The 56178-nt window shown below is 43.2% G+C and overlaps 1 protein-coding gene and 1 pseudogene across 2 annotated transcripts; both read left to right on the forward strand.

Annotated features, from left to right (window-relative positions):
• Positions 1-8431: 8431 nt before the first annotated feature.
• LOC311137721 (G1/S-specific cyclin-D2) lies at positions 8432-29346 on the forward strand. Its single transcript, XM_084172279.1, has 5 exons — positions 8432-8841; positions 10218-10433; positions 16194-16353; positions 22711-22859; positions 28880-29346. Exons 1-5 carry the CDS (start codon positions 8647-8649, stop codon positions 29048-29050), a joined length of 891 nt encoding a protein of 296 aa, XP_084028405.1. The 5' UTR covers positions 8432-8646; the 3' UTR covers positions 29051-29346.
• Positions 29347-41212: 11866 nt separating this feature from the next.
• Positions 41213-54533, forward strand: LOC311137025 (putative fructose-2,6-bisphosphatase TIGAR A; annotated as a pseudogene). The gene is made up of 5 exons: positions 41213-41231; positions 41352-41472; positions 41638-41716; positions 41891-42000; positions 54167-54533. The product of its transcript is annotated as a putative fructose-2,6-bisphosphatase TIGAR A (transcript).
• Positions 54534-56178: the final 1645 nt, after the last annotated feature.

Consider the following 56178-nt stretch of genomic DNA (forward strand, 5'->3'; position numbering starts at 1 on the left):
TCTCTATTCAACCAGCAACACGTGTGTTATGGTTCTTTTGTAATCTTCCCAGACTGTTCCATGTTATTATTAGATATACCAGATGAGTCAACACCTGATGGGTATGGATGGAAAATGAGAGAGGTATAATTGTTTAAGTAATCTAGTTAATCTCTACTATACCCAGCTCCTGCTCTCATGTACCATCTGTTACTGCTGGAGACCTCCGAGGCCCTAACCTAACCACACATACTGTAGGGAAGCTGGTGCCCTTACCCACTGTGTGTGTGTGTGTGTGTGTGTGTGTGTGTGTGTGTGTGTGTGTGTGTGTGTGTGTGTGTGTGTGTGTGTGTGTGTGTGTGTGTGTGTGTGTGTGTGTGTGTGTGTGTGTGTGTGTGTGTGTGCGCGTGTGCGCGTGCGTGCGTGCGTGCGTGCGTGCAGGTGTTTGCAGTGGGAATCAACAATGAGTTGACGACAATGAGCCCATCAACCCTTGAAACCCCAAGACTATTTGTTTCAAAGTCAATAGGAGAGCATCTTAAACACAGCTGCAGTAAGAAAGGTCTCTGTGAGACAGGACTGCCACCTTATTCCCACCTTCTCAATTCAACTTGTGGAGAACACATAGTTAAGCTTTTCATGTTTGCAATGCTTTTTGTCCGTTTGACAAAGATAATGTCAATAGACAGCGTTTTTCTTTGTTCCCAACAGGGAGGGGTGCATGAATCATACATTAAACATGATTCGAATGAGTGCCTCACTCAGAGACAACAGTTCTCTCTGGGCAATTTGCAGAAAGTGTCAACACTGGGTGTCACTCAACTTGAACTGAGGTTTAGAAATAAATGTGCTTTTAATGCAAATATCTCTCTCTACTGTATGCTGTATGATCATGATTACAGTTGACGTGTAGACAACTAAGTTATCAATCCATGTGTGTCTTTGAATGTTTCTGAAGCATTGACTTCAATTCACGTAGTTCAATATATGTATTGGTCTTTAGAGACACTAAATGTATTACCTCCCAGGGGATTGGCTGCCAGTCATTCCATCTGTCTCTGTCTCTCGTTCTGTCTGTCTCAAACTGACATCTGTCTGAGAGAACATATTGAGGACACATTGAAGTATGAAGTTTGAAGGCCATACAAAGTTTTCACTCAGACAATAAAGTGTAAGGAGACCTTGTGAAGTAGCCATCAGGGCAATCAGTTCATTAGGGCACACAACAGAAAATGTTTTTAAAGTTTTGCAACGGACAAGGAAAATGTGTGTTTCTTATTGGACAGGTCCAGGTAGTCTCTCCCTGTTTGAGTCAGTTTTCTTCCAGTTGGTATCTAATGAACACTACCCATTGGACTGTACTGCATTTCAATAAAAGTTTGAGATGATGCACATTTGGTTTGTACATGCAGGTGGACGTCTTAAGGATGTTTTTACTCCCTCTGGACCAACATTCCAAATTGCCAGGAGTCAGGAGGGCCTTCTTGTGCAGAATTACACCGTGAGGGACACAACCTGCCCTCAGAGAGTCCTTGCATTCTGTTTCAAGGCCCCTCGGAGCAACAATGCTTTTGTTCTTATGTGTGGGTTGCAAAGGAAGGGAGGGAAAAAGCTTGGGCTCTGGTATAGTATCAGTAAGCAGCTGTTGCATGAGTGACAAACTCAAGGGCTACCGATATGAACATGGGAAAATCCTAGGGAAGCAGGGGGTGAAGTCAAAGCAGCAGATGAGCCTCTCCACTCAAAAATGTGCTGTTGTGTTCTTCTACAAGTGTGAGAAAGAAAGGAAAACCTATAGTAAGTATCCTCTGGACGGACAAGGGAATATTTCCTGTCCTTGTCAAGCTGTGTCCCAGATCTTCCTCTCCTCTTTTCTCCTCTCCCAAGTTTTGATGAGTCATTGAAAGGTTGTTGGTGGAGTTCAAAAGGCAGGGTCAAGCATGTGAGAGAGGAGGGAAGAAGGAGGGAGGGTAAAGAAAGGTACATGAATAGCAGACTGGCTCTTCTCTGTTGTCAGAGGGATGGTTTGGTTGGCTGGTGCTCTACAGACATCCTTATTGTCTGTCCCATGCAGGTAGAACAACACCAACTATGTTCTCTCTGTGGAGACACCCATACGTCCTTCAACGCGCTGTCAGCAACCTGTTTGATAGATTGTGGCTGAATATAACAAGGTTGCTTTGAGTTATTAATGATGCTTTAACTTGTGTTAACTAAACTTTTCAAGAGCTGTTTCTTTGACTGATTTTCTTGCTTTGAAAATGTATGGGAAGAAACTAGGCTGAAGTTGGTGTTTTGAAGATTTGTTGCATGACAACCAAGAATAGGCCTACAGTTATGTGTGGTTCGTTTCTCTTTGTCCGTATCTTGATTGTGTCTGTTCCCAAGCTTTTTGTGCCACCTGGAAATATTGTAATATCGGTCAAATGAGACAAGGTCCAGACTAATGCAACTTTATAACCAGTTGTAACCACCCCCACATAGCATATGAGAAGGTCTGAAGCATGTACCTCTGTCAGCAGCATCGATTCATCTCTTTAACAGGGAGGGTATTCACCTTGCCCCAAGACGTCGAGAGATGACAAATAAACGTTGTTCTTTTGCTCTTGCCCTTGTATGTGGACATAATGAGATAAGAAAGAATTTTCGGGAGGACATCTTTGCATAAAGAATGTCTGAGGGAGTCTACAGCCCTGGTCATTGGTGCCAAAGTTGCATTGTAACATTAGTAATAGAATGGTGAGGATAAAGCAAGATTCTGAGAACATCCCACAGGTGCTTGAGCTTCCAGGGACAACCCCTTGGTTTCTAAAACACGTCAGAGTATGGAAAGGGATTGAGAATGTAGTCTGTAGCATTTGCTTATCAATCCATTATTACACATACTTATTTTCACTAAATAGTCACATGACTGGTGTGTATATTCTACAGGAGCTGGCTCTGTAGATATCCCTCTGGTCCTCTCTCAGTGTGTGGTTTGGAATAACTTTTAATCATTTATCCATTGCTCTGACCTATAAACGCAGGTCTCCTTTGCTGTGATGTTATGCCATTCCATCTTTGAGAAATGCGGTCGAAAATATAATCAAATCAAATGAATCTGTTTGGCTGAATCAAACATGGATGTATGTGTTCCTAATCTGGTGTGTGACGTTTGAAGTAGAATATGTGGATTGTGTGAAATGCACAGTGTTGGGTGGTTATGCAGACTGAGTTATGGCTAGCTGGCTTTCTGATTCTGTCTGTTATTGTCTAGATAGCCTAACAACTGTACTGTGTCTGTATTCTACGATTAGACGAGATACAGGACATTATTATCACACAGTTGTATTGGCACTTCTTTGTTGATATCAGCAATAACATTAATGATCTGTAAATAAGTCTAATCAGTGAAGCATTGCATACAGCCGGGTATTGTGGTATGGATGGATTTAAGTTATTTCTCTTTTGTTATTGTTTTACTTAGACATCTGCAGTTGTTCAACCACAACAAAATAACTGAGGACAAGCTCAGTAATGAGCTTTGATCATGTGTTATAAGAAAATTATAAGCATGCATAAGATGTTTTGAACTGAAACATGTAGTGAATATAAATGATAGCATATTTTGTAGCAAGTGATCTCTCATGACCTCCTAACATGGTTGTTACTACATGGTAGTAGTAATGTAGTATTTTTTGTTACTTGTGTGTGACAAGCTAAGGAGACTTGGGAGTTATAACAGATGTTCAAGCTCAGGTTAATGCAGGAAATAGTTTGCATTACTTTAAGTGTCAACAAAATAACTCGCCTGATAAGGTTCTGCTTTATGTTCCATAGATGATATTTTAGAGATGACAATGTCAGGGGAGTTCCTAGTGTTAAAACATCTTAATGAACTATTGGAATGACCTTATATAAGTAAGAGTGAATGGTGTGTGTGTTACACCAGTACATTCCTTTGCAGTTAACTGTTTTTGGAGTTAGCCAGTGAGGCAGTTAGTGAATGGTGAACAAATGTAAACACAGAGTGGGGCAGAGTGGTTGAACCTCCTATCAATTGGATTTACAGTGTATGCACATGGTTTTTGTCATTCAACATTTCTGACCCTGTCATGGTTGATTTATGGTCATCTTTTTTACATCAACAATATGTTCTATTTATTTGGCCATTTTGGGGGAATATTTTCTCATCTTTTCAGTTATCACATGTAACACAACACTTTTTTGGTTTCAATTGCTGTTTTTATAACAACATAAACAGTAAAAATGTTCACACCAGGCCAAAAGTATGGAATAAGAGAACAAAAGCTTTTCTATAAATAACATTAGTATATATCTTAATTTAGGAAATGAAATAGTGAACTTTATTAATGTATTATGTTATAAATAATTAAATGGTTTAATTTATTTATATTCAATCAACCGATTCTATAAACACAATTAACAAGGTTATCAATAACATTTACACAGTCTTTTAAAAATAATTTCAAAGACGAAACATAATAAAAGGACAAATATAATATATATTATTCGTACATACAGTCTGAAATGATATAACGGCATTCAAACCAAGAACCTACAGAGTGGATTTGCCACTTTCTAACTTTTTGCCCTCTAATATGGTATGTGAGAAAAATCTAGTTACGTGTTCCATTTATTCGATTGTTTAATTGTAAGTGAAAAACAAAATGTGTTTTAGTTTTTTCATTCATGTTAATTATCTAGTTAGAAAGATGTTATTTTTCATTGCAGAACTGCACTAATTACAGCTTGCAGCTGTTGCACATAGCTGCAGGTGTGTTAGAATTATCTATAGGTAACCACATTTCATATGTTTTTCAAAACATGCTTCTATCACATGCCATAATTGGTGTTATCTATAAATCAGCCAACTTTTACACAACCTAGTTTAGTAACATTGTGGAAATGCCTTATTTTCAGAATATCTTTTTTAACCTGTTTGATAATTATTTTGTAGTAGTTTCAAATATAGTTCCATGTAAAAGCCCAATGAACACATTATGATTGTTTCATTTATGTATAATTTATCTGTTAACATGCTCACAGGGAAGATAAACAATATCAGAAATATGTTATAAACTTATCAACATTTATGAATTTGAAAGTACAACATATGTTTGTTGGTATAGAAATTCTAGATGGTTTTCAGTTCAAATATGTAAATGTTCTGAATTGTGAATGTAAAAAGGTGGAGCATTGAAACTTTAAACTCATAAGGTTCCTCACTGATAAAAATGCCCCTGTCTGTTTGTTTGACACATTTTAAAAGCATCTTAATTCTTGTTTTGGTCATCAACCCACTTGTGCTTTTGGTATGCAGCCTAGCCCAAATGCTAGCATTATCTTCCCATTATTTTAAAACCTTATGTAGGGCTGTATCATGCCCCTTTGAGTGAGTGAACTTTGAGTGAGACAAACCATTGCATTCACACTATGAGGTGAGATATCTTTTTTAACCTTTTCAACTCAGAATAAAGTTCGAAACAAATGTTGCAATTGCCTTGTGTGTGTGTGTGTGTGTGTGTGTGTCCCATTGGATATCATGTTAATTGCATGCATCCGGGAAATAACATGCGCCTCCGCCCAATTCTGCGTTTGACGCTCAGCGCCTGTGATGACGTCATTACTCCGCGAAAATACAGCATGGTTCGTTCATACTTCTTTCATACTTCCATAACTCGATAAAGCTGCAGCAAAACTTTTGTCTTTGTTGGAATATAACAAATGGACTCATTTGGCTGTCTTTATTTTTCCCTTTGTTAAACTTTTGCTGTCCAAGAAATGTATATTAAGAAGTAATTTCTGATGGCAGTGTGTGTGTGTGTCATTTGGCAGTGACAGGTGCATGAGCAAGTCATGAGATGCAAGCAATCAGAACATGAACCGCCTTAAATAAATCACCGTTATGAAAGCAGAAAATATGAGAAATAAGTTGAAATATGCATTTTATTGGGCATTATAACAAACCAAATGCACTTTGCCATCCGAGGACATGGTTGAGACGCATGGCCATCAAGGCGCATCTGTCCCGTCTGGTGAGGTGGAAACTTCTATCGGACATGATTGTGTGCATGTTGGCTCAATGTTAGTCTATTTCTGCGTAGTTTTATGCATCCTATGTGAACCTTCAAGATTAGTCATAATGGCGCGGATGGGTTTGCACTATGTAGAATTTTGATTGCTTATTCTGTTTCGCTGAGGGAATTAATTTATCACAGAGTGATTCGTTGAAATGCGTCAGGGACTGGAGGAACAGGTGGGAACCCCCTATACACTGCTGCCACACAACGAGCAACTTGCTGGATGTGTAGGCTGGTAGGCTAAAGCCTATACTATCCTTCATTGAAAGACTTCCCGTATTGTCTTTGATGACTACACAAACATTGTCTTTCTTATTTTGCTCTTGCCCTTGTTTTTGGACGTAACGAGATAAGAGCACGTTTAAAGAATTTGCGGCAGGACATCTTTGCATAAAGAATGTCTGAGGAAGTCTACAGCCCTGGTCATTGGTGCCAAAGTTGCATTGTAACATTAGTAATAGAAGGATGAGAATAAAGCAAGATTCTGAGAACATCCCACTGGTGCTTGAGCTTCCAGGGACAATCCTCATGAATTTAATAACTTATGGAAAGGGATTGAGAATGTAGTCTGTCATTTGATTATCAATTCATTATTACACATAGTTATTTTCACTAAATAGTCATTTTACTGGTGTGTATATTCTGCAAGAGCTGGCTCTCTATATATCCCTCCTGTCCTCTCTCCATGTGTGTGGTTTGGTATAGCTTTTACTCCTTTATCCATTGCTTTATCCTATAAGCGCAGGTCATCTTTGCTATGATATAAAATGTTATCATGGAACCAATTAAGAAACAGTAGCAGCCGATGCTATATTACTCTCATTGTTGCGTAATAAACAAGTTATAGCAATTTTGATCAATATTGTAGTAACGTTTAGAACTTCTTTATAATCGTTTTTTTTGTTCAAACTTTAAAACTTGTGTGATGTGGAGGTTTCATCCATTTGGAAAGTGTTGCTTTCCAATGTTTTGATTGCTTGATTGTTGGATATCATTTTACGATTTCCCTCTATGCTATGGGTACAAAAACATTCGCTAATCGTGTGAATTGATAATTGATTATTACAGGAGTTGGACAGCCCTGGTGCTCCGAAGTTAGCCTATGCAATAGAAGTCTGCCCAGTAACAATCGGCAAGCCTCGGTCGCGCGCAGAAGACCTATTGGCTATATGCAAATTGTGACAAGGGGAGGAAACAATCTCGAGACAAAAAATGCTCTAAAGAATCATTTCCTAGTTCTCTTACAAGTAGAAGAACAAAAGTGTTGCCATTCACACCAATAGAGAGACCCACTCGAATGGAATTTAACAACTTTGATCGCAGCGGTAGACTGCCCCCTCTGCATTTGAAACACAATCAATGCAGGATAGTCTAGTTGGCTCATCTTTGGGGGTAGCTTATTATTAGAGACAAGCTTAAGTTTTTTTTGACAAACTATATCAGATCTGCTTAGTGCTCCTCCAAGATTACATATACCTATTTAACTGATCTTTATCAAGGCAAGATTATGGTTGCCTATAATTAATTCTGACATGGGTCCTATATGCATCTCTTTCTGCATATGAGTGTTAGGATTACAACCTCAAAAATATGGATGATATTTATATATTAATACATACAGTTGTCCAATACAGAGCATAGGCTGTCATCGTGGTGTTCTCTATAAAATAAGTTTGCCTCAACAACTTTTCTATGGTGCAATGCATTTCCTAGAACGCTATCTCATTCAGCCAAAAGCGTACTGCTACTGCTGCTACATAAAATATACTGTATATGGTATACCTGTGTGTGTGTGTGTGTGTGTGTGTGTGTGTGTGTGTGTGTGTGTGTGTGTGTTTGGGCGCGCGTGCGTGCGTACGTGTGTGTGTCGGCGAGGGAGGGAGGGGGCGACTAGAAGTTCATTAAGTTCATCAGAAAAAAGAGAAAGCAAATCAACAAGGATTAGTTTTGCTTTTAATAAACTGAAATACAGAAATAATATTAGCCTAATGCATGTTTATAAAGTTGTAAAATTGGAACCATTGCTACATCCCCTCTGAAAGCAGAGAAACTGTACCCCTGACGAGCTTTTACAAACACTTGCTGGACGTATTTATGAATACATGAAAATTGTATAAATAATACATTGATATGAATATAGACTATTATCCAAGTGAATTGTCTCTATTTCTAAATACGCATGAGTGGGGGTGGGGTTTTGATTGTGGTCATATAGCTTTTTATCATGATAAAATAAAATGAATATAAAGTATATAGTTGTGAAGTAAAAGTGTAGCCTAGGGAAAATAGTAACAAATGTTTGATGAGAGCATGTAGCGTCTGGGCAACTGCTCTACATAATGAGATTTGCGGCTTGCGTCATGGTCAGTAAAGGCAGGCTTCAAACGTACCCAGCCAGAAGAAAGTAGAAGTGAACTGTGGGGGAGAGGAAAAAGTTCGCAAGGAGAGGCAGGACAACTCTTGGGAGCCCTGCAGTCTCACTTTTATGCCTCCAAAATACTTTCTTTCCAGTTTATTTGCATCTAGCAATATTGTTATAGTATTTTCACAAGAATAACCTAACTTTTTAAAAACTGAAACGACCATGGAGCTGCTTTGCCTCGAAATGGACACCATCATAAGAGCTCGTCCTGATCCGAATCTTCTGTGTGATGACAGGGTATTACAAAGCCTGTTGACCATTGAAGAACGTTTTCTTCCACAATGTTCTTATTTCAAGTGCGTTCAGAAAGATATTCAGCCATTTATGAGGAGGATGGTTGCGACTTGGATGCTGGAGGTTTGTACCGAAACACTTAAACTCTGTAGGCTATTTCCGTGCCTACGACTCATCTCAAAACACAAAAATCTGACTTTTCATTGTCACTTTGTCAGGTTTGCATGGTGTGAGAAAGAGGGTTGCATATCACATTGCCGAATAGACAATCCTGATGGCATATAATCAGCTACTCGTATTTATATGATTTTATTATCTGTAGCATATTTGAACCAGGTCACCGACGATTATGTCTGAGATACATAGACATGTGGTTACAGTGGTGTATATCACCAGATAAAGCTTTTCTTTGCATATGTCTGATCTAGGAAAGGTGCCCAGGATTATTTTGTTATGTTTAAGATTGCCTAAATATTTCCATGCACACGTATGCAGTTAATCCTTGCCCTATTCTAGCCTATATTCTAACGCCATGTTGGTTTTTATAGGAACTGTTGCAGTTTTTCTGACGATTTTACAGTGTCATAAACGCTATAACAGCAGTTGAAACGTGTCAGAAATGAAAGAGCAGTGTCTAAACTACATAGTCATCATTGAAATATTTAGCAAACATGTTCTATTTATTTTTTAAATATCGGATGGCGGAAGGGGCGCGGGCCTATCTGTCCGTCTGGTCTCCACATTGAAATCCGTCACCCAGGAATTAAGTTAGATTTTTTGTACTTTGTTTGACATAATCAGTTGGGAAGGGTCTAAAAAGAAACTCGACCGTCTGAGCTTTATTTTCATGTAAGAGTTATTTGACTAGGATTCATGAAAGATTTTATATTAATTTTGGAAAAAATATTTCGATCTGGCGGTGACGCACTCGAGAGCAACCACATGCTACTTCGTATTATATTTGACAATTATTTCGCATTTAACTTCAAATGGCATGTTTATCAATTGTCGGGTCTGATGTGAAAGACATTGGTGTTCATTACGATGCGAAAATGGTAGATGTAGACAATTTATTAATATTTTTAAATATTTTATGAAAATATGACGAAGGAAAAAAAGAGTTTCCGTATAGGCTACTGTGGTGCTTGGGTATTTTTTGGCTGGGGTGATTGTGACTTGAATTCATTTCTTACTGATTGAACTGAAGGAATGCGAGTGTATTGACAGCCTGTTGACAGACCTTTTTCAAACATGGAAAATAATAAATTTAGAATGTATTGATGATGTCGCAACAAACAACTCTGGGCTGGGCTCAATTCTTGGCCAGGTCCCAAAGGGTTTCAAAGAATGGATATGCATATCTGGCTATTACATTATTTCCTTGATTTCGTTATCATTTTAATGTTTCACATGTATTTAACACATTTTAGGTAATTGAAATAACTGGAATTTGATGATGCCAAATGCTGCACATTGTCACAAGTCGCCTCTCTCTCTAGGTTTGTGAAGAACAGAAGTGTGAGGAAGAAGTTTTTCCCTTGGCGATGAACTACTTGGACAGATTTTTAGCCGTGGTTCCAACCAGAAAGTGTAATCTGCAACTTCTTGGAGCAGTTTGCATGTTCCTTGCATCCAAACTGAAAGAAACTCGTCCATTAACTGCAGAGAAACTCTGCATCTACACAGATAACTCAATCAGACCACAGGAGTTGCTGGTAAGCAGTTGGTTTCTGCCAATAAAATTATTCAATTTCAGATTGTTATTATGACGTTGTCAACATGTATATGAAACTCATAGCTAATTGTTAATGTAATCAATGCTTATGCTACGAGCCATACCTCAAAAGCCACCTACATATATATTTGTAATATTTATTCCTATTATTTTGTAGGAAAAATATTTTTGGCCTATTTACATGCAGAATCTAATTCATGGAGATCATCAGCAAACCTAGATTCATCAGCAAACCTAGATTCCATGTAAATCAATTGTTTATCTGACCATTTTTGGGCCCATCACTGTAGGACCCAGAGTGCTTTGTCCCCCAAGAGCTCTGTAATATTGGACTGTACAGTAGGTTTTTGTACAGTGGTCTCCATCGCCATCTAGTGGCAAGAATTTGCAGTAGATCGAGGTCAGTGTTGAACTGAAGCCAAGGTTTGGATCCAAGGAGTGAGTGATCTTTAGAGGCTGTAGTCTACAGAGAGGAAGTCTCACATTTTGATGGTCCTGGCAAACACAGTTTTGTCTTTGACCTCAAAAGTTTGCTTCACTCAAGGTTTAACCTAGATGTCCTCACAGAATGGACAATGTTACTGTTTTTTGTAGATCCTGCTTGAAAAAGCACATTTTCTAACGTGGGAGAATAAAGATGTTTATTACATGCATACAATACTTTTTACATTACAATTCGGCATCAGATTTGTTCACTGATTAGATGACTTGGCTGAAGGTGCTCACAACAAGGTTTCACTTGCCTTGGTTAGGGTTATTTCTGCAGTCCTTGGTACCCTAAAGTTAGAGCCCTTGGCAAGGTCATAGGGTCATGGTGGATCAGACGTACCAGTTGTTAGATAGTTCACCCCCAAGTGGTGTAGGTGAACATTTAAATAGTCTGTTTTTCACATCAGAAAAGTATTTCCTCTGCGACGCTACATAAACATAATTTAATAAACAACAGTGAATCCCACTCATGTTGTGAAATAAGTCACATATGATTCAGCCGTGGAGACTGAGAGCTCGGGGCCTGCCTGGGCCTGGCCTGGCTCCTCGGTTGATTGCTGCAGCCAGCGGCAATGTTAATTTAGATGGGGTGCTGCTGATCCCAATGCTTTGTTACTAAGTAGGTATGGGCTGGAGAGGCCAGCCACTCCCTGTGATGACAGCTCCTGGACCAGTTTATTGGCTAGGTGAGACAACCTCAGCAACTATCTCAAATCAAATCAAATCAAATGTTATTTGTCACATACACGTGTTTAGCAGATGTGTAGCGAAATGTTTGTGCTTCTAGCTCCGACAGTGCAGTCATATCTAACAATTTCACAACATATACCCAATACACACAAAAAAGTAAGGAATGGGATTTAAGAATATATACATATATGGACAAGCAATGACAGAGTGGCATGGACTAAGATACAGTAGATATTATAGAATAGAATGCAGTATATACATATGAGATGAGTAGTGCAAGATATATAAACATTATTAAAGTGACTAGTGTTCAATTTCTTAAAGTGGCCAGTGATTTCAATAGGCAGCAGCAGCCTCTAATGTGCTAGTGATGGCTATTTAACAGTCTGATGGCCTTGAGATAGAAGCTGTTTTTCATTCTCTCGGTCCCAGCTTTGATGCACCTGTACTGACCTCGCCTTCTGGATGATAGCGGGGTGAACAGGCAGTGGCTCGGGTGGTTGATGTCCTTGATGATCTTTTTGACCTTCCTGTGACATCGGGTGCTGTATGTGTCTTGGAGGACGGGTAGTTTGACCCCGGTAATGCGTTCGGCAGACCGCACCACCCTCTGGAGAGAGCCCTGCGGTTGTGGGCGGTGCAGTTGCCGTACCAGGCGGTGATACAGCCCGACAGGATGCTCTCAATTGTGCATTGGTTAACATTGTATTACATGCTGACAGAAGCAGGATCAACATCAGGTGAAGCACTACCTTTAGCTGGGAACCGGGCTGGACTGGGCAGGGCTGTATCCACCAATACTCATGTTGTTTAGGCCTGGGTGAGAGGAGAAGTGGTGCACCCTGTCCTTGAGATGGTTTCATGAGGCCTGCCTGGGTGTGTTCACAGCCAGCTTCTCTATAAGGCAGTCTTTTGGCTCACAAATAGGCACAGGAAACAGGAGATCAGCTGCTCAGCCCATGTGATAGTGTTTTGTCCCCATCTTTGGTAACAATTTCTTGTAAAATAAACCACAATGTCACCCAGAAGGTGTGACCGGAAGCACTTGCAGAAGGAAGTGGGTGCCTGCATGGAGGGTGTGTTGCAAAGTTATCTCTCTCTCTCTGTCTCTCTCTCTCTCTCTCTCTCTCTCTCTCTCTCTCTCTCTCTGTCTGTCTGTCTGTCTGTCTGTCTATCTCTGTCTGTCTGTCTGTCTGTCTGTCTGTCGGTCTGTCTGTCGGTCTGTCGGTCTGTCTGATAGACAGGGAAACACTGTGGAGTGAGGACAAGAGTTAGGTCATAGTCAGGGCCATCTATCTATACAATTCCTAATTGATTCCTTGAATTCTAACCGCAGAATCAAATCTGTGGTATTGTTAAGAAGTGACACACTGAACCTTAGCAGTTTGCAATCGTTCTATGTAAATTGATAGGGAAACACAACACCCTGTGAAACTGAAGTGGGGATATCATAGGGATGTATCATCTGGATGTTAAGTGCCGCTTGCGCCATCCAGTGTGTGGTCCCCTTTCAGAGGAGAGGAGAGATACAGTTCACCTGAGATTGGGAATAAAATGTAGTCATCGGTCCAGAGTTACCGTGTCATGGAGCTCTGAGAGCAGTTAATGGCTGCCACATTGGACCGGTGTCATCTCATGACTAAGAACCATGTGGCTCTCTGAAGGGGAAATCACTAGCTCCCAGTCACAAGGACAGTCCGAACCACACAATTCCTCCCAAATTAGTCACCAGCTCATTCCGTTACTCACCCTTTCTTCTCTAAGAAACGAGGGCAACCATACAACTCAAACATAAGCTCCCCCCCCCCCCCCCCCCCCAAGAAAAATAAAACCATGTAAGTTAAGCTAGGCCTAAATGTAATTATACTTATAGACATTGGGAAAGGGCAGTTGAGGCTACAGCGCACAGTTGAACAAGTTAAAGTTGATTAGGTCTGGTGAATCTGTCGTTTATAGTTAAGCTAATTATTTTATTCAAAGCCTCTCCTTTTATGCTGTTCATGTCAAACATTAGGTATACAGTTGTTTTGTCTGTGTGCCAGGTGAGCTGTAAATCGTTGTAAATTAGCTCAGTTTGGCATTTGTTTAACATTATCGAATACAGAGCCAGCGGCAATGTGCATTTAGATGGGGTGTGTCACGATCGTCGACTGAAGACACGGACCAAGGCGCAGCGTGATAAGCGTACATACTTTAATTGTACTTACACGAACAAAAACAACAAACAAACGATACGTGAAGTCCTAGGTTATACACAACAAACCAAACGGAACAAGATCCCACAAATAAACTGGTGCCAACAGGCTGCCTAAGTATGGTCCCCAATCAGAGACAACGAGCTACAGCTGTCTCTGATTGGGAACCACCCTGGCCAACATAGATCAACACGATCTAGAAACAAAAACATAGAAAACAAAACATAGAAAATCCACACCCTGGCTCAACATATAAGAGTCCCCAGAGCCAGGGCGTGACAGTACCCCCCCCCCAAAGGCGCGGACTGCGACCGCGCCCCACAAACACAAGAGGGTAGGGGCCGGGTGGGCATTCCGCCTCGGAGGCGGATCCGGCTCCGGGCGTGACCACCACTCTCTCTCCACCCCCCCGTTGTGCCCCTGATCTGGTCTGGCCCCGCTGGCCGGAGCTGGACTGGACACCGGTGGAGCGGATTGCTCTGGCTCCGGAGTGGAGCAGCTGACCGGTGCCGGACCAGGCACCGGTGGAACAGGCACGGGCCGTGCCGGACTGGACACACGCACCACTGGCTTGGTGCGGGGAGCAGGAACGGGCCGGACCGGGCTGACGACGCGCACCACTGGCTTGGTGCGGGGAGCAGGAACGAGCCGGACCGGGCTGACGACGCGCACCACTGGCTTGGTGCGGTGAGCAGGAACGGGCCGGACCGGGCTGACGACGCGCACCACTGGCTTGGTGCGGGGAGCAGGAACGGGCCGGACCGGCCTGACGACGCGCACCACTGGCTTGGTGCGGGGAGCAGGAACAGGCCGGACCGGGCTGGCGACGCGCACCACAGGCTTGGTGCGAGGACCAGGAACAGGCCGGACCGGGCTGGCGACGTGCACCACAGGCTTGGTGCGAGGGACAGGAACAGGCCGGACCGGGCTGGCGACGCGCACCACTGGCTTGGTGCGAGGGACAGGAACAGGCCGGACCGGGCTGGCGACGCGCACCACAGGCTTAGTGCGGGGAGCAGGAACGGGCCGGATCGTACTGGGAACACACACCACTGGCCTTGTGCGGGAATCAGGAACGGGCCGGACCGGACTGGTGACACACACCACTTGCTTGGTGCGAGGAGCGGGACTGGGTTTCCTTCTAAACCTCCGCTCCCTCTGCTGCCTAACCAGTTCCTCTCGCCGTGCCTCTACACTCTCCCTCTCCCTCATGACCAATAGCCCCCGTAACCTGGTGGCCTCCTCTCCTAGTCCGCAGATTCGCCCTGTTGCTGCCTCCTGCTGCCCCGTCATCCACGCCGTGTGACCCCCCCCCCCAAAAATGTTCTTGGGGTTGCCTCTCGCGTGTCCGTCGTCGGCGCGATTGGCGCCGTTTCTCCTCTCCTGCCTGGGCATTTACATTTGCCCATGGCCCTCTGCCCGCGAAGATCTCCTCCCAAGACCACCATTTGCCCACCTGCGACATCGCCATCTTCTCCTCCTGGGCACGCTGCTTGGTCCTCTTATGGTGGGATCTTCTGTCCACAAGGTTTGTTTTGTATTAACCTAGGACTTCACGTATCGTTTTGTTTGTTGTTTTGTCGTTAAGTACGTTAATAAAAAAATTTACGCTTATCACGCTGCGCCTTGGTCCGTGTCTTCAGTCGACGATCGTGACAGGGTGTAATGAATTGCTAGGTGCCCAAAGTAGCAAAGCAGGCCATAACTGTGGTAAAATGTAATGGCTTCCAACAGGTCATGTAGAAGGTCAAACTATGCTATCCTGTGCTAACCTATTTGCTCTGCGTTTTGTCATGCATTTGTACATGTAAAATTGATACTGTGTAATTCATTCTGCATAGATCGTTGACCAAAAGGTCAGCCATATAGCTAGGAACCCATTCATTGCCTCTGTTGGCTTGAGCATGTTAGTGAGAGCTAGTCTCAGAGTCCCCGTCCAACCCCCCTCCACCCCAATCCAATACCCAGACCTCTCAGGTCTCTCCTGAGGAAAGTCCCAGATGCCAGACGACTAGACGATGTCGTGAGGTCACCTGCGTTCGTGTGTCAGAGCTGCTGTTGCCTCAGCCAGCCTGCGTTGCTCTTTCCTAGCCAGGGAGAGTAATATAATAGCAATCTTTCTCTTCTCAACCACTCCACCCTCTGTGCTGTGTAGGCCAGGGTAGGCTCACACAGGCACAGAGACAGCCTGCCACAAACAGTACAGCCTCCTCGGGCCTGGCTCGGTCTCAGCTAGGGTGGTGCCATGGATATACAGAATGTTTAGCCTAATAGCCTCTAACATCCTAACACAGTCTCTCTCTCTCTCTCTCTCTCTCTCTCTCTCTCTCTCTCTCTCTCTCTCTCTCTCTCACTTTCTGTTTTAGGAGTGGGAGCTGGTGGTGCTGGGGAAGTTGAAGTGGAACCTGGCGGCTGTCACTCCAAATGACTTCATAGAACACATTGTGAGGAAGCTGCCGTTGCCCGAGGAGAAGTTAGTGCTGATACGCAAACACGTGCAGACCTTCATCGCCCTCTGTGCTACAGGTACGACAGGAAATAATTCTCACTGGGGGACAAGGATAGCATTTGATTAGAAAAATGTATATTATCAAAAGATGAGCCAATGGGGATGTGGGTTGCCATCTCATATCACTTTTGGCTTGTGTTCATTTTTGTGGCTCCCGAGCCACATTTTGCAAGTCAGAGCGATAACGGATGTGCTGCCAAGTCAATTAGGTGCTGATGTCTTGCGTCAACATAGTTGTGGCTGTTGCAAAATATCCTTGTCTCTCCTCTCTACGTGAAATCAAAATCCTATTCTGATCAACAATGACTGGACGAGCCCCATTCAGGTGGCTTTGTGGGCCCGTCATGCAGTGTCGTGACGCCTTATAACTTAAGTGAGATATATTACCTCCTTGTGAAAATATGTGGGGCTTAGAAAAGCATGTGTCATGGAGGACGTGTCTCTGTGACAGTCTCATGTCCACGTCCATCATGTTTCTCTCTCCCGGCTGTGGCGGCTGTGGCGGCCATGTTCTAGAGGCATATCAATGGCTAACAGAGAATGGAGTGACACTTCAAAGGGCAGCGGCCTGGTTTAAGGGACATTTGCGTGTTCCCGTGTGCTCCAGGACCGAGGGAGGATCTGACGGGAGTGGGGACTGGACATTGTCTCCTCTGCTCTCCAGGTTGGATTGTTTCTTTAAGATCAAACATCGAGCCGTGGGAGTGACAGGAGATATGATCTGAAGAACCGGAGAGGAGGAGGGGGAGAGCAAAAAAGAGAAAGAGGAGGAGTATATTGTTCCTGCAGTGCCCAATAGTGAGGCATGTCATGTTGTCATCTCTCTCTCCGTCTCCCCATCTTCTCACGCCTCCCTACTGCTTGAGGGCATGATGAATTTCCCATGTTCAGGGAGTGTTTGTGGGGCAGGTTCTGCCAGCACACACCCCAGCAGGGATCCAGAGCTGCAGCAAGGCTCCCCCTGGACTCCACCCCAGTGTCCCACCTCTGGCCCCACAGGAATGCTCCTATACTCCCTTATGGGTGAGATCCATGTGATGTTAGAGGAGTGTGTGTATGGATGGATGGAAGGGAGCTAGGGTGACAGGTCTCTAAACATGCCACTTTTGACGTGGATCCCTTTTTTGATTGTGCAATTTATATTGTATGTTGTGAAAGACGGAGCACATAGATGGTCTCCATGGGAACTGTCCCAAGTCCCATTGAAGACATGGAATTTTCCATCTCTCTCTCTCTCTCTCTCTCTCTCTCTCTCTCTCTCTCTCTTTCTCTCTCTCTCTCTTCCTACCTCTCTCTCTTTCTACCTCTCTCTCTTTCTCGCTCTTTCTTCCTCATTTTCTCCTTCTTTCTCTTCTGTGCCAATGGAGAGATTACTGTGAGGAACGACTGTGTCAGTGATCGGACCTATTCCCAAAGCAACATTGTGCAAGGCTCCCAGTGCACTTTGTCCTTAATTGCTTCAATGAGGCAGTGGATATACATTTACGAGCCTCGTGGAGGAAGATGTCTTCTTGACGTCTTGTAGAAGGGAGCCTTGCTGCAGATAACTGGGATTAGCAGCAGGCCATTTTGCCATCCAGGCAAAGAGCGAGTTGAAGAATTTGTTGCATCTGAAGATCTCTGGGAATTCAAAACCCATTTTGTGCAACGTTCCCAGCCATAAATCAACTAAACTATCTGGTGAGAATCCTCCCTGAGAATCCCCCTCCAAACATGCTGAGAAGGTGAAGCTGGAGGAGGAGGTTTCTAAGGCTTTGCTATTTGCAAGAGAGTTGACAAAGGATCACCTGGGGCCTCAGTATTTCATGCATAGAAGAGATTGAACTCACCCCCACCTCCACCCCCTCTTCTTGGGAAACTTGCATAAACCAAGCCTTCTGTTTTCGAGGGAGCGAGAGAAAGAGAGAGGAGAGGTGGAGAGACAAAAAAGCCTCTCATTTTTAATGGTTCCTCTCTTTTGATGGAAAAGTTCAGTTCGAGGCACTCGGTGGGGATTTGGTCAGGTGGTGGCGGGCCGGGCGGCGCAGGTCGTTTCAGTATTAATTATTAACGCGGGAGGGTCCATTCAGCACTATGCAAATAGTCTAGGGCTCTGCTAGAGCCCGGGAGAAAAGAGACAAAGAGCTGGCCCTACATTTCATATGCACAGGCATGTAAGGGTCAGCACAGCAGGGGCACTTGATAGGAAACACCAGCTTCTCCCCGGGGCAGCCTACAGGATAATGGTGGAGAAACAAGCTCATTAAGAGAGATTATGGCCTCCTTCTTCCACAGAGACACCAAGCACTCCTTGTCCCCATGTTTCCCCCCTCCCCCCTGGTCTCTTGTCTCGTTCTCTTTCAATAGATATAAAGAAGGGGTTGGGGAACAAAACAGATAGGCCTGAACATGTCTGATGGTAATCAGATCTATCCTACTACTTTACTAGAGTCATCTTGAGAGAGACCACGCTGTGGTCAAACATGTTGAAGAGACCTGCTGTAACATGCAAGGAGATGTGGCTTTGACAGAAGTTAGGGTGACCGTGAACCTAAACTAGTGGGTCACGAACACCTGAAGTCCACTCTCATTAATAGGCAAGATGGAGGAACACAATGGATCCTTTAGACCCCATCAGGATGTCAGTTAGCCTGTTTGGACACTCTTGGCTCCCCTAGCACTTGATTAGAGTGTAGAATACAGTGGAAATAGGTTTCTCCTGTAGGTAGGGAGAGTCAGTGTTTAGGTATTGCCCTCTTGAATCTGCCCTCTTGTTTTCTTCCTGAATGCCTGTTGGATGGAGAGTTGGAGAGTCCCTTAACTTCTCTAGTGAGATGTGATTCAGACTCCACTGGACTGCATGGCGGAGGTCTTTCATCTTTATTACCAGTGTTTGTTGACTGAAAAAGCTTCCGATTTGATTAGTCAGAGCATCCAATGAATTACCCTCCTCCTTCTCCTCCAACCAATGATCCTCTCTCTCTCTCCGTCCGCTCCAACTCCATTGATGTCTGCAGCATCCATCCTTGAGGCTGGAGGAAGCTTTCTCACAGTATGCACACAGGAATGTGTTACACGGTGTGTCATAGAATGGTATGTCCTGAGGTAGCCTCACTTCACTGTGGTAATCAACACCTCATCTGAAGGACTGGGAGCAGTTTGTCCATACATCCACCATAAGGGAAAGGAATTCATTTGTAGACGTTGCAGTTGTCCTAGCAAGTCTTTGGTTTGAACCTCTACCTACTTGTATGTTATGAGTTATTTTATAAGTGGACAGACATTAACCACAAGGAATAACATCTGAGGTTTGGAAGTAAAGTAAATGTTAGTGGCTGGTGGGTTTTGAGTTTGACCTGAATGATGTTCTCATGACATGAGAAGTCTCCCTGAGCACAGCTGGGGTTTCTGGGTAAAGATGCGTCGGTCAGCTGTTTATCCAATCTTATCGGTTGAATCCTGTCTGGAAACAAAACACAACAACAGAAAGCCAGGGATGAGGGATTCTAACTGGCCTCCAAACGAAAGCTGCCAATTCATATTCTTCCAGCTTGGAGGGGTCTGCGTCCTCCCACGCTAGGCCAGAGTGCTGTTGCTCAAGTCTCTGGGTCACGGTGGTGCAACACTGAAGCAAGTTGTTACAGGATCCAACCGTTAAGGAGGATTCCTGTTTTTGTTTCTGGCAAATCACTGTGCCTTTGGGGCTGTGCTGTGGTGACCCAAACTAATTTCTTCTTTCAGGGTTAATTGTTTTCAGTTGGAGTAGATCTGCTATTATGGAATAGGCAAAGTTATGAAACCTGCTAAGATAAGATTGTCAGATGAATATTTCCTAGAAAAGGAACGCTCTCTTTCTATGCTGCAGTAGTAAGCATACTGCAATAAAAGTCAAAGTTCACAGTTGTGAAGCTTGTAGTGCCTGATCTCTCTAACCCATGCTAGTTTACAGTCTAACTAAACGTCTGTAAACGTTGTTTTGACTACCTGGTCCACTCCATTAGTGGTGAGAAACAGCATAATACCAGGCCCAAAATGATGTTTGTCTATGACCTTAATCAATCAATAGGGCCCAGGTCCTCAAAATGGAACCTAGTAAAAAATAAATAAATAAGCTTTACATCTGTATAGAACACAGGCTCTTGATTTATTGCACTATACTTTTTTTCTTCTTTACTTTTTGGCTGTTACTCAAGTTTAAATGTGTATACAGTGCATCTCACCCACCCAGGAGTTGGCCCTGGTGAGCATGGCAGGCCAGGCAGGCAGGGTGAGCAGAGTGGAGTGGAGAGAAGGCCTGGGGATGGATGCTGTGGAGGGGGGAGGAGAAAGGGCCATTGAAGGGGGTGAGAGGCCTGAAGGCTGGGCCAGCCAGCCGCTGCTCACAGGGAGCTTTCCATTGCAGGCGTTCCCACTCAGCTATATACACTGTTTATCCTCTGCATGAATATCAATGAGGCTAGCCTAAAATACGACCATTCTTCCCCACTACTCGCAGCAGCCACCACTGACCCACCAGCCCCAGAGTGGCAGCCTCCGTCGGCTGCACGCGTATGCCCCTTGTTCTACAACAGACCTGTCTTGTCCTCCGGGGCCAAAAATCTGCTTGCTGCCCACTGCTCCACTTAGGCCCCTTGCTTATTGTGTGTGTCCGTGTCCGCGTGTGCACACATATAGGCTTACAATAGGTCCATGTAGGTCTTAGTCCTTTTTTCACTATAGAAAGCTCTGCTGTTAAAGTCGTGATGTAATGCTCTGGGCTCTCTGCCCTCGTTCCTGTTGGCTGGAGGTTGTCTTTAATAAATCGGCCCGTGGCAGTGGCCCAGCAGCTAACACAGGGGTGTATAATAAGTTCATTTATTTGTCAACACTGAGCCACAACATGAGAAAGCGCCTGGCTCTGCATGTTAAAAAGGCTGCTGCAGTAGCTGTCAAAGGACCTATCTCTTTGATTTGGAGAGAGAAAAAATAGAAAAGTAAGACCTCCCCTTCAGAGCCGTCTCTCTCTCACACAGTTTGCTATTGCTGTTGAATATGACAATATGTAAATGCGCCGGCTGTTTCTCTATGGCCCTGTCCACTACTCGCCCATAGGTGGTCCGGCTACAGTGCAAAAGCTGTGGGGGGAGAAGGGAGGTGGGAGGGAGGGGGACATTTTTCTTCTTCCAAAAACTCACAAGGGTCTGGACACAGACTAGAGAGCAATGTGCAGCAGAGCGTTGTCCCCCATCACCCCCACCCCTCCCTCCTTGTCGCCTACTCCCCCCCTTGTCCCTACTGTCCCCAGCCCCACAGTCACCCGCTCCACTACTCTTTGTACAGCCGTCGGATTGAATTGGTATCAGTGGAGAGGGTCTGTTGCCGGGTCTCTCAATTGGGTGAGATGAGGTGATGATTTCAGACAATGGCGCCACACTCACCTGCCTTTCCTCTCTCAGGCCTGCCACTGGCTGCACTCAATTAATATGCAGAAAAAATAGGAGCTCCGCTAGTACAAATCACTGGCTGTTGTAGCAACAAAGAGCTGGGCATGTGTGCCATTCAGTCACCCCAACCAGCTTGTTTCTGGAAAGAGAGATAGACAGTGGAGCGATAGAGAGAGGGAATTGAAACTTGGGGGGGGGGGGGGGGGGCGACAGACTTAAAGGAGTATAATTATTTTTTTCTCCCTTCCTGGTCTCCTGGCCCGTTCACAAGCTGTCTTATTTGCATTATGAATGACAGTGAGGGGAGCTAACAAGGTTATTGGTCTTTGAGACGCACGCCTGCGACCACACGTGGAAAAAGGACCTACAGCAGTGAGCATTGGCAAAGGGACTGTGGCTCTTTATTCCACCCTTTCTAAGCGCTATGGGGCTTTTTTCAGCCAGCACACGGTTTACTCAGGAGCTGGAAGAAAAGGGGCCGGACCAGGGAAGGTGACTGGCGCAGAAGGGTGGAGGAGCAGGGGGGTTTGGGGTTTGCTTTCAGCTCTTTTACAACCTCATTACACAGGGCCCTGGTCATTAGTGGGAGCCAGAGCTAAAGAGGATTATTTATGACTGCCAGATTAGCCAATCAAATTGTCTCTAGGGGGAGTGTCTGTCTGTACCCCTATTGTGTCCCTTGAAGAAAATTATTCACGTCTCACTCATTAAATGCATTAAATGTAGTGGCATTTGATGACTCACCTGTAGTGTGTGTGTGGTGTGTATCTCTGGAAGTGGGGATCAGTGTAAAGGTGTTTGAACTGGGGATATGGATCTCTAAAATTGACATGTTTTATAGATTTACTGCTGGGTACCCTTTTTAAATCAGTTTTACCTCTATAGAACTGTTTTTGAGCAGATGGACAAATGCTTCCTCCATTACAGCCATGTAGCCTTAGAATAATCAGCATGTTTTTTGTCCTCCAACAGACTTCAACTTCGCAATGTACCCCCCATCCATGATCGCCACAGGCAGTGTGGGAGCGGCTATCTGTGGCCTCCAGTTGGACTCGGGTGACCAGTCACAGTGGGGGGACAGTCTCACAGACCTGCTGGCCAAAATCACCAACACTGAAGTGGTGAGTGACCTGTGTTTCTGTCCAAATCTGATTTGAGAGAATGTTTTTTTTCGAGTTATCTTCTCAGCCTAATCAGTATGAGTAAGAGCAGAGGTTGACGTCTACTCACGGACTCTTTCTCAGAAGCATTATTCAGTTGGGTATATCTGAGGACCTACACTTACAGTAAAGTTTATTTGAAATATATGAGTCAAGGCCTATATGTGAGTCAAAGTTGAACCACCACTAAGTCTTTGATCTCTTCAGCCAATCAGCATCTCCTGCAAAACCAGCCCATACAGAAATACCTCAACCACTGATTACGATTGATAGACAGCCTTTGACTGGGTCTGTAAATCTAGACGTAGCTCACGTTCCACCTAATTCATCCCAAAAGGTCACATGTCACGTCTGCATGGAGTTGCTATGCAAAGGTGGTGAGATGTCATCCTGTGATTTCCCCCTTCAATCCAGGTTAGTTTCTGACAGCCCAGGCAGCAGCACACGGCCTTGCAGGTCCCTGACATAAAAGAGCTGTTAATCCACGCAAACTGGGGAAGCAGAGCCAGGCCAGGCCGCCCTATGTGTGGCTCTGGGGGTAGAGCAGCACTGTGGCGGGGTGGTGGTGGAGGGGTGCTCAGTCCAAACACAGGCAGGCAGGCAGACTGGGCCTCAGCTGGCTCCTGCGCCTAGCTTTCGTCAGGAGAGCGGGGGGAGCTAGCTGGGTTAGCTGCAGGGGTGGGGATGGGGGAAGGGACTGCAGGATGGGGGTAGGTGAGGGAGGGCGGGTGTACGGGGCAGACTCCCTGATGGCAAGCTCTAACCTCGTCTGTCAGTAGCATCCTAACATTCCTGGGTCATGTGTTGTGGGCATTCCTCCTCCTGTGAGGCCGGACTGAGTGACCTGAGGGCTGCCTGCTTTGTCCTGACTGGGGGCCTGTAAGGCCAGTCCACCCTGCTGTGGCTTGGGGGGAGAGGAGACCTGGGGGCATGAGGGTGGGGGGCCGAGTCTGCCTGAGCTGCATGGGCCTCTGTTCTGGCTGGCCCTCTCCTGCTAAACTGACTGCCAGACAGAGCAAGAGACAGACTCTGAGCTTCACAAGGCCTGTCCCGCTGTGGGAGAGTCCCGCTGTGGGAGAGGAGGATAGGAGGGGAGAAAGCAGTTGAAGTGTGAAAAGGGACACCAGGGAAGCATGGCCAGTGTCCCGCCTCACTTGCGATGATTACCCCCTCTCTCTCATGCCCAATAATGCATCTCTGCTGGAGAGGCTCCCTCCCCACTGTGTGCTGTGTGAAGTCTTGCTCCGTAGCCGAGGAAAAACAAATAGCTGGCCTGAGCAGCACAGGCCCTCGTGTGTGTGTTGGGACCCAGGGGTGTGAGGTCTGAGGCAAGGGAGTTGACTGCTGGCTCCATGATCCTCACATTCCTGGATACAGACAGGCCATGGATTCAGAAAACACCAGAGCAGGGCCGCCCTTGTGATGCAACGTATACCACGAGTCTGAGGAGTTTTAGCACAACGCTGCTACAGTAGACTAGTCTGCCAGAAAAGCATTTTTGGAAAGAAGATGCTTGACGATTACTTAGCACTGCTCTGTCTATGGTCTCGCTATAACAGCAGAAGAGGAGTTGGTGATTGCGGGCTGTGTCATTTCACTCTTACCCCACCTTTTCCAAGCTCAATCACTTAATGCTTCAATCCTAATGGCTACCACCTCCTCAATTATCAATTTGAACGCTTCAATCATAATGGCTACCACTACCACAATTATCAATTTGAACACAGTCATCAGTGTGGTATGAAACGGAGGATAAAAGTATACACACATTTGGTTTGGCGTGCTGGCTGGGGAGATGGCACGGAGCTGGGATGGAGATGGCCAGGCAAAATATGAAGTAAAGCCTGGCTGCCGATGCCAACACCACCCCCTGGCACCCCACAGTCATCTGTGGTATCCAGAGCCTGTGGTTTTCAGAGTGGACATGCGATGGGGCCAAGTCACCGTCTCGCGCCGCCTGCCGCCGCCCAGAGGAATTTGAGTATAGCCTTAGATACACCTGGTGTGGCACAGAAAGCAGCCTGTCAGGCACAGCAGCCGGTTGGTGAGCCTTCACGCCAAGCCATGATGGGCAAGAGGCTGGCGGGGAGGAAGAATGAAAACTGTGTTTCTAGGAGGTTTCGATTTGTTGTGATTCCTGTAAGACCTGAGGGATTCTCTGTTGCTGGGGTTTTGCTGACAGATCTACGCTGCTACCGTCGGCCATTTGGTGCGTCTGTTTTGATTCTCAACATCCAAGAAGCCAAAAGCATTGCTAGCGAAAGGTAGGACTATAGAAACTGGTTTGACAGAAAACGTACTGTAACTCAGTTCATCTGAAACTTCCATTGAAGCTCAAAGCACAGAAGGTCCTTCTCTGTTCTAGCACACAGCAGGCTGAGACAGGAAGAGAGGAAGGGGGAGATGGAGGGGCTAGAATACTGTTTCCTCGTTTTTGTCTGCTTTTCTTGGCAAGCATCCACTCTCACTCTCTCCCATTCATCTTTTCTCTCAGAGTAGCTCACCAGGACACAGGAAACACACACACACCCCTGTCCTCCACAGCCCTTTCATTCTTTCCCTGACCCTCTCTCCCCCTTTTCTTCCCTTCCTGCGCCCCTCCACTCATCATCCACCCCTCCTGACTCACATTGAGATCTTCTCTTAGCCAAAGTTGTTTCTAATTTAATCTGGTATTGTATTATATTGAACAACGATGTGTCTATGAATGTGAAATATAGCCAAAGGGAATGGGATAGCAACTTGTGATGCTCAAACATGACATTGCTCAACATGGGGTCATGGGTCATGGGTTATGGGTTCTACATCGGGTCATGGGTTGGGCTGACCGCCTCCAGGGTATGGCATGACACCCCTCCTAAACACACACACACAAACACACACCATGCTGTCTCAACCGCTGTCTCTGCACAGAGTAGCACTGCCTAGTCTGGTACAGTAGTTAAGAAATTCCATGGTTTCACAGATTTCTTCCTCTGGTTTTGGCTGTTTGCTCGACTTCCTCCTTTGGGCTCTGTGACGTCACAATGGATGCATATGGATAACCCGAGCAGCGTGGTTCCTCCTCACATTGTTGTTTGATTTGTCTGTCAAAATCATCTTAATACATATGGATGTCTTTGGGTGGAGTTCAGTTTCAGGTTTTAATGTCACATGCACTAGTAGAGTGAAATGCCTTTCTTGCTAGCTCTAAACCCAACAATAAAGTCAACAATACCAATGTAATACTAAGAATAACAAGGTAGAACAAAAACACACAATAAATAAAAATAAGAAGAACACGAGAAGTAAGCATACTATATACAGGGTCAGTTCCAGGGTCAGTTCCAGGTTCAGTTCCAGTACCATATTTACAATGTGCAGGGATACTGGAGTGATAGAGGTAGATACTGTATATATTGGGGTAAGGTGACTAGGCATCAGGAGATATGATAAACAGAGTAGCAGCAGCGCATATGATGATTGTGAGTGGGTGTGCGTATGTGTAGAGTCAGTATAAATGTGTGTGCATGTAATGTGTGTGTGAGCAAATGAAGTGAGTGTGTGTGCGTGCGTGCGTGTGTCAGTGTGTGTGAGTGTGTAGAGTCCTGTGAGTGTGCATAGAGACAGTGCAAAAATCGAATACAAGGGTCAACTCAGATGTAGCTACATGTAGCCATTTTGTTAGCGATTTAGCAGTCTTATGGCTTGGGGATAGAAGCTGTTTAGGAGCCTGTTGGTGTCAGACTTGACTTAAGGGGTGGGAGTGGGGGAATGGGGACAAAATTCCTACTTTGTTCCCAGTGTATTCCCAGCGCTGCCTTCCTTTGTATCTAAATACCTAAAAACCTATCTGAAAACAATATTGGTGTTTCCAGTAGTCACACATTGAAGCCATTAAAGGTTCTCAAATTAAGCCTGCGGGCCTTGGCATTGGGTCCGATCTGCAGCTTTAAAGAGCATCAGAGAGGGGAATGTCTTTTAAGAAGTAAAGGCCTGCATTCTTGCGGTAAAACACGGGCAGTTCCTTTACATGTTTTGTGCTTTAGTACATTTTCTCTGAGCATTTTTTTTTTTTTTACAACTAATGAAGCACATGTTGGTGGGAAGTTGGGGACCTCTGGAGCAGATTATGGGGACGCTGGGCCCACTAACCCTAGCCCTGTCCCCATCCAGGTCCACTATAGGTCGAAAATAGAAGAAATGTATTGAGTCTTAACTGTTATTTAGGTATTTAGGTAAGCCCATTGATCTGATACATTTGCCTTGTCCTCAATTGGGCCCAAATACAGAATTCTAATTATTTTTTGAGTAATTAATGAATTATTTACAAAGTAATTCAATATGCTCACTTAATCTAGCCTAAGTAGTGTATTATAGATTTAGCATTCGTTAGCTTAAGGCTTTTCCTGGAGATTTTGGCATTGTGACCTTTGACACGGTGACCTTTCGTCACTCAGCCGTATTCAACTCCTGAGGAGCAATTCCCATGTGATAGGCCTCTGTTCTCATTTCACCAAGGCAGCAGGCAACACTTGCCCAGGCCCAGAAGCCATAACACAGGTTCAAACTGTGGCCCATCAGGTTTAAATTACCTGTAAATGTCAAAGGAATGTTCCCCTCTCCACAAGCTTCTGGCCATGGGGCTCTCTCAGGAATATTTCCCACAGCCACCCCTGTGCTTAAAGGCCCAGTGCAGTCAAAATGCAGTTTTGCCTGTGTTTTGTATCATATTGTACAACAGCTGATGAAAAGTGTGAAAACATTTGATCAGTGTTTTTTCCTGATAGTTGCTGTATGAAAATACAATCTACACATGACCTTCTAATCAGCAAGTTTTGCATGGGTAGGGTTTTGGCTTGCCTGGTGATATCACCAGGCGCTATGTTAGTTAATAAACCAATAACAAATAGTTCCAAATCTCTCTGCCAATAACAGATAGGTTCAGTTTTCCTCTCACCCAGACAGTCTTAGCAAAATGTTAGCTTTTTAAAAATTATGTTTGACAATTTGAATGGAAAACTATTACAGTAAGGTACTTAATTACCTAGCAATGATTTGATATTGACATAAAAACAGGTGCATTGGGCCTTTAAAACCAACAGAGGACAAGGGGAGGGATGGCTGAGGGTGCATTACTGTTTTAAACCACCAGAGGGCAGCAGTGTCATAGACTGCAAGCCATAAGCGTAGTTATTACAGGGCACTCTTATGTTAATAGTCAGATCAGAACTCTTCCTCTCTAATACTTCCAACCTGAGAGCTGAACCTTGGGGCCACAGCAGGCTGATGGGGGGCTCAGGGCTGTTGAGAGGGTGCTTTCTCTGGAGGATTCTCAGGTTCTGCCGGCTCTCTTTGATGCTGAAACCGATCTGCCTGGCTCTCAGGTGGCCCCCTGCAGGCAGAGACTGGCTCTCGTTAAAAAAAGCACCACCTTTGTGTTCCCACAGGACGTGGATGTAATTAACATAGCTTAGCTTCAGTACTGGGGCCTATACCTGTGTTTTCACCGTTGTCAAGGCTACTGGTGTGTTGTGTGTGTGTGTGGGATGAATAGGGGGATGGGGGAGGCGTTCAGTGCTGGGCCATAGTGGGCTGAGGTAATGCTTGGCCTGGTCCTCTTCTCCGCTCAGACTTAGCTGTCTGTGGGGGCGGCAGGCAGGGTAGCGGTCATCCAGTCAGGAGACTGAAGGTCTGTGTCAGTATCACTTCTGTTCTGTCAGGGCTGGGGCTGTGGATTATGGAAAGGATAAGTAACCTTATAAAATAACAGGCAGATAAGTGGCTGTGACACTATATATTGATCCAGTAATCTACAAAATATTCCAATGTTTGCTTTGGCTATAATTTGGAAGGTTATTGTATTTGTGGAATGATATGTTTGTGTGTGTGTATGTGCATGCACATGTGTGTCTGTCTGAGTCTGACTGTATTTGCATATCCATGTGTACTGTGCACTGTTCCTATATTGACGGACATGTCTGTTTGGTTGTGTGTTGCAGGACTGTCTGAAGGAGTGTCAGGAGCAGATAGAGAGGGTCTTGGTGAGCAGCCTGCGTGAAGGGCAGCAACAGCAGCAGCAGCAGCAGGTCCAGCGTGGCCCCAGCAGTAAGACCATGGACGAGCTGGATCAGTCCAGCACCCCAACGGATGTTCGCGACATCAACTTGTGAGCCTGCAAAGAGCAGTAGCGCATCCGGAATACGCATCAAATCAACATAAAAAACGACAAAAAACTAAAACAACAAAAAACAAACTACCCCTTAAAAAAAGTGCTTGCTAATTTTTGTGGATATTTTTTTAATTTTGTAATATAAAAACATGTGCCCATGTATTGTACGAAATGAAAGCTATTTTTAGATATAAAATGGATATAAGGACGCTCTGTGGTGCTTCAGATAAACAGAAGGCAAGCCAATTATATGTTGCGTTCTGTTTTTGATTGTATAGTCATAATAAAGTTATATCGAATAAGAAAACAATAGCTTAATAAGGCATAAAAAAAGGTGTGGGGAGACCATTCGAGGCTTGCATATATGGGATCACAATCGGGGCAAGGTTTTTCTGTTTTGTTTTGTTCATTATTTTGGTTCATGTTGGTCTGCCTGAGATAGGAGCCCAATAAGGGCTCCGCTGACCGTGAATGGCAGGTCTCAACGTGGCATGGTTTGGCTGTGTGTTGGTGACGAGGGGAGCATTTTGCAGGAATTGCAGAGTGTTGTACTAAGAAAGAGACAAGTAGGGTCCAGGGAACAGCCAAGTATATAATAGTGAATTATTATTATTATTATTATTATTATTATTATTAAGAAACGTATTTGTGAATACAGAGTAATAGACGTCAATAAGCTCTTTTTGTCAGGCTGATTGTTTGTGTGTGTGTGTGTGTGTGTGTGTGTGCGCATGCATCTGTGTGTTTGTGAGTGAGTGAGTGTGTGTGACTGCCATGATGTGTGATTTTTGTATCAGCTCAACTGTGTGTTTGTGGGTGGAAGTGTTATGGCTTGGCGCTAGAGTGGAAAGACTAGTGGTAGACTATGGAACAGGCAGAAGATGCATTCTCTGCAGGGCATCTATGTTATATCACTGCCTTAAGTTAATATGCATTGTCGGCCGACAAAAAGCTGGGGGTCTGAGTCCACTTAGTGGGTGAGCGGGATTGAGAGATGAAGAGGGAGAGGGGCGGCTGTGTTCCCTCGTTTGGTCTAGAGGAGTTTGCAGTGGACCGTCTGCTTTCAGAAGTTTCATTCGAGGTGTTTGTGTTTTTCACTGCCAACATACCAATCAAATATCGGCAGATAGCGTTTGTATTTTTATGTTATTGTTTAGTTTTTTTTGGAGTTATGGAAGGAGCTTCAGGCTGCATAGCATCAGTAGGGAGGAGTTTGTGCCCCTCTTGGTGGTGCATTAGTATCATCTCAGAGGAGAGTGGAGGCCTGTGGTCTGTGGTGGTTGTAGGGGGGCTTGGGGAAAGCATGCTGCTGTGTAGTGGAAGGAGATGTAGGCGAGTTGCTGAAAGATACAGGAGAGGTGCCTAAAGGCCTCATATGATATCTATCTGATTTCTGCGTTTTGGGCAGATTGAGGCCACACGGATGGCAAATTAGGATCAAAACCAGACTACGCAGCCAGCTCATTATTTTAGAATGAACTTTATGGGTTCATTAGAGGAGAGAAAAAGGTATTGGAGCAGGGGAAGATTTGTGATCAATGCATCTGTAGTCCCTCATAGAGTTGTTTCAACGCGCCTATGATTTAAACAGCAAAGCACTTTGAAAACACGCTCCCCAATGGACAAATGAAATGGTTACGGTGTGGGATCTATGGATGTTTCTGTTTTCATTGTTAGCTTTTTCTTTGTAGGGCTGGTTTCCCACATTCAGATGTACCCCCTTGGCAAGCAGATGTCAAAATAATGCCTAACACCTTATGACATGAGGACATTCCGATCTAAAAACATTCCGAAATTTAAAAAAGTGCAAGGTGAAAGCGGCGTCTGAATTATTTTTTCGTGTGTTTTAACAAATAACTAATGCCAATGCTAATTTTAAAAAGGCTACAGACAAGGTTTATGATCTTGTTTTGTTTTTACTTGAGAAGTTACCACATTATAAAAAAATTTGTTCTACTTGAATGTTCTATTTGATCTGCTTCACAGCAACAACAAAAAGTCACATAGGTTGGAACTATACAGAACACGTTATCGTAGAACATCTGATGTTCTGAGGGCAAATTAGGTTTTCTTTAAAAAAGATGAAGCTGTTCTATGTTCAAAGCTACCTTATTGATGGTTTTGCTAGTAGAGCCTGGTATGTTGTCTTTGGTGATGTCCCCGAGGCTGTGCAGGCCTGACTGATAAAATTCCATGAAAGTTCTATCTCTGCATGTACACCTCTCTCCTCCCGTGAGATTTGCTGCTTCAGTCACTTAATTGGCATGGGGTTCGATCAGTTACCCAGACGTCAGAATTAGACTAATTAACTTCCAAGACACAGGGTACACCGCCAGCACAAGGTAGCCTTGATCACGCAAAATTCTCATTGCTACATTTAAAGGGGGATCAAGGTTTTGGTGTGTTTTTGTGTGTGTGGGTGTGCGTACGTTTGTTTGTGTTTGCATGTGTGGTAGGTATGAGGGGAAGATGAGGATTCAGTGTTTTAGCAGGCTACTCAAAATAAATGTTTTTCAGGAAAACGTTTTCTAGAAACCAATCTTATAAACAAGGCCATCTTCAACCTCTCACCAAAACTAGCCCCTGTTCATCATTGTCAAGGATGTCTGCCCTTTTTTTTCCTGCAAGCTCTATTCTGAGCATAGATTAGGATTTGTTTGTTTTTACAAAGTAGTTGACTGTGTAAGTTTGAATTTGTATTTAGACCACCAATTTGTGTTTGTTTTATTTTATGGGGTTTCCAGACCCAAAAGAGTTTGTAGAGCGTTTGTAAGGGGTTAGATACTGTATTCCAAAGTGAAGAGAGATGGAAGAGGTGTGAAGACATCAAAGTGTCAATATTTTTATTGAGTTATTATTATTGTCTTTTTGCGCTGCTAAAAGCTAAGATTTTGTTTCATTCTTATATACAAAAAAATTACATTACTTAGTTGTGATGTGTCACTTGAGTGTGCTGCTATTTTATAAACATTTGTATTATAATATAATTATTTTACTGCTTAAGAGATACATTCAGAATACCAGAGTAGATGGTAATAGAAGAACATGAAATGAGTATTCGACTGGAAATGTTCTTTGTACAGTTTGCTTAGATAGCATGTTTATTCTCCTTTTGATCTATTTCGCTCTACTTTCTCAGTCACATTCTGTAAATGCGGTATCTCTATACCTCAGGTTTACTGGACAAAAAAATAATATCTGAATACCTCACAACTCTACAGTTTTTAGGGAGCCTGGTAAGGGTAACAGTATAGTAGAAAGCACAGGAGTTTGTCTGTTGTGAAATGTACTGACCGCGTTGAGTGACAAGCATGCAAGGCTCCCACCTGGACTTAAACCGTAGTGGAGGGGGCACAATAACAAGTCAACACTTCCTTGGTCAGTTTAAGTTGATGGTGGTGCTAATTGTGAGACTCGTGACATTCATTGCAAAGACAAATGTGAAAATGTCTCAAATATCATTGATGATTACATGATTTCTACCAATTAATGTCGATAGATTTTGGTTCCTAAGCTTGATTTGATGAGCTTAGTTGACCTGTATGTGCCAGGTCCTATTGTCTGGAAAACCAATACAAAATGGCTAAACCAATCAATCAAAAAGCTTACCACATACTGCATCTGACATGAGGAAGTGTGTTTCAACAGCGTGGATATCCCTTAAGTTGTCCCCCTTCCACTAGAAATTACATAATGTACCTCAGAAATGTCTGTTGCACAACCTCTGTTCAATAAACTTCTGCTTTAAAGAGTGTGACACCATATCAGTCCAATATTATTCTAATTTCTGTTTTCTTTTTGTATGTTATTATGGTTAGTGGAGCAGATTGTAGGATGTGATTGTGTACATAAAGAGAGGTGAACAGTAGAGGTTGCTGTAGTCCAGAAACCAAGAGGACTGGAGAGATGTTAAGTGGAGTGGAGCTGAGATTGTGATGATACTGCAGTCTGGTGAAAAAAAAAAAAAGTTAAGAAGACGGACCCCCTGCTTGAATACCAACCAAAACCTGCTATTAAGAACGTTGACAGCCTAAATCAATTGGGTGGTAGAGAAACAAATTGGGTGAATGTGGTTATTTCTGTTGCTTCCCCTGTATGACATCCTCTGAAGTTTAAACACACTAATCAGTCAGGGTTCAGGCAAGTGGGGGATTGGTGTCTGTCTGAGTTTGTCCTCTGACTCTGGGGCCCTAAGGCACTCTTATGCAGCTTCTTGTTAGGCAGTTTTTTGGGGGGACTGGATCATGTAGGCCTAGTAAGTGAATAAGTTGGTTTCAAAGTTAGCGTTGAATTCAGTATTGATAACTTCTGTTTGTGATTAATCAGCTCTTTATTGGTCTGTCTGAAAGGATCCCTTAAAGTGTTAAGGATCAAGGCATGCTGTATGATCAATAAACTCAACATGAATTAAATCTATTGTCTCTACTCTTTTTATGGTTATGACATATTGCTTTATTCTTTCACTTATAAAAACATATCTCACTTATAAAATCTCTGAGGACCTTTATATTACAAACTGTTAGAAGGAAAATAATATACGATGTAGGCTACATTACTCATGGATTTTTTAAATAATATACATAATAATGTACAGACAAATTTGTTTTACTTCATTTGAAATTAAATACAATTTATAAAATGCTATCACACACTTTTTATATGTTTCATCGACTGCAGAGTGTATCCTCGTAGACACTACCCTAAAGTAGCAGACGTAAAAGAAATGCCTGAGCTGTGTTCCTTTCTTTCTGGTCCTGACGAGAAAAAAAAAACTGTCAGGGGAGGTTATTTTCTGCACTGTTCAACCAATCCAGTATTGGTATTTTGGTATTTTATTAGGATCCCCATTAGCTGTTGCAAAAGCAGCAGCTACTCTTCCTGGGGTCCACACAAAACATGAAACATGACATAATACAGAACATTAATAGACAAGAACAGCTCAAGGACAGAACTATATCAATAGTAAATGAATAAAATAGAAGGCACATGTAGCATATATATCAATACATACACACAAACTGTCTAGGTCAAATAGGGGAGAGGCGTTGTGCCGTGAAGTGTTGCTTTTTCTCTTTTTTTTTAACCAAGTTTGCTGTTCATTTGAGCAATATGAGATGGAACGGAATTCCATGCAATAATGGCTCTATATAATACTGTATGCTTTCTTGAATTTGTTCTGGATTTGGGAACTGTGAAAAGACCCGTAGTGGCATATGGAGGAGGAGTTAAGATGGAGTGTTGAAAAATATTTTGTATTATATTGACAAGATAGTCGAGTGTCCTCTCTAACAATGGAAATACATGTCCTCAAAGATGGAAGGCAGGCCGGAGAAGGCGAGATCAGGTGGGACCATTCTAGCCAATGAAAGGGAAGATATGCGTGTAAACAACAGGCACAACTCTGATATAAAGGCGTTTTTTGCTGAAATGCCATGTTTGTCCACTTATATCCAGGGGTGAAAGTAAGGCGGTACTCTAATAGTGGGGGTACTCCGTACCGGTAAAACATGAGCCTATCACAATAATAAAACTAAATGTCAAGAAAACTGTAGGCTATTAGACCATTATTTATCATTACTGTATGTCAGAGGCATGAAAAATGAGGGAATGGACTTGAGAACGGGTGGTATAGCCTATGCTCCAAAATGTGATGTGGTTAGAAGATAGCACAGAAATTTAGCCAAGGCAGAAATGAGTGGCCGACACTGAGACGCACGTGGACAGCAGTGGACGGATAAATACTGGCCAACTGACAATCGGCAAATGCCATTACACTTTATGTTGTTTTGTGTAACAGATGTATCTTTCCATTCACCACTGTTTGGAGGCTGGGAATATGTTGCGAGTGGATGAACGTGTGCGGATAGCCTAGTAAAGTAGCCCTTTGAAGTGATTATTTGACAACATCAGTATTGGTTGTGTTTATGCCACAATAAAAGGTAATACATTTTAAAAACAAATCTTTACGACTAGGCCCACCGATCCTATTAATTTAATAGGGATTCTACACTGAACAAAAATATAAACGCAACATGCAACAATTTCAAAGATTTTACTAAGTTACAGTTCATATAAGGAAATCAGTCAATTTAAATAAATTCATTAGGCCCTAATCTGTGGATTTCACATGACTGGGAATACAGATATGTATCTCTTGGTCACAGATACCTTAAAAAAATAGGGGCATGTATCAGAAAAACAGTCAGTATCTGGTGTGACCACCATTTGCCTCAAGTAGCGTGACACACCTCCTTTGCATAGAGTTGATCAGGCCTGTGGAATGTTGTCACACTCCTCTTCAATGGCTGTGCGAAGTTGCTGGATATTGGTTGGAACTGGAACACGCTGTCGTACACGTCGATCCAGAGCATCCCAAACATGCTCAATGGGTGACATGTCTGGTGAGTATGCAGACATGTCACATTTTCAGCTTCCAGGAAATGTGTACAGATCCTTGCGACATGCGGCTGTGTATTATCATGCTGAAACATGAGGTGATGGCGGTGGATGAATGGCATGACAATGGGCCTCCGGATCTCGTCACGGTATCTCTGTGCATTCAAATTGCCATTGGTAAAATGCAATTGTGTTCATTGTCCATAGCTTATGCCTGCCCATACCATAACCCCACTGCCACCATGGGGCACTCTGTTCACAACGTTGACGTCAGCAAACCGCTCACCCACACGACACCATACACACTGTCTGCCATCTGCCCGGTACAGTTGAAACCTGGATTCATCCGTGAAGAGTGTACTTCTCCAGCGTGCCAGTAGCCATTGAAGGTGAGCATTTTCCCACTGAAGTCGGTTACAACGCCGAAATACAGTCAGGTCAAGACCCTGGTGAGGATGACGAGCACGCAGATGAGCTTCCCTGAAACGGTTTCTGACAGTTTGTACAGAAATTATTTGGTTGTGCTAACCCACAGTTTCATCAGCTGTCCGGGTGGCTGGTCTCAGATGATCCCGCAGGTGAAGAAGTCGGATCTGGAGGTCCTGGGCTGGCGTGGTTACACGTTGTCTGCTGTTGTGAGGCCGGTTGGACGTACTGACAAATTCTCTAAAACGACATTGGATGCGGCTTATGGTAGAGAAATTAACATTCAATTCTCTGGCAACAGCTCTGGTGGACATTCCTGCAGTCAGCATGCCAATTGCACGCTCCCTCAAAACTTGAGACATCTGTGGCATTGTGTTGTGTGACAAAACCACATTTTAGAGTGGCCTTTTATTGTCCCCAGCACAAGGTGAACCTGTGTAATGCTGTGTAATGCTGTTTAATCAGCTTCTTGATATGCCACACCTGTCAGGTGGATGGTATCAGGTATCTTGGCAAAGTGAGAAATGCTCACTAACAGGGATGTAAAAAAAAAATTGCACAACATTTGAGAGAAATAAGCTTTTTGTGCATATGGAACATTTCTGGGATCTTTTATTTCAGCTCATGAAACATCAAATCAAATCAAATGTTATTGGTCACATACACATATTTAGCAGATGTTATTGCGGCTGTAGCGAAATGCTTGTGTTCCTAGCTCAACAGTGCAGTAGTATCTAACAATTCACAACAATACACACAAATCTAAAAGTAAAATAATGGAATTAAGAAATATATAAATATTAGATCGAGCAATGTCGGAGTGGAATTTACTAAAATACAGTAGAATAGAATACAGTATATACACTACCGTTCAAAAGTTTGGGATCACTTAGCAATTTTTTTGTCCATTAAAATAACATCAAATTGAGCAGAAATACAGTGTAGACATTGTTAATGTTGTAAATGGCTATTGTAGCTGGAAACGGCAGATTTTTTATGGAATATCTACATAGGCGTACAGAGGCCCATTATCAGCAACCGTCAGTCCTGTGTTCATGGCACGTTGGGATCTTGAAGAAGGAAGGCTATCACTCCATTTTGCAACGCCATGCCATACCCTGTGGACGGCGCTTGATTGGAGCCAATTTCCTCCTACAACAGGACAATGACCCAAAGCATAGCTCCAAACTATGCAATAACTATTTAAGGAAGAAGCAGTCAGCTGGTATTCTGTCTATAATGGAGTGGCCAGCACAGTCACCGGATCTCAACCCTATTGAGCTGTTGTGGGAGCAGCTTGACCGTATGGTACGTAAGAAGTGCCCATCAAGCCAATCCAACTTGTGGGAGGTGCTTCAGGAAGCATGGGGTGAAATCTCTTCAGACTACCTCAACAAATTGACAACTAGAATGCCAAAGGTCTGCAAGGCTGTAATTGCTGCAAATGGAGGATTCTTTGACGAAAGCAAAGTTTGAAGGATACAATTATTATTTAAATTAAAAATCATTATTTCTAACCTTGTCAATGACTCCATTTCCTATTCATTTTGCTATATTTCCTATTCAAACTAATTTAATGTATGTTTTCATGGAAAACAAGGACATTTCTAAGTGACCCCGAAATTTTGAACGGTAGTGTACATATGAGATAAGTAAAGCAGTATGTAAACATTATTAAAGGGACTAGTGTTCCATTATTAAAGTGACCAGTGATTCCAGGACTATGTCCATAGGGCAGCAGCCTCTAAGGTGCAGTGTTGCATAACCGGGTGGAAGCCGGCTAGTGATGGCTATTTAACAGTCTGATGGCCTTGAGATAGAAGCTGTTTTTCAGTCTCTCGGTCCCAGCTTTGATGCACCTGTACTGACCTCGCCTTCTGGATGATAGTGGGGTGAACAGGCAGTGGCTCGGGTGGTTGATGTCCTTGATGATCTTTTTGACCTTCCTGTGACATCAGGTGCTGTAGGTGTCCTGGAGGGCAGGTAGTTTGCCTCTGGTGATGCGTTGGACAGACCGCACCACCCTCTGGAGAGCCCTGCGGTGCAGTTGCCGTAGCAGGCGGTGATACAGCCCGACAAGATGCTCTCAATTGTGCATCTGTAAAAGTTTGTGAGGATTTAAGGGGACAAGACACATTTTTTCAGCCTCCTGAGGTTGAAGAGGCGCTGTTGCGTCTTCTTCGCCACACTGTCTGTGTGGATGGACCATTTCAGATCGTCAGTGATGTGTACGCCAAGGACCTTGAAGCTTTCCACGTTCTCCACTGTGGTCCCGTCGATGTGGATAAGGGCGTGCACCCTCTGCTCCTTTGTTTTGTTGACGTTGAGTGAGAGGTTATTTTCCTGGCACCACTCTCCCAGGGACCTCACCTCCTCCCTGTAGGCTGTCTCATCATTGTTGGTAATCAGGCCTACTACTGTTGTGTTGTCTGCAAACTTGTCATGGGTGAACAGGGAGTACAGGAGGGGGCTGAGCATGCACCCTTGTGGGGCCCCTGTGTTGAGGATCAGCGAAGTGGATGTGTTGTTTATAACCTTCACCACCTGGGGGCGGCCTGTCAGGAAGTTCAGGACCCAGTTGCACAGGGCGAGGTTCAGACCCAGGGCCCCAAACTTAATGATGAGCTTGGAGGGTACTACAATGTTGAATGCTGAGCTATAGTCAATGAACAGCATTCTTACATAGGTATTCCTCTTGTCCAGATGGGATAGGGTAGTGTGCAGTGCAATGGCGATTGCATCGTCTGTGGATCTGTTGGGGCGGTAAGCAAATTGAAGTGGGTCTAGGGTGTGAGGTAAGGTAGAGGTGATATGGTCCTTAACTAGCCTTTCAAAGCACTTCATGATGACAGAAGTGAGTGCTACGGGGCGATAGTCATTTAGTTCAGTTACCTTTGCTTTCTTGGGTACAGGAAGAATGGTGGACATCTTGAAGCAAGTGGGGACAGCAGACTGGGATAGGGAGAGATTGAATATGTCCGTAAACACTCCAGCCAGCTGGTCTGCTCATGCTCTGAGGACACGGCTAGGAATGCCGTCTGGGCCGGCAGCCTTGCGAAGGTTAACACGCTTAAATGTCTTACTCACGTCGGCCACGGAGACGGAGAGCCCACAGTCCTTGGTAGCGGGCCGCGTCGGTGGCACTGTGTTATCCTCAAACCGGGTGAAGAAGGTGTTTAGCTTGTCCGGAAGCAAGATGTCGGTCCGCGACGTGGCTGGTTTTCCCTTTGTAGTCCGTGATTGTCTGTAGACCCTGCCACATTCAGTTGAAGTCGGAAGTTTACATACACTTAGGTTGGAGTCATTAAAACTCGTTTTTCAACCACTCCACAAATTTCTTGTTAACACGCTATAGTTTTGGCAAGTCATTTAGGACATCTACTTTGTGCATGACACAAGTAATTTTTCCAACAATTGTTTACAAACAGATTATTTCACTTATAATTCACTGTATCACAATTCCAGTGGGTCAGAAGTTTACATACACTAAGTTGACTGTGCCTTTAAACAGCTTGGAAAATTCCAGAAAATGATGTCATTGCTTTAGAAGCTTCTGATAGGCTAATTGACATAATTTGAGTCAATTGGAGGTGTACCTGTGGCTGTATTTCAAGGCCTACCTTCAAACACAATTTCCAAATGCCTGAAGGTACCACGTTCATCTGTCCAAACAATAGTACGTAAGTGTAAACACCATGGGACCACGCAGCCGTCATACCGCTCAGGAAGGAGACGCGTTCTGTCTCCTAGAGATGAACATACTTTGGTGCGAAAAGTGCAAATCAATCCCAGAACAACAGCAAAGGACCTTGTGAAGATGCTGGAGGAAACAGGTACTAAAGTATCTATATCCACAGTAAAATGAGTCCGCTCAGTAAGGAAGAAGCCACTGCTCCAAAACCGCCATAAAAAAGCCAGAATACGGTTTGCAACTGCACATGGGGACAAAGATTGTACTTTTTGGAGAAATGTCCTCTGGTCTGATGAAACAAAAATAGAACTGTTTGGCCATAATGACCATCGTTATGTTTGGAGGAAAAAGGGGGTTGCTTGCATGCCGAAGAACACCATCCAAACCGTGACGCATGGGGGTGGCAGCATCATGCTGTGGGGGTGCTTTGCTACAGGAGGGACTGGTGCACTTCACAAAATAGATGGCATCATGAGGAAGGAAAATTATGTGGATATATTGAAACAACATCTCAAGACATCAGTCAGGAAGTTAAAGCTTGGTCGAAAATGGGTCTTCCAAATGGACAATGACCCCAAGCATACTTCCAAAGTTGTGGCAAAATGGCTTAAGGACAACAAAGTCAAGGTATTGGAGTGGCCATCACAAAGCCCTGACCTCAATCCTATAGAACATTTGTGGGCAGAACTGAAAAAGCGTGTGCGAGCAAGGAGGCCTACAAACCTGACTCAGTTACACCAGCTCTGTCAGGAGGAATGGGCCAAAATTCACCCAACTTATTGTGGGAAGCTTGTGGAAGGCTACCCAAAACGTTTGACCCAAGTTAAACAATTTAAAGGGAATGCTACCAAATACTAATTGAGTGTATGTAAACTTCTGACCCACTGGGAATGTGATGAAAGAAATAAAAGCTGAAATAAATCATTCTCTGTACTATTATTCTGACATTTCACATTCTTAAAATAAAGTGGTGATCCTAACTGACCTAAGACAGGGCATTTTTACTTGGATTAAATGTCAGGAATAATGAAAAACTGAGTTTAAATGTATTTGGCTAAGGTGTATGTAAACTTCCGACTTCAACTGTATATATGTGCATATTATGTGTGAGTGTTTGTGTGTGTGTGTTGGAGTGTCAGTGTGCGTGAGTGTGTAGGGCCCTTTGAGTGTGCATAGAGACAGTGTAAAAATAAATACAAGGGTCAACTCAGATAATCCATGTAGCCATTTTGTAATCTATTTAGTTAGCTATTTAGCAAGTCTTATGGCTTGGGGATAGAAGCTGTTCAGGAGCCTGTTGGTGTCAGACTTGATGCACTGGTACCGCTTGCCGTGCAGAAGCAGAGAGAACACTCTATGGATCAAGTAAACTAAGATCACTACTTCAATAGTAATACAGTATGACTAGAGAAATACCCTACTAAACTAAACCATGCATTTTGAATTATTTCTCATTTGATTGTGTCTATTGTATTGAATTGTATTCTATGGTATATTGTCTTTATACATGCTAATAGATAATTATTTTCCCCCAGTGGTGAAACAGAATAGAATAGAAAAGGCCTTCTACAAGTTATGACTTACTATAAAAGCACATCTGGTGCTACTGTTTTAATACCGTTTTTGATACATAAGAGACCCTTGGATGAAATGTGTCAAACAGCACAAGGTAGAAGTTTAGGAACAGATAATCCAATAGACTTCCTAGATTTCATGTTTCAATGGCATATCACTGACACTGTGAGGATTACGGTATCACTCCAATCCTGGGAATTTCCCAATCCCCCAGGCCAGGCGATAGACTTGTCTCTGTCAGATTAGGGATGCAGCAGGCAGAGGCTACAGGAAAGTACCTCAAAGACGTCAAGTTCACCAACATGTTTGTCAGTGACATGGCCCGTGCCCGCCAGGTGAGTGGTGACGATGTCACAGAGATCATGTAATCTTTTAGAATACACTTTAACGCCAGTATTATGTGTTGGGGTGGTCCGCAGGTTTTATTTGATTGTGTATTATGAAACAATCTCTCCTTAGAAAGATGTATGTGAATGGTTGTTTTATCTGTTTTGTTACAGACTTGCAAAAGCGATTGTGAAACACAGCAGTTGTTGCTCTGGCATAGAAATTGTCACCGACCCATCACTTAAAGAGAGGGTGACTACCCTTTCTCTGTGCTCTAGGTTGTCGATATCTAATTTCCATGTATGCTGTTCTTATTAACTTTACATCAGAGTGTGTGTGCGTATGTCTGTGTGTGTGTGTACAGTTCTATGACCATGTGTGTTTTTAAACTCACAACCATCCAGTAAAGAGCCTGTTGTTTTCCAGAGTTTTGGGAGTGCCAGGGGGACCTTGTGGTGGACATGAAGTATATGGCTACAGCAGCTGGTCAGTCGTGGCTGAACTTCACTCCTCCAGAGGGAGAGACTATAGAACAGGTGAGTCATTCTGGGGTATCCTGAGAGAGCGTGTCTGTCTGTCTCTTTCTCGCTCTCTCTCTTTCTCTCTCGATATATTCCTCCTGATGACTCGCTCAATACGGAAGTGGTCAAATGAGGCGGATGCTACGCTACAGGACTGTTTTGCTAGCACAGACTGGAATATGTTCCTGGATTCTTCAATGGCATTGAAGAGTGCACCTCCTCAGTCACCGGCTTCATCACTAAGTGCATCGATGACGTTGTCCTCACAGTGACCGTACGTACATATCCCAACCAGAAACCATGGAGTACAGGTAACATCCGTACCGAGCTAAAGGCTAGAGCTGCCGCTTTCAAGGAGCGGGACACTAATCCGGACGCTTATAAGAAATCCCGCTATGCCCTCTGACGAATCCTACTACACCAGCTCTGACGCTTGTCGGATGTGGCAGGGCTTGCAAATTATTACGGACTACAAAGGGAAACCCAGCCACGAGCTGCCCAGTGATGCGAGCCTACCAGACGAACTAAATGCCTTTTATGCTCCCTTCGTGGCAAGCAACACTGAAGCATGCATGAGAGCACCAGCTGTTCCAGACGACTGTGTGATCACGCTCTCCGTAGCCGATGTGAGTAAGACCTTTAAACAGGTCAACATTCACAAGGCCGCGGGGTTGACATTTTCAACCTCTCCCTGACCGAGTCTGTAATACCTACATGTTTCAAGCAGACCACCATAGTCCCTGTGCCCAAGAAAGCGAAGGTAACCTGCCTAAATGACTACCGCCCCGTAGCACTCACGTCGGTAGCCATGAAGTGCTTTGAAAGGCTGGTCATGGCTCACATCAACACCATCATCCCGGAAACCTTAGACCCACTCCAATTCGCATACCACCCCAACAGATCCACAGATGACGCAATCTCAATCCCACTACACACTGCCCTTTCCCACCTGGACAAAAGGAACACCTACGTCAGAATGCTGTTCATTGACTACAACTCTGCGTTCAACAACATAGTGCCCACAAAGCTCATCACTAAGCTAAGGACCCTGGGACTAAACACCTCCCTCTGCAACTGGATCCTGGACTTCCTGACGGGCCGCCCCCAGGTGGTAAGGGTAGGTAACAACACATCTGCGTTAATATTGCTGATAGATTGTAACTGCATCACTTCTAATCCCCCATGTGTTTTTTTTCTTCTCGCAAATATATATATATATATACAAAGAGGGGAAAAAAGTATTTGATCCCCTGCTGATTTTGTACGTTTGCCCACTGACAAAGAAATGATCAGTCTATACTTTTAATGGTAGGTTTATTTGAACAGTGAGAGACAGAATAACAAAAAAAAATCCAGAAAAACGCATGTCAAAAATGTTATAAATTGATTTGCATTTTAATGAGGGAAATAAGTATTTGACCCCCTCTCAATCAGAAAGTTTCTGGCTCCCAGGTGTCTTTTATACAGGTAACGAGCTGAGATTAAGAGCACACTCTTTAATGGAGTGCTCCTAATCTCAGTTTGTTACCTGTATAAAAGACACCTGTCCACAGAAGCAATCAATCAATCAGATTCCAAACTCTCCACCATGGCCAAGACCAAAGAGCTCTCCAAGGATGTCAGGGACAAGATTGTAGACCTACACAAGGCTGGAATGGGCTACAAGACCATCACCAAGCAGCTTGGTGAGAAGTTGACAACAGTTGGTGCGATTATTCGCAAATGGAAGAAACACAAAATAACTGTCAATCTCCCTCGGCCTGGGGCTCCATGCAAGATCTCACCTTGTGGAGTTGCAATGATCATGAGAACGGTGAGGAATCAGCCCAGAACTACACAGGAGGATCTTGTCAATGATCTCAAGGCAGCTGGGACCATAGTCACCAAGAAAACAATTGGTAACACACTACGCCGTGAAGGACTGAAATCCTGCAGCGCCCGCAAGGTCCCCCTGCTCAAGAAAGCACATATACATGCCCGTCTGAAGTTTGCCAATGAACATCTGAATGATTCAGAGGAGAACTGGGTGAAAGTGTTGTGGTCAGATGAGACCAAAATGGAGCTCTTTGGCATCAACTCAACTCGCCGTGTTTGGAGGAGGAGGAATGCTGCCTATGACCCCAAGAACACCATCCCCACCGGCTAACATGGAGGTGGAAACATTATGCTTTGGGGGTGTTTTTCTGCTAAGGGGACAGGACAACTTCACTGCATCAAAGGGACGATGGACGGGGCCATGTACCGTCAAATCTTGGGTTTTGGATGGGTATTCCAGCATGACAATGACCCAAAACACACGGTCAAGACAACAAAGGAGTGGCTCAAGAAGAAGCACATTAAGGTCATGGAGTGGCCTAGCCAGTCTCCAGACTTTAATCCCATAGAAAATCTGTGGAGGGAGCTGAAGGTTCGAGTTGCCAAACGTCAGCCTCGAAACCTTAATGACTTGGAGAAGATCTGCAAAGAGGAGTGGGACAAAATCCCTCCTGAGATGTGTGCAAACCTGGTGACCAACTACAAGAAACGTCCGACCTCTGTGATTGCCAACAAGGGTTTTGCCACCAAGTACTAAGTCATGTTTTGCAGAGGGGTCAAATACTTATTTCCCTCATTAAAATGCAAATCAATTTATAACATTTTTGACATGCATTTTTCTGGATTTTTTTGTTGTTATTCTGTCTCTCACTGTTCAAATAAACCTACCAGTAAAAAATTATAGACTGATCATTTCTTTGTCAGTGGGCAAACATACAAAATCAGCAGGGGATCAAATACTTTTTTCCCTCACTGTGTATATATATATATATATATATATATATATATATACATACATAAAAAAAAAATATTTCCCTTTATTACTTTCCAACCCCACCACCCCTTCCCTAATTTGAGTAAACTAGTGAACAACAATGCTTAGGCCTCTACTTCCAGCTTATACATACTATATACATTTTATGGACACAGTCAATGTTACAATAATTCTATTTTGTTTGTTTTTACTCTTGAACTTCCTCTACCCTCAACCTCTCCGATCATTTTCATGATGTCCATCCGGTTTCCTTCTATATGCCATATCTTTCTAATTGTGCTCTTTCACAAAAGCTCTCAACCTATAACCTACAGTGGGGTAAAAAAGTATTTAGTCAGCCACCAATTGTGCAAGTTCTCCCACTTAAAAAGATGAGAGTGGCCTGTAGTTTTCATCATAGGTACACGTCAACTATGACAGACAAAATGAGAAAAACATTTCCAGAAAATCACATTGTAGGATTTTTTATGAATTTATTTGCAAATTATGGTGGAAAATAAGTATTTGGTCAATAACAAAAGTTTGTCAATACTTTGTTATATACCCTTTGTTGGCAATGACACAGGTCAAACGTTTTCTGTAAGTCTTCACAAGGTTTTCACACACTGTTGCTGGTATTTTGGCCCATTCCTCCATGCAGATCTCCTCTAGAGCAGTGATTTTTTGGGGCTGTTGCTGGGCAACACGGACTTTCAACTCCCTCCAAAGATTTTCTATGGGGTTGAGATCTGGAGACTGGCTAGGCCACTCCAGGACCTTGAAATGCTTCTTACGAAGCCACTCCTTCGTTGCCCGGGCGGTGTGTTTGGGAACATTGTCATGCTGAAAGACCCAGCTACGTTTCATCTTCAATGCCCTTGCTGATGGAAGGAGGTTTTCACTCAAAATCTCACGATACATGGCCCCATTCATTCTTTCCTTTACACAGATCAGTCGTCCTGGTCCCTTTGCAGAAAAACAGCCCCAAAGCATGATGTTTCCACCCCCATGCTTCACAGTAGGTATGGTGTTCTTTGGATGCAACTCAGCATTCTTTGTCCTCCAAACACGACGAGTTGAGTTTTTACCAAAAAGTTCTATTTTGGTTTCATCTGACCATATGACATTCTCCCAATCCTTTTCTGGATCATCCAAATGCACTCTAGCAAACTTCAGACTTTTTTCCCCCACTGTATATGGGACGGCTGTCAATCATTTGGTCCTTAAATGAAACTGGTATACTTCTTTATTTATCACAGTTTTCTTTAACCAATTATGTTCTTTAATGCAAGGCCGACAGACAAGTTCCTTACTTTTTCACCCTTCCACTTTCCTCTTCCATTTTTGCGGTAATACTGCAATTATTTGGTTGTAATTTTGGGTAGAGCAGACATTTCCATATGTTTTTGTTAGCTGCATGTGCGACATAACTCCACCAGTCCTACCGATGATATCATTTACGAAGATGATACCTTTTTCAAACATTTTGTCAAAAGAAAATGTTTTTTTATCAATTAGTATATTTGAGTTTAACCACAATATTTGTTGCATTATTTGTTCTGTCGTTTCTGGAGGATTAAATTGAAATTGCAACCAACTTTCAGTGGCTTGTTTTAGAAATAGTGATATTTGGGAGATTATTTCCTTTTCAAATAACTGAAAGTGAGAGGTTGTAATCTGAATAAAGGGGAAAAGGCCATTCTTGAACATTGGGTGAGACAATCTTACAAATTTGCTAGAGAACCAGTTTGGATTTAAGTATAACTTTTGTATGACTGAGGCTTTTAGTGATAGGTCTAATGCTTTAATATTTAATAATTTCTGTCCTCCAAATTCATATTCATTATATAAATAGGCCTGTTTAATTTTGTCTGGCTTGCCGTTCCAAATAAAATGGAAACAATTTTTCTCATATAATTTAAAAAACTGTTCGCTAGGCGTAGGCAAGACCATAAGCAAATAGGTAAACTGGGATAATACTAAAGAGTTCATCTGGGTGCTTTTTCAACAAATTGACAGGTATTTACCTTTCCATGGTAGCAAGATCTTATCTATTTTTGCTAACTTTAATTTATTTCATTTGGGATATGTATTCCGAGTATATCCACATCACCATCAGACCATTTTATTGGTAAACTACATGGTAATGTAAAAATTGTATTTTTTAGTGATCCAATACGTAATATAGTACATATATCATAATTTGGTTGTAATCCAGAGAGGTTAGAAAATGTATCTAGATCCTCTATGAGGCTGTGGAGGGATTCAAGTTGTGGATTTAAAAGAAAACATGAATCATCAGCGTACAATGACACCTTTGTTTTTAAGCCCTGGGTTTCTAATCCCTTGATATTATTGTTGGATCTGATTTTAATAGCTAAACATCTCAATGGCCATAATAAATAGATACGCCGATAGTGGACAACCATGTTTCACTCCTCTTGACAGTTTAAAACTTTCTGAGAAATAGCCATTATTTACTATTTTACACCTAGGGTTACTATTCATGATTTTAACCCATTTTATAAGAGATTCTCCAAAATTGAAATGCTCCAGGCATTTATATATAAACCCCAGTCGTACTTTATCAAATGCCTTTTCGAAGTCTGCTATGAATAGCAGGCCTGGTTTCTCCGATTTTTCATAGTGTTCTATTGTTTCCAGTACTTGCCTGATATTATCTCCAATGTATCGCCCATGTAAAAATCCTGTCTGATTAGAATTAATAATGTCTGACAATACTTTTTTATTTCTATGCGCTGTACATTTTGCTAGAATTTTTGCATCACAACACTGAAGTGTAAGGGGCCTCCAATTTCATAAATGGACTGGATCTTAATATTTTCCACTTGTATCCTGTTTCAGTAATAATGAAATCAGACCTTCTTCTTGTGTGTCTGATAATCTACCATTTACATAGGAGTGGTTAAAACATGCTAATAACGGTCCTCTGAGTATATCAAAAAAGGTTTGGTATACCTCGACTGGTATGCCATCCATCCCTGGAGTTTTCCCGGACTTAAAGTCTTTAATTGCATACAGAAGTTCCTCCTCTGTAATTTCACCTTCACACGAGTCTTTCCGTATGGCTGTTAATTTTACATTATCAATAGAAAAAAATCTCTACAATTAGCTTTAGTTAGAGGAGATGGAGGCGACTGAAACGAAAACATATGCTTAAAGTACTTTGTTTCCTCCTTCAAAATATCATTTGGTGAATCATGGGTGACTCCATCACTTGTAACCAGTTTCAGTAAATTATTTTTGGAAGCATTCCTATGTTGAAGATTAAAAAAGGATTTGGTGCATTTTTCCCCATATTCCATCCAGTTTGCTTTATTTTTATAATATATTACATTTGATCTTTCTTGAATAAGTTTCTCCATTTCTTTTTGTTTATCCTCTAATTTATTCTGAGCCTGTATATTACAGTTTTTATTGCTATCTATGTGTTCTGTCAGACCTTCTATTTCCTTTGTTAGTATGGACTCTTTTGACCTAAATTGCTTTTGTTTTCGAGATGAGTACTGAATTGCATGGCCTCTAAAGGCACATTTAAAGGTGTCCCATGCAATAAGGGGATTTGCTGTACCTATGTTATGTCGGAAAAAAATCAGTTATAAATTCCTCTGTCCTAGTTAAAAATAAGTTATCATCCAATAGGCTTTGATTAAATTTCCAATATCCTCATCCACGTGGAAATTCAGTAAGAGTAATGTATATGCCAATTATATGATGGTCCGACCGCATTCTGTCCCCATCAACACTTTTTAAACTTTTGGTGCCAACGAGAATGACATAAGAAAGAAGTCAAGACGACTAGTTTGATTGAGTCTCCGCCATGTATATCTCACTAGATCAGGATATTTAAGCCTCCATATACAGTGGGGGAAAAAAGTATTTAGTCAGCCACCAATTGTGCAAGTTCTCCCACTTAAAAAGATGAGAGAGGCCTGTAATTTTCATCATAGGTACACGTCAACTATGACAGACAAATTGAGAAAAGAAAATCCAGAAAATCACATTGTAGGATTTTTTATGAATTTATTTGCAAATTATGGTGGAAAATAAGTATTTGGTCACCTACAAACAAGCAAGATTTCTGGCTCTCACAGACCTGTAACTTCTTCTTTAAGAGGCTCCTCTGTCCTCCACTCGTTACCTGTATTAATGGCACCTGTTTGAACTTGTTATCAGTATAAAAGACACCTGTCCACAACCTCAAACAGTCACACTCCAAACTCCACTATGGCCAAGACCAAAGAGCTGTCAAAGGACACCAGAAACAAAATTGTAGACCTGCACCAGGCTGGGAAGACTGAATCTGCAATAGGTAAGCAGCTTGGTTTGAAGAAATCAACTGTGGGAGCAATTATTAGGAAATGGAAGACATACAAGACCACTGATAATCTCCCTCGATCTGGGGCTCCACGCAAGATCTCACCCCGTGGGGTCAAAATGATCACAAGAACGGTGAGCAAAAATCCCAGAACCACACGGGGGGACCTAGTGAATGACCTGCAGAGAGCTGGGACCAAAGTAACAAAGCCTACCATTAGTAACACACTACACCGCCAGGGACTCAAATCCTGCAGTGCCAGACGTGTCCCCCTGCTTAAGCCAGTACATGTCCAGGCCCGTCTGAAGTTTGCTAGAGTGCATTTGGATGATCCAGAAGAGGATTGGGAGAATGTCATATGGTCAGATGAAACCAAAATAGAACTTTTTGGTAAAAACTCAACTCGCCGTGTTTGGAGGACAAAGAATGCTGAGTTGCATCCAAAGAACACCATACCTACTGTGAAGCATGGGGGTGGAAACATCATGCTTTGGGGCTGTTTTTCTGCAAAGGGACCAGGACGACTGATCCGTGTAAAGGAAAGAATGAATGGGGCCATGTATCGTGAGATTTTGAGTGAAAACCTCCTTCAAATCAGCAAGGGCATTGAAGATGAAACGTGGCTGGGTCTTTCAGCATGACAATGATCCCAAACACACCGCCCGGGCAACGAAGGAGTGGCTTCGTAAGAAGCATTTCAAGGTTCTGGAGTGGCCTAGCCAGTCTCCAGATCTCAACCCCATAGAAAGTCTTTGGAGGGAGTTGAAAGTCTGTGTTGCCCAGCGACAGCCCCAAAACATCACTGCTCTAGAGGAGATCTGCATGGAGGAATGGGCCAAAATACCAGCAACAGTGTGTGAAAACCTTGTGAAGACTTACAGAAAACGTTTGACCTGTGTCATTGCCAACAAAGGGTATATAACAAAGTATTGAGAAACTTTTGTTATTGACCAAATACTTATTTTCCACCATAATTTGCAAATAAATTCATTAAAAATCCTACAATGTGATTTTCTGGATTTTTTTTCTCATTTTGTCTGTCATAGTTGACGTGTACCTATGATGAAAATTACAGGCCTCTCTCATCTTTTTAAGTGGGAGAACTTGCACAATTGGTGGCTGACTAAATACTTTTTTCCCCCACTGTATCTACTAGTTCTAATGTATCCATGACATTCATGATTTCCTTAAGAGCTTGAGGGTGATTGTTTGTAGTGTGATTTCCTTTACGGTCCATTGAGCTATTTAAAACGGTATTATAATCTCCCACCATAATAATAGAGTCTTGAATTGCTTGCAGGGTTGATAATTTATTATATATATTGTCAAAGAAGTGTGGATCATCATTATTTGGTCCGTAAAGGTTAATGACCATATCTGTTTATGGTCCAATAACATATTTAAAATAATTCATCTACCTTGCATATCTTTTGGACAATTTGCACATTTGGATCGAAATTACTGTTAATTAATATCATCACCCCTTTTGAGTTTCTTTGCCCATGGGAGAAGTATATTACGCCCCCCCCCCCCCCCCCTTTTCCCACGCAACTTCATCTAGAATTGTTGAATGAGTTTCCTGTAAACAATAGATATTATATTCCTTCTCTTTGAGCCATGTAAATATTGTTCTTCTTTTGTTATTATCAGCTAAGCCGTTATTATAACTGGCTATACTTATTTCATCACATACCATAATGAGATACAAGTTTCAAATCTATTTATCATTATATATGTTTGTAAATTTACCAATAAAAAATACAATAGTGATTGAGTGTCCATATAGCTGTACCATGATATTTGCATTGCTACTAAGTAACCCTCCAATTGTTCTCCACTAATTCCCCCACTAAAGCCCCTCCCCATCCCAAGTTGGGCCGTCATCCCAGTGATCGGCATACCACCCCCCTCCCCCATGATCCCTAGGCCCCCGAGAGGCCAGGACCCATCCATCGAAAACAGCACACAGTGCCACCCACAAAACAGAAGCAGGTCAAACGCCAAAAGCATTTCCAATGTTCTCACCTCAATATATATATCTATTTAAAAATATCTATTCAAATATCTTGCATATCTTATTTTCCATCATTATCAATTAATATGCGTAATAATGTTGGCAGTTCATGTGTAGGATTTTAACCTATAACCCAGATTGCCATTGTATTACATTACATTTTTGACAAGCAATTATTATTTTAGCAAACAATTATTGTGGTTCATCCTATATTCTCCCTAACATCCTTTCCCCCTTGCAACAGATGTGGGATAAACACACACGCACATACTCTAACACACTCAACCCCTTTCCTCCACAATCAACCATAAGATCAGATGCTCACCGGTTGTTACATCCCAGAGCCCAACTCAAGAAAGGACCTGATTTACGAATGCATATACAGTTGCAGCTGTTTGAGAAAGCATGCAAGATTGAGCAAAAATTGACAACAATGTGAGATTTGATTAATCAATTTAATCTATGTCAAGTCCTAGGTGATGGAGATCAGATCCACCCTCTTCACCTGAGACACAAACACTCTGGTCCCCCGTTGTAACCATTTTTCCCAAGCATCTCCGTGCAGTCAGACCTTTGATTATTTTGTGCCACCTGGGCCACAATAATATGCCCCCTCTCTGATGGTCCGAGTGTGACCCCCTCCCCATGGGTTACTGCAGCCAGTGTTGCCAGCACTGCCACAACCTGGGTGGGGGTACCCCACCGGAATCCCCACCGGCTAGGTACAAGGTCGTCAAGGTTCTCATTAGCAGCTTTGAGAATGTCCTTGTATATTATGCTCTCCCATCAGGGGGCTCTGGCTTTCTAGGACTAACCCTGCCAGGCAGGCTCAGAATCTTGAGGGGGCGATGCTGCTCAAGTAGGTCTCTGACCGCATAAATTTTTCTGTTTTGGCTGCATATAGGCAACTCACAGCAGGTCCATAAAACAGATGGGGACTTCTCTTTGGTGTATGGGTCGCTCAAGTGGGTGTCTAGGATAAAAGGTTGGGGATCGTTCCATCATGATAGGACAATAAAAAAATAGATTAGATGTGTACTATATTTTAAAATGTATATCCCTCATCTGCACAAAATTGAAAGCTCTCTCTCACAACCCCTGCTCACAGACACACGTTAGTTCTGGGATATGCAACCATTTCCTTTCTCACTCACTTAACTCCACACTTTTTCAAACACAAAAACGCACACCACACCTTCCATCACAAATCATCAACACATACCCACATACTGTGCCTTCTATGTCTTCTGTTTGCTATGTTTTTATCTCCACTATGTTGATTGAGTACTTGTGTTCTAATTTAGTTGTATTTGAAGTATTATTTTGCTTGTTATCTTTTCTTGTAAAACCGTCTTATCCCTTTATAAAATACTATACATACATAGTCCCCTGTAGCTCAGTTGGTAGAGCATGGCGCTTGCAACGCCAGGGTTGTGGGTTCGTTTCCCACAGGGGGCCAGTATGAAAATGTATGCACTCACTAACTGTAAGTTGCTCTGGATAAGAGCGTCTGCTAAATGACATAAAATAAAAATACTATAAATGTGCTTTATTATTACAAACCCTACCATGGCTAGTATTGGGTGTTCCATTATTCAACTCCTCTATTAGAACTTTCAGAATAGCCATGGAGTAGTCTTTGTGTCGCGGGTCGAGAGTTTCAAGTTCCTTGGTGTCCACATCACCAACAAACTATCATGGTCCAAACACACCAAGACAGTCGTGAAGAGGGCACAACAACATATTTTCCTCCTCAGGAGACTGAAAAGATTTGGCATGGGTCCCCAGATCCTCAAAAAGTTATACAGCTGCACCATCGAGAGCATCCTGACCGGTTGCATCACCATCTGGTATGGCAACTGCTCGGCATCCGACCGCAAGGCGCTACAGAGGGTATTGCGTACGGCCCAGTACATCACTGGGGCCAAGCTTCCTGCCATCCAGGACCTGTATACTAGGCGGTGTCAGAGGAAGGCCCAAAAAATTGTCAAAGACTCCAGTCACCGAAGTCATAGACTGTTCTCTCTGCTACCACACGGCATACGGTACCGGAGCGCCAAATCTAGGTCCAAAAGGCTCCTTAACAGCTTCTACCCGCAAGCCATAAGACTCCTGAACAATTAATCAAATGGCCACCCGGACTATTAACATTGACCCCCCCCTTTGTTTATACACTGCTGTTTATTATCTATGCATAGTCACTTTACCGCTAACTGCATGTACAAATTACCTCGACTAACCTGTACCCCCTGTATATAGCCTCGGTATTGTTATTTTATTGTGTTACTTTTTGTTTATTTTTTACTTTAGTTTATTTAGTAAATCTTTTCTTAACTCTATTTATTAAACTGCGTTGTTGGTTAAGGGCTTGTAAGTAAGCATTTCATGGTAAGGTCTACTACACCTATTGTATTTGGCGCATGTGACAAATACAATTTGATTTGATTTGATAGGAGACCAGACGCAATACATTTTATTAACACTAGATGGCACCTTTGTCATGCATTACAGGGTAATCCATTCTTGACTCTGAATATGTCAAATACATGTTTTGTATATCAGGTCCCTTCATCAAATTAATTGCTTGAGGTTTGTCTGCTTGATGCTTTTTAAGTGGGGATCAAAGTACATAGGCCTTTGGTGCCACACCTCTTATTGTCTCGATTAAAATGTCACTACTTCAGTTGGAGAAAACAAATTTACAGTGTGGGGGCGTGGGGGGGATGTTCTATTGAGACCAAGAACGTATATTTTGCTAAGACTTACCAATTAGGACTTAGCTTGCAGGTCATACGTCCAGTGTCAGTGTGATCCAACAGCTAGTTTACGTTACACATTGTCCAGATAATGATGCAGATCTGCCATGGTACGTGACATAAGGGCCCGGGCCCCCAGGGCCTCAGTATCTCTAGCCACCCAGAACATGCTGTAGGCCCTTCAATCAGGATGGAACCGATGTCAACCAGTCTGTTGTGTGGGTGTAGGAGGGGAATGGGAAGGATGAGTCTGTTGTGAATAAGAGTGCTTTGTTCTGTGTTAGAAAAAGACACAGATCAAAGAGTTTCTGCAGCACCTGTTCCAGTGCATGGTGGCTGACCACTGCGGATCAGGACAGAAGGAGACAGGGATAGCTGAGACAGAGGGGGATCTCGCCGGACGATGGGATCAGAGACATCCCTGCCCATGCGCTGGTGGTCAGCCATGGGGCCCTCATATGTGTGCCCATGCGCTACGTTGTGGACGAGCTAAAGTGTCCTTTACCCCAGAGGTTGGACATGTCCCATATGATTGCTCTCTGTCCCAACACGGGCATATGTTGGTTTATCTTCACTGTAACAAAAGGGGGTGCGGGCAACACCCTCTTAGCCATCCACTATGTCTTCATCAATAGGTGTAAGCATATATAAGTCGAGGGGTAGAGTGGAAGGGGTTGAAGGGAGGAACAAATCTCCTGGTTTGTTCAGACTATAGGGCAGACTCGTATTGTGCTCTTTAGGAAATTGTATTTTCACATTGTCCTTTCCAGCATAGCTCCAGCAACTATGGTGGATGCGTAACCAAGCCAGCCCAGTACAGCTTGGCTTCACTCGGCTTGGCCCTATAGTGTGGATCAGGCTATTAAGTGCCAGCTAAGATATACACAGAGACTCCACACTGGAATCTGGTTTCAACTTTTTAAAGTCATATATGTATTTGTTTTGTCTGATACTGTGTCAATGTACATTATTTAAAACAATCATGGTTGAGAAAATTAACAATCATATTTTGAAGCTTTCCCATCCCATCTCATCACTGCGCAACATGTTGACTTGTTAAAAACCAGTCCTTAAAATTCAAATTTCAGATTCATTGACACCATCTAATTCAGCCGTTCAAAACTTGAGTTGAATACCTTATTTTAACCTCAGTTCCCATTACTGTGTTGCAATGTGCTGACATCACTGCGTTCCTCTCAGGCTGCTGATAATGATTGATTCACTGTTTACCGGAGCAGCTCTTTGCTCTTATCACTCTCTGCTTCTATACACTGAGTGTACAAAACATTAGGAACACTTGCTCTTTCCATGACATCGACTGACCAGGTGAAAGCTATGATCCCTTATTGATGTACCTGTTAAATCCACTTCAATCAGTGTAGATGAAGGGGTGGAGACAGGTTAAAGAATGATTTTTAAGACTTGAGAAAAATGTAAACATGGATTTTGTATGTGTGCCATTCAGAGGGTGAATGGGCAAGACAAACAATTTAAGTGCCTTTGAACAGGGTATGGTAGTAGGTGCCAAGCGGACCGGTTTGAGTGTGTCAAGAACTGCAACACTGCTGGGTTTTTCACGCTCAACAGTTTCCTGTGTGTATCAAGAATGGTCCACCACCCAAAGGACATCCAGCCAAGTTGACACAACTGTGGGAAGCATTGGAGTCAACATTGGCCCACATCCCTGTGGAACGCTTTCGACACCTTGTAGAGTCCATGTCCGACGAATTCTGAGGGCAAAAGGGGGCGCAACGCAATATTAAGAAGGTGTTCCTAATGCTTTGTATGCTCATTGTACACTGAATAAGAATATAAACGCAACATGTAAAGTGTTGGTCCCATGTTTCATGAGCTGAACTAAAAGATACCAGACATTTTCCATATGCACAAAAAGCTTATTTCTCTCAAATGTTGTGCACAAATTTGTTTACATCCCTGTTAGTTAGCATTTCTCCTTTGCCAAGATAATCCATCCACCTGACTGGTGTGGCATTTCAAGAAGCTGATTAAATAGCATGATCATTACACAGGTGCAACTTGTGCTGGGGACAATAAAAGGCCACTCTAAAATGTGCAGTTTTGTCACACAACACAATGCCACAGATGTCTCAGGTTTTGAGGGAGCGTGCCATTGGCATGCTGACTGCAGGAATGTCCACCAGAGCTGTTGCCAGAGAATTAAATGTTAATTTCTCTACCATAAGCTGCCTCCAACATCGTTTTAGAGAATTTGGCAGTACGTCCAACTGGCCTCACAACCGCAGATCGTTGTGTGGGCGAGCGGTTTGCTGATGTC

The sequence above is a fragment of the Coregonus lavaretus genome (assembly GCF_964263955.1).
Source record: "Coregonus lavaretus genome assembly, chromosome: 11".
NCBI classification, from domain to species: domain Eukaryota; kingdom Metazoa; phylum Chordata; class Actinopteri; order Salmoniformes; family Salmonidae; genus Coregonus; species Coregonus lavaretus.

Excerpts from the sequence above, each read along its gene's own strand:
- LOC311137721 (XM_084172279.1), top strand. The coding sequence starts at position 8,647 with ATGGAGCTGCTTTGCCTCGAAATGGACACCATCATAAGAGCTCGTCCT. Across the intron at positions 8,842-10,217 it reads TTGCGACTTGGATGCTGGAG|GTTTGTGAAGAACAGAAGTG; the intron begins GTTTGTACCGAA and ends CTCTCTCTCTAG. Across the intron at positions 22,860-28,879 it reads AAATCACCAACACTGAAGTG|GACTGTCTGAAGGAGTGTCA; the intron begins GTGAGTGACCTG and ends TGTGTGTTGCAG.